This window comes from Myiozetetes cayanensis, unplaced genomic scaffold, assembly GCF_022539395.1.
Source record: "Myiozetetes cayanensis isolate MyiCay16 unplaced genomic scaffold, myiCay2020 scf7, whole genome shotgun sequence".
Classification (NCBI taxonomy): Eukaryota; Metazoa; Chordata; class Aves; order Passeriformes; family Tyrannidae; genus Myiozetetes; species Myiozetetes cayanensis.
Window position 1 is genome coordinate 46,564,672 of NW_026087964.1, and position 72,089 is coordinate 46,636,760.

At 37.3% G+C, this 72,089-nt stretch overlaps 1 protein-coding gene across 1 annotated transcript; it reads left to right on the forward strand.

The window, feature by feature from the left end:
- Nucleotides 1–11,615: 11,615 nt before the first annotated feature.
- Nucleotides 11,616–45,776, forward strand: TACR3 (tachykinin receptor 3). The gene is made up of 5 exons (XM_050338065.1): nt 11,616–12,424; nt 24,615–24,803; nt 26,208–26,358; nt 42,291–42,487; nt 45,461–45,776. Exons 1-5 carry the CDS (start codon nt 11,949–11,951, stop codon nt 45,774–45,776), a joined length of 1,329 nt encoding a protein of 442 aa, XP_050194022.1. The 5' UTR covers nt 11,616–11,948.
- The last annotated feature ends 26,313 nt before the right edge of the window (nt 45,777–72,089 follow it).

A 72,089-nucleotide genomic window follows, 5' to 3' on the forward strand; every position in this document is an offset into this window, starting at 1 on the left:
GTTTCAACTTTTTTTACAAAAACTCCTACAGAAATGCCTATATTTTCTCTTAATAATCCGGAAAAATACAAACAGGTAAAATCATATTACTACCTCAGATATGAATGACCAACTCCTTGTACAACAAAAACCTGCCCCTTCGTATCTAGCTGACACAAAGATAATTCTAAAAGAAATTAATTCACAGAAGCCCCAGATTTCTTCCACCAGAGCAATTTTTGTGCCTCATTTATCCTAATCTATGCCTTCTCCCAAAGGGAGGCTTCTTCAGAGATTTCTACAGCCAGACTCCTGTCTCTCTCTCTCTGGCCACCCATCCTTCCCAATTCCCTAACAAAAGAGCAATCATATCAAGGATCCAGAAGCTGTAATTCTGAGCTTGGAAAGCAAAAGTGAAAACTTCAGCTTGAGGGAGGAACGCTAAAAATTGCAGAGCCTTCTCATTTGCCTTCTGGTTCTCAGGGTATGTTTGCAATTTTTCAAATTGCCTTCTGCAAGATTTTTTTTAATATGTTTTTTTAAATGAAAGAACTTTAAAATCCTGTAATAACAAGACAACATGCATAGAAAGATCCTTTACTACCAAAAGAATCGGTAACAACTTCCATGGAATAAAGAGATTTTCCTACACATCCCTTTGACTATGCACCCTCCATGTTAGGCTGTAACTGGCTGTTTGACTCTTATAAAGCATTGGTTCATAGCAGCAAAAATTCACATGGGATGTTATTAACTATTAGAAAGAGTATAAAGAACAAAACACAGTCATACCACAGTATTAATATGTAATGCAACTACAACCATTCAGAAAAAAAAGACACAGGTAACTAGAAGATTTGGAGAGAAAGGTAGGTGACAATATTTAACAGAAATGGTGTAGTTTACACTTGGAAGGGTTTAGAAATCATCTGCTTGCAAGACAAACACATCTAATACATCTTAACAGATTTGGAGAAAATAAAGAATGGCTATTTCTTGAGCTTTACAAATAAAAATATTTGAGAGAGTCCAAAGAAATTATCAGAAATTTAAGAGACAACATGAAATACTTTTTTGGGACGGGATATTACTTGCTTTAGGATCTTGCAGTCATATGATGTGCATATCAAAAGTATAAATAAAACTACTTTTGCTAGGTCTCACCATGACTATTAAACACAGTTCTGTAAATCTGATCTCCTCAGTAAGTTCTCAGGACACCAAAGAACAAGAAGCTGAATGGTTCACTGGGGGAAAGACTGTATTACATTCTTCCTGTTCTCCCTGTCTCTGACATGGAAAGCTGCAGCTGATCATAGTCACAGAGAGGGTTCAGCTTTATCCATCTCTGTACTGGAAAAGACCTGGTGGGCAGGTCTTCACTCAGAAGCCCACCTTGACAGAGTCATCCTGTACTGACCTAGAACTACTGGGGCCTCTTTTATTGGACTAAAAAAAAAACAGCAGCAGCATCACTCTATTTGAAACTTTCAGTGGTTACATGTGCTTTTCAAGACTTAACATCATATGACTGAAGAAGAGATTTCCACCAAACCAACTCTTCAGTGAAGTCAATAGTGAAAGACAGAAAAGCTTTAAGGTGTGTGTGTATATATATATATACATATATATATATATATGTATTTAGTGGCACCTTTCCAATGGATTTGGAGCTAGTGCTGGTAAACCATTTAGGAAGATAAAATACATTCTAAATCTGAGAGTCTATGGTTCCACCGTAGACAAAAAATGCAGAGTATGTACAGCAGAAAAGGTGATGGCAGTTTTCTATGCTGGGAGATGATTCCTGGATTAGATGATTAATTGCATTAGCAAAGCAACTGGTGAAAAAACAAAGTCTGTGGGATGCAGAACGTTCTGCCAGCAAAGAGCTCAGCACGAAGGTGACAACATACATTGATTGGCATATCAATATGAATTTGTCAGTCATATAAACCTGGAATGCCAGGTTGCACTCTGCTTTACAAGAAGAACAGTTTGCTCCTCTGAAATAAGAAGTGACAGTAGTGAAAAACCCAGTTGATTGCTGCAGATTGATAGCAGTTGTGGTAATGGAGTTGCAACTGGATAAAGAAAATCCTTAAGTGAAACATACTATTTTCTGTCCATTGCAAAACACAATTTCCTGACATTAAGGCTGTCAAAAGATGGCAGGAGCTGGATAGTATACACAAAAAATTCAGCCTCTAGTGTACAACCATGCGAAATTTCAATATATACTTTGGTCCTAAATCAACACAAAATTATCAACATACAACTTGGAATTAACTTTTTTTTTTCCCCAAATGAAAATTCTCAAAAGGTTAGATTAAAAAAAAAAAGTCAACACAAAACATAAAAACGTACCCCTCTCCCCCCACACCGCCCCCCAAACACTTTGCTTTTCAAAAAGAAATTCTTTATTTCACAAAAGAAATAATTTCTGCAGTCTGCAAGTCAAATGCTTTCATTTGAGGTCTGAAGACATTAGAAGCATTTGGACTCTGTGGTAATGGAGGCTGAATAAAATCCTGCTGCTGAAAGATAGGGGTCTAAAGAAAGCCTCTCTGTGTTGACAGATAAAACTGCATCCATCACCAGGAATTCCTGTCAAAATGTATCATTATGCAAGCATTAATAAAACCACAGACAAAACCAGCGTGCTTTTCAGTCCTTCCTCCTTTTCCCCCACCATCCCCCCAAACAATTCTGTTCAGCTTCCAGTTTTCTTCAGTGCTCTCTTTCCAATCACACATTTCCCAGTTATTTAGTGATTTGCCTTTTACCCTTTTGTCCTTTCTTTGAATTCCTTCCCTCCAGTTTTCTCTCTTCTTGCGCTGGATGTAAACTGGTTTTAATAGCTGTCATTGTCTACTGCCCCAGCTCCAGACACCATTTACCCCTTGCTTTGCCTTCTTGGGCATCCCACACACTACCTCAGTAAGGAACTAAAGCACTGCTCAGCAGCAGGGAGCACTAGTTTATCTTTGTAAGATAGCAGCGCTTCTTTAGGGCAATGCTGGAATTTGTATGCCAGCCCAGGATTTCCCCATCTTTATCATCCATAAAGGAAAATGTGTGTTCCAGAGCAAGAGTGATGGAGGGCCCTTTATCCGACAGATAAATCTGGAAATATATCCATTAGATAACACTCTGAACACATAAAATCAGACACAAGAAATTAGTTTCTTCAGCCTACAACTGCTACATCTACACAGAATTCCTATCACTTCAAATTCTACTTGATAAAATTAAATTATCTCAACAATTTAGTGAGACAACAAACATTTTATCAACACCCACCATCTGTAGTGGTTTTAAAAGAGCAAAAGATTTATAAAACAGCTTCAATCACCAGTGCTTGCTACATGAGAACAAATTATTTTCAGACAATAGCATGAAGGGAATGCAAGAGATTGAATTTAAAGATTTTATTTTTTTTCTGCCTGCCTCAGGAAAGGTAAGGAAAACTCACATTTTAATTTTTACAATCCCAGATCTCTGAGCTCCCTTTATAGTCTTTTTAGCACACACTCTCTTACAAGAGTCATTGTATTTGGCAAGGGTAGTTGCATCTGGTTTTCTTTAGTAAGGTTAGTTTGTAAGTTCTTAATTCCATAGAACTCACTTTCATTTGTCACTTTTTGGAGTAATAAATCAACTCTGAGACACAAATATTGACATTAGAACATCCACTTCTGTATTTGTGTCTTTGAAAAGGGGCGTGCACCTGTGTGTAAAAAAAATCAGGCTGTGAGCCACTGTCTTTGTTGTTTACATAGACAGGAAAGGCCTTTCAGCTTTATTTTAAAAAAATGTCCAGTAAAGCTAGAAGGCATTTTTATCAAGATATTGCTACCTGGTACCAACCCTAAATGAATGGTATCCTTTTAAAGAGAACAATGTTGTTGGCAGATTAATATGGTTAGAGAAATTGAGGGGGGATCAACCACCGTCATTGTTGACACAATAACATGTTACAGGTGTAGACACAATGTCCATCCACCTACCCTGACTTTGTGATCAGGAAAGCAGCAGTAAGCCTATCTACTAACCTTTTTATCATTTCCACATAAAAGTTGTTTTCTTGTTCCAGATCCAGCAACATGGATAAGAAGTGCCCTGCTACTTCAGAATTAATAAAAATAGTAAATAAGGAACACGATGATCTAAGTATCTTCTACAACATTCAAAGATTATTAGTCATCAAACGTGAAGGCTAATCCTTGGAGCCAAATTTATACGATGCAAGATGCATTCTTTACAAATTATATTCAGTTACTACAATTGGCTTTCATGCCTCTTCCTCCCTCTTTGCTACTGATTGTTCAAAACTTATCCGGTGATATATGCCACATCCACAAAAAAATAAATTAGTCTAAATCATTACACCTCAGAAAATTAATTGCCTTCCTTTCTGTTGTCTTTACAATACCTCTGGAACTTGCTGAATAATAGAGAAAGGTCAGCTCATTTGAACTCCTGTTCTTACATAAATAATCTCTTTCATTATTAATATAGAAAACCAAATTAATAGGAACTTCTTTGTAAATTTTTGTCATAGGAGAAATAAGGTGTTCCAATGGTTTGCAGAAAACGTTCGAGAGATTGACTGACTTCTTGAAGCCACAGATTGAATTTCATTGATGTGGCAATAGTTGCTTTTGCTTTCATTCCAATTCCAGAGAAAGAAGAAAGATCACCCAACAGAGAAACAGAATCTGAAGATTAGGGAAAAGAGACAGGAAAAGAAAAAAAGAAAAAAAAACTGGCAACAGTGGTTAACTTTCAGTGAAAAATAACAGTCAAGACACGGTTATCTGAATAATGGGTTCCATAAAAGTCTATATAGGTGAATCACACATTATTTTGAACAAAGAAATTAATTATTTCTGCTGAAAATCATCTAAGTAGTAGAATTTTTGGCTTAAGAACTCTACAGTTTAGAAATCAAATATTTTGATAAAACATCATAAGAAAGCCATAATCTTTATGCATCAGTTCTGACAATTGTTTCTTTTCCACTGATAGTCACACAGGCAAATGCACAAACACATGCACAAAACATGAGGAGGTGTTAACAGCATTTTGGCCACAACAGTGCATCAGGATGCAGATCCAAGTTCAGATCCCCTCTCCATCTGTATCTTGGATGAAAAACTGGTTTCTGAAGAAGGCAGGATACAAATCTTGGATTCCAAAATGCAGAAAAGAACACAAATGCTTTTGCAACTTTGAGAGAGTAGCTGAGAAGATTTTCCTTTTATCCTGGTCTTCCCATGAAAAAAAGATATATTACAAGACACGTAATTTGCTATGTTGCCAAAACATTCCCTCCTATATTTACATTTGTAGATACAGCTTTTCTAAATTATTATATGCATTCCACGTAACAAATTACAAAATTCACTTGACTCTGATCCTGCTCTAGCACTTAGAATTTAAAATAATTTTTGGTCAAATATTATAGGAACATAGCAATATCATGTGTAAATTTTTAACTGTTTTTCTGGTTTTAACCTTTTTTTTGTTTTGTTTTTTTTTTTTTTTTGTACAAGAGCAACAAACGATTTCTATGCTGACAGAATACAGTCTCATATAATCATTCCAATTAGTCTTCTAAAATGGATGAGATTATATTCTTTTTTTAGAAATACTCTGTAGATAGTATTCTAAATCTCTGAATTGCCTGTAATGCTTTACATGAAAAGTAATTCATAAAATTTCTTTTTAATTAAGGAAGCAAACAATATGGAATATTTTCTTGTACCACAGTGATAGTAAGACAATATCTCCTGTTATTAAAAGAACAAGTCAACAAACCTACTTGTTTTACTTTTCAGGTAATGGTAAAACACAGATGTGTCACTGATGCTCTATAAATAACACAAGTAAAGATACCAGGAAATCTTATTTCCTGATTTTGTTCAGCACTGGGTTACTGTGAATTCATTCGTGCCTCTTCAACTTGCTCAATACCTTAAAATATGCATTTTATTATGCATGAATATGTATATACATTCTATTACATGTAATATATGTATGTAACTGAATAAGTAGCTCCAAAAGTCAGAAAAGTCACCGACAAAATCCCCCTTAATTTGGATCCTTGTGAGGAAACAAACTGCTGGAAAGAGCAGCAGGAGCAGCTGTAGGAGACAGAGGAAATATTTTTGCCAGTAAGTGTCTTTTCAATTGACTGTAGTGGACTTGCAAACAGGCCCACAGGAATTTCAGGTGGCAACAGCAGCTACCCATTCATTTCAAAACTGTAGGTTCAGAACCTGCAGGATCCAACAGAACACATTCTTCTCATCTCTGACTTATGCAACTTTATAATTCTCTTTTTAAATGTAACTCCTAAAAAAGATACTAAAGCAACTTAAAGGAACAGAAGAATATGGGGAAACACGTATGAGCGTACACATAGAAGTCAGTTGCTGGCTCATCTCACCTATGACATTAGGCAGGCATTTGAGCAGTTGCAGAAAGATGCAAAGACAGAGGTGCCTGGATTTATAGTTGCAAATAAATTGTCTCCCACTGGAGAAAATAAAGAATGTACAGCAGTTAGGGGGGAAAAAAAGAATCAGTGAAGGTTTCACACTAATTTGTGTCAAGGACCGCCACAAAGAATGTAAAAAGGAAAACAACAATAGAAGGAAAGAAGACTAATCACAATTGCCCAAGAGAATGTTTGTTATATCATGGCCCATTTCACTCTGCCTTTACCTCCTCTCCAGATATACTGCTGGCAGGTAGAAGAACCACCTGAATCAATCCACTTAATTTTTTCCAAAAAATTGCTAGTATTGCATTTGGTATAATGTATTTTCCTCTCAAAGCCCTATTTGACCAGGTAAATAAATTAATAAGAATTACATTTCACAGAACAACTGTGCCCTACAAATTATATTTTGGCACAGGCACCTCACTGTACCTGCTATTCAGCACCTTCAGTCATGCCCTACATGCAGCAGCTAAAAAATAGAGGGCTAAGCTCTGCTGATGACAAGGAAAACACATATTTAGCATTTTAGGAGTATCAGAAGATCAAACTCTCAATGGCTGAAGAAATCTTGCTGGTTCTTTCTTCAAAGAAGAATAAATATTTTCTCATACAAAGTAATTTGTGAATATTATCTATAATTCAGAATAGTCTTCATTTCTATTTAGTGTTAGTTAACTTCTCATCACTCATCTCTAGACATGTTGTGTTTTACTTTATTCTAAAAACAGTTTCAGTGAATTTTACATCTCAGCATCATATTCCAGAAGAAAACTTGTGTCTCCTCAGTTCTTTGGCTCTATTGCCCCCACACTTCTGGCTCCCCTCTAGCCATGATGAAGAGCAACATACAATATTTCTGGTTTTGGTCTAGTCCTTTGCTGCGACATTCTTATTCACGTGCTTGTGAAGTTGCTAAATATCCTACTGAGTCATTTTCCATTGGTGCCAGGAAGAAGACTTTCGCATTTATAAACAATAATCAGAAACCAAGTTCAAACTGAGTTTTCCAGCTGTGCTTTAAACTACACAAATAAAAGCAAACTGTCCCAAATCCAGGTAGGCTGACATGGTTATGACAGCAGCTCAACGTGAACACACAGCCATGATAAATAGGACAGTGTTGAGCATCCTTAAATTGCAAAAATTCTCCTGCCACAGCTAAACCTTTTCATGACTGACTGATGAAAGGGAGCTATCAAAGCTGAAGAATAAAAAAAAAGCTATTGCTGGAGGATCATTTCATCCAGCTGGGCACTGGAGGAAGGAGGCAGGGAATGAGGTTATTAGGCTAAGCCTAATCAAGCAAGGAAACCCAAAACCAAAAAGCAAACTTTGCAATGCCCTTACTGCTATATACAAAAGAAAGAGGACAGGTCTTGTGAAACATCTTAACGATGCAGTTAGTACTTATGCTAAATAGACATGCTGTGCAGGCTGCTATTTTACTACAAATCCCTACTTGTGCAATACTGCTGATTTTCTGTCTCTCCCACAGCACACAGAAAAATTTAGTAAAAGAGTGATTTCAGACAAAAACACCAGAAGACCTGCAGAAGATTAAATCATAATCTCATAAAGAGCAAAGAATAGAATAATTTCTAAATCTACCTTCTAGACAAGATGCTAAGTCAGGAGCTTAGCTTTCACTTCAGGCTCGGTAGGAGAAGTTTTGCTGGAACTGTGAAAAAATAGCTTCAAACTGAATAACACAAAGGAGGAAGTACAGACAATCACAGCTACTTTTCTGATAACACTTCAGATTATTTCTTTCACATTTCTAAGTGTTTCTGTGAAGCTGGGAATGGGGAGCTGGTAATAATGGCAAGTTTAACCACAGCTGACTACAAGCACAAAGTAGTGAGCAGTGGAAAAGCAAAACAGAACAGCAAATAGCAGATGGTCAGAAAGAAGTCACTCTAAAACTGAGTAGTCTTACAGAGAGGAAAATTAAGCATTTCCACTCTAGATATGCATAAGCTGGAATGGCCAAAAGTTAACATAGGAAATCATGTACGTGTAACAATTCTAGAAGAAAATGCCAGCATAGATACCCTCTACAGCTACCTTTTTTTCCTAAGAGAGACTGACAAAAAACACATACCCTTGTCTTTTGTACTGCTCTTTTGCGTAAGTTTCACCCCAGTTAGGCAGATTTTGCTACTCACAAGTTATTAATACAAATGTTTTCACCAAAGTTGCTGTGGAACTTATTTGAGAAATCGAATGCTGATGGCCATCAGCTGACCATACTTTAATCAGCACAGCTGTAACCATTACAAATTTTAATGAAGAAGCACAGCTGACTTCACTGTCCATTTGAGTTTCCCCTATAGACATGAGCCAATTACTGGCTGCCTAACCTCTTTCCTTATTTGGTTGAATAAAATGCTAGCAAGGTGCTACAGGACAGGTCAACCTTGCTGTAGCATTTTGGATGTAGGAGGATCTGATTTGGCACTAATTGATTGTACCAGACCATTTCTCTATGGTTTCAGTTAGAATGACAGCTAGAGTACAGAGAATTTATTCTAGCAAATTTCTACAGGCATTTCCAAAAGGAGTAATAAATGTTCCCCATGGGAGGCTGATCCAGCTACCCAACATTTGTCCTATGTTGTTCAGTGTTCCACTTCTCAAAACAAAACAACTCCAGATACTCAGCCACATCTTATGCCTCATTCGGATACCTGCTGCAACACAGCTGATGACATCCAGCTTACTGAGCAAGTGACTAATGAAAAATCTTGGTTTTCCTTTATGCTGATGGCACCCCACAGTTTTCCTTCTCATGTGTGGGGGAAAGGGGATGGAGAAGAGCACAGCACATAAAAATGTCCCTACAGGGGTGGGATATTTCCTCAGGGTACTCCTGAAGAAGAAGATGGAATCAAGGACACCTTGATTTCTACACTGCAAAGCTGACACTTTCATTAGCATACTGTGTTGGTGGTCTGGCTGACATTTTACAAACACAGACTACAAAAAGCTTCTTGATTTTTGTTTCAACTAAGTCTCAAGGACTCAGTTTACCTATAGGTCTGCTGATATGAGATGTTGCCTTGTATGGATTTCTCTCACCAGGAATGGATTGAGAACAAATTCCCTTGGGGGCACTGTAAAGGATTAGGGAAAGACAAATGGTAATGGTCTCTCCAGAACACCTGGTAGGCAATGGCAAGCAATTTTCCAAGACAGAGTTGACAAAGCTTCAGTCCTATGAGGAAAGCAGAACAAGGACTCCATGAACTATACAGGACAAGTAGTTCAAACAGAGATCCTTTATGTTCCTATACAGGGAAAGTTACTGCAGTGCTGTACAGTATACTGCTCCTATAAGTTTGCAGTCTGCTTCACCCTTGGCAGTACTGCATTTAAGAAACAGGGTCCCTGTGCCTGCTGAAATTGAGGAAAAGGAGTAATAGAGCTGAGGCTGGGAGAGCTGGATGGAAGCAACAGAAGCATGTGGGACACAAGGACTTGGGTAGCTGGTGTGGTAGTGTGAAAAATACATCAGTAAAAGGATACAGCCTGGAATTCCTAGTTTGAGCATAAAGGTGGAAAGGTATAGGGCACAGGGCTGGGTTTGTGCTTTCTGGCTTGCAGCCATATGAAAATCTTGAGTGAAGCTGCTAGAGATGAGAGTGAAGCTGCTAGAGTGTGCAAGCCTCTGCTATAACTAGTGGGTCTGGCGTTCCTCACTCACTGGAACCACCATTAGAATTTTTTCAACACTCAAACTCACAGAGATTTTCTACTGTTCCTTTCTTCAGGCTCACCTCCAGGGACAGGATGAAAGATGAGGCAGGTGGAAGATTTGGGACTCAAAATGGAACTGTGGGATAAAGTCCAGTGGCTTTTCCATGACAAAGACTTGCAGTGCATGGTGGGTTCTAGAGCCTGAGGTTGGCTGCTGCTTGGGATCAGGTCAGCTGGTAAGAGCTAAGAAGCACATAGGAACATCCACGATTACACTCATTCAAATTAAAACTGCAGTGAAGACCTGACAATATTTACCCAATTCTACTGGGTAAATACAGCACAGAGGAAACAGAACACAGGAGTATTTGATTTTTGTTTGAAGCCTTTGTTTTAAAAAAAAGTGTTGAATGTGTCATTGCTGATAGGGATATTAAATAGCTCCCACTGCTGTGATACAATTGAAATCTCTGCTGATGACAAGTAGTAGCTCTAAATTGTTGAAACCTGGAACAGATCGACACTAAAACACATTTTCTCCCTAAAGACTGAAGCCTATTGAATAACAAAGGTTTGTTAGCTGAAGTCCCTTGCAATCAACCCTTGCACAAAGCATGCATTCCCAATGCCAGCTGTTGTTAACATATTAACAAAAAACTGATTTCAGATGTGAAAACATCAGGTGTTAAATTTCCTCATTTACCCTTTTCTACCAATATAGAAATAAGTGGATGTAAAAATACTGTTTACTCAAAATAACTATAGTACTAAGTGTGGAATAAATGCATATCAGCAAAAAGAACTTTTTTTTTTTTTTCAAAGACACAAAGAAAACAAACCCATAATATTTTGTGCACAATTAAGGACATTATGTTTAGGGCTACATAGTGTTTCAGTAAAATCAGTGTCTGCTGAATATGAAAATGGTTTTATAAATGTTTCTTGATATCAATTACATATTATAAATTGAAAAGTAAAATTAGAGAGCAGCAGGATGTATTTCTTTATCTAAAAGAGGTCACTATTCCAAATCTGCAGGTACCAGAATGGTTTAAAGGAAAGCCTGTACTAAATGAAAAGACAGCAGCAAAAAAAGCAGATCTGAATTCATCTGGAATAAAATCATCTGGAAAGAGCTGTAATAAAAAAGCAGTTTCAGTCCTCGGATTTTTCAACTAAGCCAGCTGATTAGCTCTGCAAAGACAGGGCAAAAAAGACTATTTAAAAAAGGAAGCACAATAATGAAATTCAAAGAAAGGCAATATAAAATAAATCTCTCAGCATAAATGAGATGAGAATTCATTTTCCCCGTGATGCTCTCCGCAGCTCCTGAAAGTGCCTGCTGCTGGCAATGAATGAAATAAAAGGGGGAGGGAGAGCAGAGGGAAAGAGGTGTTAGCTTACCAGCCACTGGAGCTTATCACTCCGCTCCCTTCGTGACGCTGGAAACTCACAAGCCTATAAAATGTGCCTTGGCTCCTTCAGCAAAATCAAAAGCAAGAGGTGGCTATACACAGGAGAAGTAGGATGCTGTTCTATCCCGAGGTAGCTCTCCTGACTTAGCTGGTACAGCACTTCTTACAGTTTGAACAGCAGAGCCAAATCTTTATTCTGACAGATCTCCCCTGTAACTGCTGTGCTGCCTTACTTCCCTTTCTTCCTTCCTTCCCTCTTCTTATCTGTTGGTGGGGATTTTGAAGGGTTGGGAAAGGAAGGTAGAAGAGTGACATCATTCCTGGAAGAGAGGAGAGGAACATCCAAGATGACTTCTGTCCCCCCAGCCAACTGGAACATGAGCATGAGCAGCAAGTGGAACGTGAGCCTTGCTACAGCAAGTGATGCCTGGGGACGGGCACTGGGAGCGCCAGCTGGAAATGCTTCTCCCCCTGTAGCATCCTCAGCAAGCAACTTCTCCAATCAGTTTGTACAACCCTCTTGGCGCATTGCCCTGTGGTCTCTGGCTTATGGTGGCGTGGTGGCAGTGGCCGTTTTTGGAAATCTCATTGTCATCTGGATTATCCTGGCTCACAAGCGCATGAGGACAGTGACGAACTACTTCCTGGTGAATCTGGCCTTCTCTGATGCCTCCATGGCTGCTTTCAATACCCTCATCAACTTCATCTATGCACTGCACAGTGAGTGGTACTTTGGAGAGGCTTACTGCCGCTTCCACAACTTCTTCCCGATCACAGCTGTCTTCGCCAGCATCTACTCCATGACAGCAATAGCTGTGGACAGGTGAGAAAAGAGAAGAAAAGTTTAGGGGTTAGAGATTAAGATCAGATTCTCTGCTGAAATTAAAAAACACGGAGATAATAATCATTGTGATGAGAGGCAGAGACCTGAATAGTTCATCGATTGTTCTCCTCTGTACTTCTGTCCCTAAACATTGTTTTAATTCCTGTCTCTCTCCTTCAGCCTGTCATTGCTTTTACTCTCCTGCCTTCTTTTATAACAAACATTTCAGCTCTCTGTTTGACTTCAGCTGCTCTCTGTGCTCTGTCTTTCAATACTAATTCTGTATCAACACCCATTGCTCAGGGTTTTGCTTCCTCACCTGTGAAAACAGTATCTGTCCCTCAGTCAATGTCATCTAATTCATACTGGTTAGGAGTTGTAGAAATTGTGTGTAAAGGGAGAGGATTTCAAATTTCCCTCCTCTCTCTATTTCTGCAGCTGGCAGAGGCATTTGCCTCCTCTTCAGAAATCACTTCAGACTGTTTTTAATAGCTCTTCTCACAGACAGCTCTGAGCTGCTTTGTTTCTCCCAATTTTAACTAATGAGACTATTTACATTGCCATCTGTGCATATCCAGAGGACCGATAAGAACATGATTTCAAAGTGCTCAATTTTTTTCTGATTTCTTGGAGCTAAACAAGGCTTTGTGACTGTCAAAGAAAACAGGACAGGGAAAAACTTTATCTTTGTACTCTTGACAATAATGGAATAAGACAACTGTAGTGTCCATAGAGTAAAGGGGAAATGTAGTTGCCTGATTTTCAACACAGATACATGGATGGACTGTCTTTCACAGAAGGTGCTGTGAGTCTTCCCTGGGAAATGTTTCTATCTTTATTATTGTTTTCACATTTGCTGTGGTGGAGAGATAACTTACTGAATTTTCTTTTAGAAAACCAGATCAATTTGTACCTCAGATCTCTTATTCCTTTTAGCAATGCACTGAAATTACTTATAAAACTCATTTCTACATATTCAAATCACATTATACATCTTTTCTGAATTGACTTGTTGGAACTGCAGCACTTCCAAGTGATGGTAGTTAAGATTTCATAAGGGTCAATCCACCTTCTGAAATATTATTTCTCATTTCCAGATGCAAAGATTGGGAAACACGTTGTTGTACCTTTTGTCTGTGCTTGTGAACAAGTTCATAAATTATTAGGGCTTTTTCATTTACCCTAGTAATTGCAAATTTTTGGTGCCATTCTTAGGCAGATGCATTTCTGTTTCATAAGCTAGAAATGAATGGGAGAATGAGATTCTTGGCAACTCTTCTCCTCTTTGCTCTGAGGGTGGGTGAAGACACATGGAAATCACTACCCTTTCCTCCTGACGGTGGTGTATCTTCTTCCCAACTGTTAATTACTATTAATAATGGAGAAGGTAGTGTAATGCCAGTGATACTACCTTCAACCAGGCAAAGATTTCTTTCACTGTCTATTTGGGTTTAGCTTAAGATGCTTTTCTAGCTTGATGCTTTCAGAAAGATAAGAGGGCTTTAGTTGATGCTGGGTATTTAGCAGCTACTGTTGCAGCTGATCAAATCATTAGTCGAGCAGTTACTAGGATGCTCTGAGCAAGGTTTCTTTCATATTTTCTGACAAAATTATCCACAGACATATAGTACTCACTACTTTGAAAGTTCCTAAATTTATGCTAAGATCCAGGAAAAGAAGGTGAATACAGTTCCTTAGGAATCCAAACAGTGCATTTCTGGAGTGAGTGAAAATAGCTCTGCTACACGCTGACTGAAATGCAATGGTCAGATACAAACGTATTAGAAATGTTTTCCTTTGTTTAGCAGTGTGAGATGCTGGTAAGAGGTGTGTCAAGTGTGTCACAGAAAACAAACACAAGAGCAGCCTATCCTTCCTTCCCTATTCACACTGTTATTCCTTCTCCTTGTATACCAAATAACACCTGATGCATTCAGTACCTTTAATAATTTCCTGGCTACCTCTGCAGAGCAATTCTGCAGAGTCAAGAGGAAAACTAAGGGTCAAAGAGAATCCCAAGGGATAGCCTTGGATGTACCGACTGTAATATTCCAGGGCACAGATCTGCTGGATGGATATTTCTTATAACTGGTTCCCACTTGCGTTCTGTAATGTTCAGCCACTACCTCACTGGACACTCTGCATTAGTTTTAACCCAGTAAACTCATCTTTACACATTCTTTCAATTCAAAAATTTAAAGCAACAACAAGAAAGCTACAAATTAGGATAAAGCTCCAAGGGAACTGAACTGATGGGATCATATCAGATGATTTTCCATTAGAAATTGTAACCGTCCCAAAATACTGAAAGGTCATGGGTTGCAGCTCGCTAAAAAGTATGTTGTGGTGTGCTGCACTGATCATTTTCAAACATCTAAATGTTCACAGAGTATGAATGAGTTGCTGTGAATCTAGACACCACTGAGCAGAGGTCACAGGTAGTATGTGTTTCCTTTCACATCTGATTCTGTAGGCCATTCTAAGTTGTGTGCACCGTGAGATTATTGGACTGACAGGGAGTTCTGTGGAGCAGGCAGTTCCTGCAGTGGGGTGTGCTGCATCTGGAGCTGAGGATGAAAGTATACAAGACTGCTGTATGACCGCTCTGTCTGAACATAGTCTCAAATTTCTGTGGGTTTATTCACATCTCTGACCATTCTTTCCCAGTATTTTCCCCCTGCTTTCTGCTTCTTTTCCAAGAGGCTGTTTGCAGTCTACTGGAGAGATGCCACAGGTAGGTTTAACCGAGTCAGCCTAGGCATCAGAAGCTGCACAGGACTCCTTCACAGGCAGTCATGCTTTCATTCTTCTTTAGTTCGTGCTGCATAGTTCCACAGTTACATTGCTTCCAGTGCAGTGGTTCCTTTAGCTACCTTATGGGGATAAACTTCTAAATAGCCTAAGATAAACTGAATAGCGGGCAGTTCTGGAGCCAATACACCCTTGCCACTGATCAGTGCATGATTCTGAAGGGTCCATCCGTCATCCTAAACTCCACCTGTGATCACTGACTGCTGTAGAGTTCTTGGACATATTAAAGACAGTAACTTAGGCAGAATTTAAGCCGTCTGACCTTGGCCATTGAAGACCCACTGCCCCTTTCCACAAATTCTTAGCATGCAAAGGAGGTGGTTCAGGTATGCCAGCAATTAATTTTGAATCCCAAGATTGCTTCATTATACAACCAGTTCTGTGTATAGGCCTAAAAATTCTGCATTTTTTCCCAGCTTTAGTGCATCTACAGTATTACTTTCTCAGTTACTCTCTTTTCAGTAATTCCATAACGATATTCTCATTGAAATGAGTTTAACTCTTTATAAATAAGCAACTTCTCTGGAATTAGAGAAAGTATTCTAATAATGATGGTGAGTAATTGCTGATCCTATTCATATCCTACGATTCCTTTTCTTCCTAGTATGGAAGCAAGCTTTTGGCTTTTGAAGCCAAAAACCATTTATTTTACTTTACATGATTTTAAATTATATTTAATATTCAGTTTTATTTATCTTGCACAATGTTCTCTCTTATTCAAAACTTGTCATTCTAGTTTCCCACCTTATTTTCTAGATTTCTAATATATCTACAGAAGCACACATATACTGGGTCAGTTTTCTTTTTTTCTGTGGCATTGTTCAGTTACTGATGGCTGTTCATGACCTCTCTCTACACTCATTAGACTCCAGAATAAGTAACATGATACAAGCTTGTAACAGAAGACAGATACAAGGCATAAACACTTGATTCAACTTATCAAATAAAATCTACACTCATAATATGTACACACTCAGATCTTTGAAATATCATTTAGGCTCTTCAATCTCTTCAGGGGTATTCTGTAAGAGCAGTTATTATTGTCACAAAGCAGTACCACGAGCCCTATAAATTAATGCTACTGAAATTCTAAGTAGGCAGTTGGCACATTGAAAAATGTCTTATTTTTCCAGTAGATACATTTTAATATCAGTCTCTACCCAAGGCCTTCATGCGCCATAAACATTTTAAACAGATATTCCTGCCAAACTATCTAGTATCTGAATGTTAAATATCTGTTACCTCCCCTGTGTGCTCAGAAACACTGAAGTAAAGGGTGCAGTTTATATGTAAAAATGATCTCAAATATTTCTAACAAGTTAGGACATGGAGTGCACGGGGCACAACCCTGTATTGAGGTCACAGGGTAGTGGTGTGAGCAGAAGATGCAAAACAAGAAGGTGTATTCTGCTACTTGCATTCTTGTACACACGTGCTTGGCACCAAGTGGTTTGTGCTTGGCTCACCAATGAATAGAGGAGATTGAAGAAATGGGAGGCAGGAAACCTGCAACGCCCCGTCAGCTGCTATCCCCAGCATAGAGCTCAGCCCAAACAGAACTGCAGCCTTTGGCCCCTCTCTCCTTCCCTTTCCCTCAGATTTGGATGTCTCAAAGTAAATGGTTTCCACGTTTAAAAAATAAAAAGTGATAACTTGCACTGAGAACTGCGGAGAGAGAGATGAACTTTAGAAAAAGAAAAAAAAGGCAGATGGAGTTCTTTTCGTATTTTACGACGGCTGATTTGGAGAGGGGGCACCTTCAGGTCTTGGGGGTTAAACCGTTCTCTGGAGGTGTAATGCTCTCCCAACTGCCCCTCGAGCACATGGCTCTCTGATCCCTTATGAAGGACACACAGACCATGGCTGAGGGGCGGACAAAAGAGGAAGTTTATTTGGGGATGGGGGTTTATATGGGTTTCAGGGGGATTGGAAAGGGACCAATTACAAGGTCAAGGTACTCCAGAAAAACCCAATCAGGTAATGAGTTAACAGCCAATAGCAAAAGGTGAACAAAGGCCAATGGGAAGACCTCAGGGTATCTTCCCAGGACATTCCTGTATAAGGGTCCTTTGCAGGGGGGTGTCGGGAAGGAGACAGTGACTCGAAAAATACAGAAAAGCCATCTTAAGATCTGTTTAAACAACATTAAAAACTTCTGTTTCTATAACCCTTGAGCTGTTTTCTTCTTTTCCTTCACAAGTCCATCTCTGGCAGGATTTCTTCCACCCTATATAGGGCAAATCCATTCCTACAGTATTTCTCATGCTTCGCAGGCTATTTTCCCCATAGAGATCTTCTCCTCATATCTGAGAACATTTTCATCAGAAGAAATAGATGGACTTTCTGTAAACTCACTAGTCTAGTTTTCTATAGGATGCCATTTTATTGTTAGCTGTTGTTCCTGCTTCTGGTGCCACTTAACTACAGAAAACACTACCTGTCCTACTCCTACTACCAAACTAAAGTTCAATTCGACTTTTTAATGGATGACTTCATAATCATGACTTCAGGAATTAGCCTGTTTCACTGCACATCACAAAGGAAAAAATGCAAGATAGCTTTAGAAATTATCACTATTATTTATATTCTTACTTTGCTAGTCAAACTGCAGAATTCAAAGAGTAAATCCCTTCCCATTCCTCTTTCTTTCCCCAATAGTATTTAAAGATGAAGTACATCTTATTTCTAGATTCCAGTATCTGGGCTGCCCTCTGGAAATACTAGTCTTCAAAACTGGAAAGAAAAAGTTGAATAGGAGGGCATTAAGTGTTCAAATATCAAGAGCTGAAATACCAAGAGCTGAAATACAAAGGAGAGCTAAAATACAAATTTAGAGGCCTAAAATTATTTTTTGGATTTGACAAATCTCTTTCTTTCTTTCTTTCTTAGAAAAGGTGAAATAGTTTCCGCAGAACATTCTGATACAATGGCTACAGAATTCAGCCTCTCAGAGACCTAGGAAAAATAATCCTTTTCTTGCAATGGTACAATTTCATAATGATCAGGAGAAAATAAAGGATCTTTTTTGGGGTTTTGGTCCAAATTCATGTCAGAGTTACATTACTGATAACATACTGAGACAGCCTGGGAAAAAGCTGCTTTCGGATGGTGCTGTGAAAAAAATGAGGTTGATACACTAATATCTTGAGAAGTATAAACAACATTTACAACACTGCTTAGCCTCAGTCTTCTTGTTCCAGGCAGGAAACATCTGATCCTATGTTCCAATGAGAGGTTCATTTTAGACAGAATCTTAGCCATAAATATATTTTTTTGTGCTCTTATTTATCATTCAATGAAAACTACTAAAATATGTATCTGTGGTGTACTATGTAAAGTAGCCTGTGCTACTTTTAAAAGTTGGTGAAGGGTTGGGGTTTGGGGGTGGGAGGAAGGGGTTGTTTTGTTTGTTTGCCTGTCCATGTCTTTGCTTTTTTTGCTTATTATTGCCTAAATGTGTGTTTTTCTGACTGATTTACCAAGCAGGAGAAAAATTTGTATCATTCACACATTTTTGTTTACCTAAAATAAAGTGATTTCAAAATAACTGCAGAAACAAGAAGGAAACCATTCAGGTGACAATGGCAGAAATGTAGGTAGAAACAGAGTGGGTTGAAGTCTGTGCAGAGGGAGCTGTTTCTTCAGACTTTGCATTGCTATTGGTCCTTGACAGCCCAGGTAGATCATATTTAAAGAAAAGGAGAAATAGAAGCCCTTCTGCCAGGGAAAGTCAGTTAGTCCATCATTTTGTGAAACAGACCAAAGGAAATTCTTATGCCTTTTCTAGCAATATGCATAGGTATAGAATATAACATGTAAAATCAATTACATACTCATAAAAATCTACCCCATTGTCAGTTACCAGATGTTTCTCAAATATTTACTGAGAACTGTTTATGAGAACTCAGACTTCCTGAAGAATTTCAGTGTTCCTGTTTTAAGGTTTCTGTTAAGAGGTACCTGTAAGCAAGGCATTGGATGCTCGTCCCGATTTCAGAAAAACTGCAGCGTTACCCCATTCTCAAAGCAAAATAGCCATTCACCAAAAGCAGCACATGTTCCTCAGGATAAATTGAGGCCAAGTCAGTCATCTCCCTGGGATACTGCCCACTGATCTCTCAAATGTACCCTGTGTTTGTTTATCTGTCATGCTGTCATGCGCTCCTTTCTTTATGCTGTTAGCTTTAACGTGATCCCCGTGTGACACTAGAAGATAGCAGATAGAGATACAGGAATACAAAAGTTAGAGATTTGGTTTTCATTATACAAAAAAATGCCACTAAAATCTCACAGTTCATTCCATCGTTTTTCGACTATTGTATCTACCTTCCCAAGATCTTTCACAGGATTTTCCACAGCAATGTTTTAAATAAGGACATGAATCATAGCAATTTCCCTACCTAAGTTTCTTAATTACCAGTTGATTCTAAATATAAAGTCTCAAAATCAGCTTCTACCTGGAGGGAATAACAGCATCTGTGCATTCACAAAGGAAGTGTGCTCTGATGTCTGCTGTTGACGAGCCACTTACATGCAAACATTGTGATTTTTCTCTCAGTCTTTTCCTTTGTTAAGTCCCAATTTCCTGTTACAGTCTGGGACTGAATTGATTACATTTTCCCCCATTTGAGTTTATAAACACATTGTAAACAGGTGAAACAAATCACTTAGGATGATTAAAGGCTTCCAACTCTATCTCCAAATGGGCATTTGTAGGATCCAGTTATGAACATCATTTTGTTCTAATAACATCTTTTTTATTTTTGCCACAATTTTCTAAATTATGTGTTAAAGATGAAAGATTTTTCTGACTGTACTAGTCAGTGTCTACTGTTCTAGAGAAAGATAAATTAGTGGCAATTTTTATCTTTTCTACTGTTAGGACCATAACACACAAACTTCAGAAACTTTTATAGTATGTACCAGCTATTTGTCTCTTGTTACTTGCAAACTGTAACAGAGCTACACGATTATGCTGCCATTATAACCACTGGCTTAAAGAGTTTATAAATGTTATTCAAAAGTCTCTATTATCATTTCAGAGAAAACAGATTTTCTTGATTCGATGAACCCAAGAAACGAGTACCAAACAGTATATTGTAGACTCTAGACAAACAGAGCAGTTCAGAAGGGAATTAGATCTATTCTCACCCCAGCTGATGAGTGGTGCAGCAACCACACCATCATTCACCAGTCATTGTATCATGCAGCCTGACTAATTTCTCATTAGGTTCAGTGGAAAGACTCTTGCTGAATTCAGTAGTAATTAGTTAGGGACAAAGACTAGCACAAGCCAAAGCTGGAAGAAAAACAATGACAGTGGTATATTGCATGGTCACAACAAACAAAATCACATGCTAAAAATTCTAATGATGAAACTAAAGTGCTACCTAAAAATGTTTTAGACTCATACAAAGAAGAACATGGTATTGAACAACCCACATTCTTCAAAGTGTTGGCTTGAGTCTCTACCTGCACATATTCCCATCCCTACATTTCTAAATGTGCATATTCCATCTTATAATTATCTTCCAGGCATGAATGTTTATGTTGGGTAGAGTAATAATGATTTCCACTTATGATAAATTAGCATAATGAGTTAATTCCTTCCATAGTATGTATTTTATATTCAGCATTCCTGCTTTATGGTGTGGAACAAGCTATCTATGGCATTACTAGCATCTACCACTGGAGTGAGAAAGCATTAGAAGTCTGATCTTTAAATCAAACAGCCTCAGTGCAAGTTCAGAGCCCTTTATTCAACAGGGGGTCCCAATGCTCCAGCCTGGTGATGGGCTGAACAGTAGATATCCAAAGGCTGCAAAGCAAATTGGCACAACACCCCACTGAAAAAATGTCTGTGTGGCTACAGACCATTTTTCAGTGGTATAACAACCCTTCAGTTGCTTTTAGCCATTAGAAATCCTTCTTCAGCTCAAATGCCTACCATCTTTTCCTCTCCTTAGAGACAAGGTGTGGAGAGGTCCAAGGTGTGTGTATAAATATCGCAGAACATGGCAGACCTAGGTGGGCCTCTGCACTTGTCACTGTCTTCAGAAGGACTGCCTAATTTTGGGCACCACAATATAAAAAAGACATCAAGCTATTAGAGAGCATCCAAAGGATGGTCACAAGGATGATTAAGGGTCCGGAGGGAAAGACTTACGAGGAGCAGCTGAGGGGAGACCTCATGACAGTCTTCAACATCCTCTCAAGGGGAAGCAGAGGGGCAGGCACTTTGCTGTCTCACATCCAGTGACATGGCTCAAGGAAATGGCATGAAGCTGAGTCAGGGGAGGTTTAGTTTTGATATCAGGAAAAGATTTTTCTCCCAGAGGGCAGCTGGGCACTGAAACAGGCTCTCCAGGGAAGTGGTTACAGCACCAAGGCTGTCTGAGTTCAAGAAGTGTTTGGAGAATGCTCTGAGGTACATAGTGGGACTCTTGGGGATGTCCTGGACAGGGCAAAGAGTTGTACTCAATGATCCTGATGGGTCCCTTCCAACTTGGGATATTCTGTTATTCTATGATGAAGCTCAGATCATTTCAAAGAACAATGGAGAAGGAGAACAGTCATTAAGACAGATGACATCAGAGAATTGAGAAGTCTTGCTGTTCCCCCTGCATACAGTTTATGGTTGGTTGACCACAGAGAGAATAGCTCTTTGGGGGTTCTTTCCCATAAACCTGCAGAGGCAGAAGTGCTTGTTACCAGAGTCCCACTATCATAACATTTTATTTTTATACCAGTTCTACCTAGCTTGGAATCTCTGGTACACTAGGGTTGATTTTTGTCATAGGTCTTTTACCGTTTCATCACCCCAGTTTCCTTTCTTATTCTCTCTTCTCTCAACACAATTTCTATATGCTATTATTCTACAATTCTCCTTTCTCCTTTTTCTCATTTCACTTCTATTTTTGCTTCGTCAAACTGTTCCCCGGTGTCAGTTCTTTTGCTCTAGATCCCATATCTCGTTCTCCCTTTCATTCCTGGCCTACTCAGACACTCCTCTTTTTTCTACATCATGTTCAGCACCCTCCAGTGCACAGTGCAGACAGCATATCTGCTCTTTCTCCTTGTAACTGGCACTTTGCCATCCATAATATATGTAAGGATACCAAACAGAGTAAAAAAATGAGCCCTGATGGCAGAGCTACACCACAGGTAATTGTAATACATGAGGGCAATATACTGCATCATACATATACATTATCCTACATCTAGACTCCTCACCTCATTGATTTTTTGAGCAACACCTAGGCATGGAACCTCTAGCCTGTGTTAGCAGGAACTCTCACTGCTGATAGAAACACTCTAGCTGGCTGGACAGAGATCAAAGGCAAGAGTCAACTAAAAAATTAGCTACTGCTACTTCAGATTGAGGCTAAAGAGATACAAACAACTTACCACCTTTAGGTACCTGTAATGGCAAGATAATATTCCCAGCAAACAAAATTACAGGCAGAAGTAGCTGTATCTCCATTCAAATGACAGCTAACAATGCAGGAAGGACTTAGTTCTTTTGGGGGCTTCTCTTGGCTACAGAAATTAACATCCAGAGTCATTTCAAGTACAGAGGTGGTTTCTAACCTGCAACTGAGAGTCACTGCACATTTTGTACTACCCTTAGTTGTGGCAATGATGGTTTCTCTAAGAAAATGCTACCAAACTGATATGACAAATCTGAGTGAATGTAACAATTGCAGTTATAAAGCAATATCTCACTATGTTAATTAAGCAATTTTGCTTCTAAGAAAAGCCACTTAAAAACCAAGTAAGATACTTCATTGTAATTGCTAGTGTACAGGCAAGGTAGAATAACTTAGATCTGTTATCAATGGCTCTGTAATAGAGGGCTGTCAATATTCTGTTCAGCTAAACCTAGCCTGCACAAAGGTATTATTGAGGGAATGGTCAACGTTCCTCCACTTCCTTCCCATCTTGTTTGTTAGAATGACTATCTGCTGCATTTTGTAATCAATCTTGTGCAAAAGCTAGGCTGTTGGCTTATCACTCAAATTCATACTAGAAAGATGAATAGCCTCCTTTTCATCTGATCCTTGTCCTTTGACTTACCTTACTCAGTCAATTGTTAAAATTTCCATCACTACAGCTGTATGAGTCATTTCACACAAACAATCCATGTCTTTAAAGGGCAGACAGCAGACAAGGAGATAAAACAACTGAATTTTATCTTAGGCAACACAAATTACTGCTGGTATCTGTTGGGAGTAAGAATAATATACCTGGGAATAAGAATAATGTGAATGTAATAGAAATCTGAAAATAGCACATAAAATAATGGCAATGTACAAACTGAAGAAAACTAGTAATTTGAAGGAATAATTGCAGGCTAGAAGGAGATGCCTCAAGAGTCCCACAAGCATGTGAAAATGATGATTTTTTTATGTTTATCACCTGCTACAGGTAAAGATCATGGAGCACTTGTGCAATATCTGGCAGTCCACACAAAAGCCAGGGCAATTCGAAAGACAGGGCTCATGACTACAAACTTCAGTTCATTACAAGGTTGTACTTACTCTTTGGAGGGGAAGGGAGCTAGGTGGTAGAGGGCTACAATCCAACTGATGTATATTTTCATGAGAACTGCTGGTCTCTCAGGACAAGACACCCAGCACTCAAATAAAACTATTTAATAGCTAGTATGTAATACCAAAAGCACCAGTTTAGATTAAAAAAAAAAAAAAAGAAGTCATGTAAAGGAGAGGGTAACTAATTATCCTGTGGGGGAAAAACATCTAAGTGCAGTAAAAAACATGAAAAATATATAAACTTGAAATTCTAGGTATGGATGCTGAATTTATTGCACATTTTATTGTTAACTATAAACAGAGTTACCTTTGCTCAAAAAAAATCTGTTCCATAATTACCCATCTCTCAAGCATAATATTTCCAAAAAGTAGGAATATCTTGAATGAAATGTGTGTGCCATAGCAGGTAAGCATGGATGCAGAAGATTCTTGAACCAATTCTTATCAGGATCACTATCTTAAAAATATTATTATTATTGTCTTGTGGCTAATGTCTGTAGCTAAAAACCTTGGGCAAGTGTGCCCAGAACCTGTGTGTGTACTGTAACAATTAGGATGTATCTCTTTGCAAAATAATTGCTCTACTGATATACGTATGATTAACTGGGTGTCCCATGGCTGCAAAATAATATTCAATGAACCTTATTCTCCTTCCAGCACTGCCTTCATTGGAGCTGAACCACCCAAAGACCACAATGCAATCAGAACTCCAGGAAGACAAATATCTCTGCTTTTATCCTTCACTTTAATCCCAAGCTTTGGCTCATTCTATATACTTATGAATCTCTGAAGATTTCTTACACAGAGGTTTTTGGTTTTTTTTACAGATACATGGCCATTATTGATCCCTTGAAACCTAGGCTCTCTGCAACTGCTACCAAGGTGGTCATTGGGAGCATATGGATTTTGGCTTTCCTGCTGGCCTTTCCACAGTGCCTGTACTCCATAACCAAGGTGATGCCTGGGAGAACTCTTTGCTATGTAGCATGGCCAGGTGGTCCAAAACAGCATTTTACGTAAGCTTTTGTTCTTTTAAACTTGTGCACGGTGGTGTCTAGACTTGCAATTGGCTTGGCAAAACCTGTATAGTGTCATTCAGATACTCTACATGCAGACTAACTAGCAGTGTTGGTCGCTGGGAAGTGTAAAGCCAGTTTTCTAAGCAAGGAAAACAGAGCATTGTAAGTGATAAGTAGGATACATTTTTTCTCATCCACTTTTATGAGCGTGCTCCACCCCACGCTGCCTATCTAGCATCATTGTTCCACTTAAGATGGCACAACTTGAGGCCATTTCCTCTCTTGTTACCAGGGAGAAGAGACCAACACCCATCTCACTACAATCTCCTTTCAGGTAATAGTAGAGAATGAGAAGCCCCCAAACATGTTTTTTTTTTTCCAAGGTCTCTTCATGAGAGGTCTGGATTTTCCCACTTCCTTCTGTTCCACTATTACTTATGTCAGATATCAGTCCAAAAGAGAAAACTGGATAACTTATAATTGGTTCCAGCTTCTGAAAGGGAGAATACCAGTCAATTAAATTCAATATATCCTGTTTGTCCCTCTGGCAGAATTAGGAATAAGTGGCTACCTAGCCCTCTGTCCTTTAATGTCTTCATTGACATTTAAGATGAATATTGTGTTCAAGGTTGAAAGTAACTATCTAGAATCAAATTTGACCTTTTGCTCTCTTTGAGGCAGGTGAAAGAGGCCCTGGTCATATATAATTTTTATCACTTTAGGAGCCATACACAGACATTTCTCTTTAGGGCAGTAAGGTCACTCTCAGTGACAGCTGGGGATTCTTCACTGATCATTCACTGAGATTTTATCTGAAGTTGGCATTTAACCAGGAACTAACAGGAGGCAAAAGAAATTATGTTTGTTTTCCCAGTGCTTCCATTAGCAGTGATGACTATATTGCACATAGGCTACAGACCTGCATTGCCTATGTGCAACAGATGTGCCATATGAAGAATGGCAGATAACAGGGAACTTATCAGGGCCTTTGTATCAATATACCATTAAAATCCTAATTTTCCTCTTTCATTTATGGTCCAGACTAGAGCTCCAAATGCCTAGCTTGCCCTCATGACACGTGGCTGTGCAACAGTTAAATTAAATCAGCTAGTTATGGACAAACATACCTTACTCAGCAGTCACTAGTCATGATAACTATAGAGTCACTCTTAATATATGCTGGTGCAGGTTCAGCATCAGACACCCCATAACGCACTTGCATTAAAGTGTAAATAAATTTGCGGTGCAGTTCAAGACTTTCAAAATGACAGTGAAAAATACCAGCCAGTCAATATAAAACATGCTCTGTGCTAAATGTAGCACTCTTGACTTACTAGAAGCCCATTCCATTGGTATAGCTCCTTCAAAAGCACTTATCACCTTAATACTTTTTCATTGCAGGTATCATATCATTGTGATTGTGCTGGTCTACTGCTTTCCACTGCTTGTCATGGGCGTCACTTATTCCATGGTGGGAATTACCCTCTGGGGAGGAGAAATACCAGGTGACACATCCAACAAATATCACGAGCAGCTCAAAGCTAAGAGAAAGGTACTGTTCTGATAAATCCCACTAAGCGAATGCTGATAAAATCATCTGCAATTGTGTTGCTAAGTATCACAGTATATTCCTTCAGAAATACCAAATACTTGAAACAGCAGGAATGAGGGATCTGCTTCAACACAAAATCTGATTAAATTTGACAAGTTGTCTTCTATGTTCACTAGTTGCTCTTTTTGTAACTTTGCTCTTTGTCACTAAATAAAGGTAACATTTGGGTTTTAACTTCTTAATCTCCATGTAGTAGCATATACTGTGTCTGCTATGTGGAAACTAAGACAAAATGTTTTGCCTTTCACAGAGTTAAAATACTGAGTTTTGAACAATGGGCCGATAAACCATTAGCTCCTCTTAGGTCAGATTCTTATCCAACTGAAACAGAAGTGAATCTTGCTGTAATTCTCAATAGATAAGGCCCATGCATATTTGAGACAAGCACTGATCAGCCTGTTTATAATGAATAATTCAGATTTTTAATCAGTAACTTTTTGTGAGAAATACAAGCTAATTTTCCCAGTTATTTTCTTTAACCTCTTTCACTGTAAGTATTGCCTAATCTAACTAGACTGTGGATTGCTTATGATCTGAGTACTTGACTATCTCCACTTTTGATAGTGTTGCAGTGCCATTAAGGTTTCTTTCTTACAACATTCTTTTTCTTAACCTAGCTTTTCTTATTTAATAAGGCAGCCTTCTGCTTTTTATTTCTGACCTTTTTTTCTTTTTTTTAAATACTAAAACGTATTTAACCTTTTGGATTTGAAAAAGATACCCAAGGATGGGCTTCTAGCTCACAATGATGAGCACATTTTCAGTTGCTCAGTTGTTTCAGTTTGCTTCCTGATGCTTGAGTGTGTCTGAACTGTGGTATGTGCTACCATGCTGTAGCAATAGCAAATTCTGAAGGACACTGATGTTTCCATTTCTTTCAGGACACTGCCAGAAATACGGAGGTGGGTTTTTTTCCACACCATACTACACAGTAAAAGTTGTTATAGCAGACAATATAAGAAAAGAAAGGTTAGGATTGTACTCCATTGTACATCTTCAGACTCATGAAAGTGTTTGAAGTTGAAGAAGAAGTTTCAGTTGTCAGAATATTAGACATGTTTAGACAACTTTATGGCATACAATGTCTCCTGTGGAAGCAAAGGTCATTATTTATTTTTGTTTTAACATAGGCTTTTTTAAGAGGGAAAAATGCTAACCTCTCTTGAGGAACCAGAATGCAGTGTTATCACTACTATTGCCTTGTAACAGCTCAAGGATCATTTGCAATGCAAACAGAGAGAAAATCATGAAAAATAATCATGGAAAACTAAGCAAATGCTTTGCATATTTGGCCCAAGGCAAAATTATTGGACTAATTTCCACAAACGCTGAAAGAATTTCAAAATATCAGCATTTCACTCTTTGCACTCTTTGACATTACCCGAAAAGTTCAATATTATCATTACAGTCCTTGTCATGCATGTTGTCACTTACCCAAAAGTGCTTTTTCAAAGCTATGAAATCACCTTTCCTGCAGAACATTAGCAGAAAAATATTTCACTGGTCAATTAACTGTGCTATCACTGATGTTGCCCTTTCAGGCACTGAAAAAAAAGGTAAGCAAATACGCAGTGGATGGTGACCATGTTCCGATTGTAAAGAAAACCAAGGAATCACTTTCTGTAGTAAGACACAATTTGCAAAAGCAAGTGTGAAAAGAAAATTATTAAAAGCTAACTTGGAGAACCAGGACATCCCAGAATTCAGCATCTGTTATCATAATGACTAAGTAAAATAATCATGACATAAAAACTAGATGTCTCTGAAGGGAAATCTAGCTCTTACTATATGATATAAAGGGCCCAATTAAATCCCTGGAATACTTTAAAAACAGCACCTCTTTAGAATTCTAAATATATGCAAGAGGCAAGGTGTAGCATCCTTAATTAAAGGATTTTAAATGTGAGAGTACAGGGATGCATACCTTCCACATCTGCCACAAGAGAATTAAAATATGTGCAGGTATATTATAACTGCATCAGTGACTTTATTGGCAGAGCTCCATAATGGCACTTTAGCTACACTGCTGTGCTCTCCAGCAGGAAATATGAAATAACTGGTATTTGGAAAGATGGATCATAATTGGTTATTCATGGAGAGGAACTAACAGACTGGAATCCAAACAAAGACATAACTTACTCTTCCTCCGATAACAGAACTAGTGCTTTGCTTTTTTCAGAAATCATCTGTTTTTCCTGCTGTTTCTCTTTTTTAATTTTTTTACCACATATGAAACAATGACATGAAAACACATTAATATGTATTTTTATACTACATCGTACATCTAAGAAAAGCACTCATTAGAAATAATGATACTTTTGCTGGCACTAAAAGTTAGTCGACAAGATCAGAATGAAAAAAAATAAAAAGAAAATATAAAGAAAAAAAAGAAAATAATAAAATTTAAAAAGGGAAAAGAAAAAAAAAGGAAGAGAGACAAAGCCCAAAATATTACAGTGCAGCATCAAAACTCTTGGAATACTGAATTAATTATGGGCTGACACAGATTTGGTCAAAATATAAAGCTTACTCATCGTAAGTAGGTGATGAGAATATTACACTATGAACTCACGTCACATGATATGCAACAAGTACTTCTGAAATCAAAGATTCATATTCTTAACAATCAACCACTAAGCCTAGACAGACTGGCTACTTAGATATTGCCCCATTCATGAAACGTTATGTGAAAGTTTGCCTCCAGCCTTATGAAACAAAATGTTTTGATGCCCTGGGCCCAAGTGTTTGTCTTGCATGTGACTTCCCACACCCATTGAAACTGCAATTTTATCCTAGACAATTGTTCAGACTTCTTCAAGGCTGGAAAATAATTGCTACCTCAGGGGACTGCATAAAGACATGGAAAGTTTAATATCCTTCTAGTCATTTAAGCAATCCATCTTGTCCTAGCTTTTCCCAGCATGAGGACCACCATTCCAATCTCCCATAAGTGATATGTTACATTCCATTTTCAAAATGGCATAAGGGAGTCAAAGTTTAGTATAGCAGAAAGTCAATACAACTTGATTATCCTCAATTCCATTAAAAACACCAGCTGCAATCAACTCCTCTACATAGATTTCTACTACAGACTTAAAGGAATAGCAAAATCTTCATAGCTCATGTCCTCATCTATACTGAATCATCATCTGTGTATGGTTTTTAAAAGTCAGACAGTAACCAACACAGAAATTTGTTACCTTTCTTTAGGTAATGATCTACCAAGTCTGCCCATATGTCAAAATATTCACTTCTCCACGTTGAGTATGCAAAGAGGACCAAATCCTAGAACATGCTGTATGCAGGGGGAAGGCATCTGGATTACAGCTCATCCAAACTGGCCATGCAACAGGAGATTGTGGAAGAGACTTATACTGCCATTGTGCCTTTCCCACCATTTATTTAGTCATGGGCCATGAGTGATTCTACCTTGTAGATTTATTTGTGCTCTTGCATCATGGACAGAAATAGAAGCACTCTGCTTACCTACTGAGAAGGTGCCCACTCCAGAACAGTGCAAACATGCACAAAGGGGCACCTGCACTTCCCCTGAGAAGGCACCTCTTCCCTTTGGCTGATTTTACATTTCTGGGAGTGATAAGTGAAACAACCTACTCATTCTATCGTGGGGTAACGAGGGGAGGAAACTCAATTTGCTATGAATATTATAAACTCCTGCCAAAAATAGGTGCCATTATAATTTTTTGCTCCATCAGTAATCATCATCTGCAAATGGATCTGCTCTTTGGCTTTGTAGAGACTGACAATGAAAATAAAATGCAGAATAGAATAAAGAAATACTAGAAGAGAAACAACAGAGAAGATTAGGCTGGAGAATTAAACACTCTGTTAAGAACAGGTGGTGTCCTAACAGACATAGCCCTATGGCTTATATCGTATTGTGTGGGTGGCTATATTGCTTGACTATCTGAAATTTCACACAGATACGGTTTAATTATCATTTATCCAAAATGATGATGCATTGTAAACACCTTGTAGGCCAAAGCTTTATTGTGATTGAAAACCACAGGTACACTTCAGTGCAGCCACTCATAAATGTAGCAAGCATTGTTTAGCACATTCCAAAAGCAAAAAGACTAAGCAATATCAGATTTAAGGACAGTTTAACCCAGCTATCACCAGTTCTGTACACTCCACTGCTTTGTTGTCAATCAACAACCAAAAGAAACAGAGATGTTTTTTAAGAATTCCAGTCCTTACATGGAAATGTCCATTGATAATTCCTTAGGCAGCTGAAGGTGTGACAAAAATACCATGCAAAGTGGCAGCTTTTTATGCTCATACAGTGTCTTTTATCTACATGAAATACAAAGAATTGAGCTAAAAGTTTCTGAAGTGATTAGTCTGACTTTATACTTATTAGTCAGTCTCCTCTGAGGTTATACTTCCATAGTATCTTAGACTTCAGGAATTGAATTCTAGAAATGGAATCCTTTTGAAGACTTTCATATCAATGAGGCACAACAAGTTTTAAATATCAGTTTTGTCTGTGGTTGCATTTGACATTTGCCACATATCTTGCTTAAAGTAAATTTAAAAAGAACCCAGGAAGAAGGAATTCTCAGATGCTTTTAAAGGCTCTTATGAAAGCAAACTCATCCCTTGTTTGCCAGATGCTGTAAGTTGTTGAACTCTGTCCAGTACTTTCTCTGCTTATTCCTTGAGTGTCAGTTTATCTCTTTCAATATTAAAATGTTAAATGAAAACAGGACAGGAACCAGCCTCGGGTTCTGTCACTACAGACAGCCCTAACAGAATTCCTCTGATATCATCTTAAACCTCCATCTTTAAACCATTTTGCCTTCTGGTTCACTATATCTAATGGAAAGTGTTCTAAAAAATCTCACCAATCCTAGAGTTCCAGTTTCCAGGCTAAATTTCTTTACAGATAGCTCTATTTATGCCATTATTTTCAGTTAGCTTAATTCATTACTTAGTATCCCTCAAAGGTGCCACCTCTACAGATGTTCTTATATCTATTTCCTCTCTCAGCCTTTATTTACATTCGGTACATAAATGAAACAAGTGTCTGTGGCCTTCTTTTGTATACCAACATCTATATTCAACAAATGACCAAAACCAGACAAGGAATGCCAGCAATGTAGTGCCACTATTGTCCTGGACAGGGGTAATAACACTTCCCTGTTCTCTGCTGAGAATGCCTCATCTGGAACATCCTAACATCTCGTTTTTCGTTTCATTAAACTGATAACCTGGTTGTGCTGTAATGAATCAATAGCGTATGTCTCCCCCTCATTTGTTCACAACAGTTCATTCCACAACTCTCAGCAGAAAATATTCATCCTTAATTCAGCAACTCTCAGAAATTTTCCAAGTATGATCCTACCTGTGGAAAAACAGTGTAAAATGATCCTCAGAACTAGCACGGTACCAATCCAGCAGTTTCTATCTGCTCTGTGATATCTGCCACTGCCACGACCCCACTTGGAGACACAATCACTTCTGGTACCATATGAAGTATATGACCAGCACTGTGGAGTTGCATTTCTGCTTCTGCAGTTCTTCAACATCCAAGTTCTTCCTCTGCCTCACTTCAGAAGCAGCAAAGCTGCTCAGAAGTGTCTCTTCACCAAACTTATTTGGCATGCTCTTATTTTGCTGTACTCAACTCCTTGGTACATTAATTGAGGCTGATCTCAAGACTGACATTTAAAGAATATATCCTGGTTTGGAGGGATTTAATATTTATATTATTAGTATAGTAATAATATAATAATATAATAATTAAATACTAATATTATTAGTATTTAATAGTTTCTAACAAAAAAAAAATTTCTCTGCACTACCTTTCCAGTACAAAGCATTTCCCAAATTGTGCTCAACAGTGAAATGCAACAGGTAAAATTACTTACAAAAATTAATAACTAAAGACAGGTGTCCTCTGATTCTGCTTCAGGGCACATTTCACTGTGATATCCTTAAGTCTCACAATTTATTGGAACATGAAATAGCTTTGCTAATACAGCAAATGCAAACCCTAGGAAAGCTAGAGCCTGACTTCACAAACTGTTACCCGAGCCTAAAGCTGGTTTTGTAACACTGTAGATGCAGTTACACAAGGGGACGTGGCATGGTTTTTAGCCTGCTTTCTACGAGGCACTGATGGGTATCCTGCCTGCTGGTCTTCTCTGTGGCTCCACGTGTGTGAGTCAGCACTGGTGATGAAGTAGGTTATTGCACCAGACTGCGAATGTTAGTGTTCCACTGACATTTTGAGCAGTTGTCCCACACCCTGCCAGACTCACCAGATTGGTACTAACTCAACAGTCAAGTACTTGCAAGTAATTGCCATTACAGCTAAAAGTTTGCAGAATAGGTTGGGGGTTTTTAACCTTATTTTCCCATAAGCTTAACTAAAGCTTCAAAATAATGAGGGTCAGAACATCATATGAATATCTGCCTGCTGAAAATAGTAGCAGAAGAAGATATCTTTTCCAATTTTGATCAGTAATACATTCCCACAGTTACTAAAAACCTCATCAAGAATATGAAGTATTGACAGGAAAGTCTTATTTGGACATTTGTATTTACCAATAATTAAATTCTTGCACAAACAGCACATTCATTACAATGTATGACCCCCTTCCTAAGCACATACACACAGAAAGGTTTTTTTCCAGATGGACAAGGAAATGTAACAAATAAACTGAGAAAAGTTTTAAGTTTTAGAAAGTTCTGATAACCCTTTCCATTACCAAGTTTATTGACCGGAAACCTACTGAAAAAATAGAGAATAAGCAAAGTAATTTTTAATGTTGTGTATCATAATTTCAATTTCACAGTCTTATTTTTCCCGTGCATAGAAGTTGCCTCAGAAAAGACTGGGACATGAGATACTGGGGGATTATTATCATTGCATGTTAAATCCAAAATATTTTTTAAAGATCTGTTTTATTGGCTTAGAATTTTAGGGGGAAAAAAACCCACAAAAACCAGGGTTCATCTGTTCTCCTCTTTAGGATTTTTCCCCCATGAATTTGTACTCTTTATAATAATTTTCCCACATTTCGAACAAGTTTTCCTATTGAAGTAAAAGTAAAGTCAGACCTCCTGATCATTTCCTGAACAGGATTAACACAGTGAAATCTAACAAAATTACTGGAAGCTGCCCTGCTCTGTCTCTATCTACCAAATAGCCACAGCATACTCAACAACAGTGGAATCTTCCATTCACTGTCCCAAGTTTTCCTAAAACTCAGCTACGAACTGTGAACACATCACTCCACATTTATTGTCCGTGCTTCAAGCAGCAACCACAGGGGAGTAAAAATACAGTAAATTCTAAAAATGGCTTTATACTGTGCATAAACCTTGACAGTGTAAGTATTTACTGACAGACTGATGAAAGTTTTCCGATAAAAACTTTTTTATAGAACAGCTGGCAGAAACACCAAGTCAGGGGCAGATTTAAGAAATTGGTTCTGCATGGTCAGTGATGAGGCTCAGAACTGGGCACTTAGAATTTCTGTGATGTTTCTCCTTGGTATTTCTATATTTCTGACCACTTATGGCATAAAATTTACATCAAATATTAAGTCTAGGCACAGTCGTAGGACAAAAATTTCTGCTTAGTAATGCTTCATATTTTTAAGAATGGAAGTAACGCTGGATTAACAGACCAAAAATTTCAACAATGTTTCATTCCAATATTAGAGAACTCAGTGTGTTTTCAAATGCATTGCTGAATTGAACTATACATGTTCAAATAATAAAACCAAGATACCTACCAGAAAGACAAATGAAAACCAAATGTCTCTTTTTCAAAATTTACATGTTCAGCATGGAGATTATGATCTCCACGTTCAAAACTATGGAGTTTTGGGTTTTTTTAAGACAAACTTCACTTTCTCTGTGTAGAACAAGTTTGGCACCTGATCCTCCATACAAATAACCTCAAAATCCCACATTCTGGACAAAGTATGTTTTTTAAGCTGTATGCAAATTTTTTCTCCAGCATACAAATAAACTTTGTAAACTTCAAAAGTTCTTTTGTTGTCTCACCTATCTGCAAAGTTATCCCATTACATATCCTAAATTATGACCAAATGAATAGTCCTGTGTGTCTATGGGTGCACAAATAAATAAATATACACACATACACAGATAAGAGAGAGCACATAAGAAGTCCCTTCCTCATTGAGTCCCTGTAGGGAAGTCATGAACAAATTAATTTTAACATGAGTTTTGAGTCTGTTGAGCTTTCTGGAATAGTGCCCAGCACCTGTGTGGTGAAAACCCCAGGAAAGCTGATGCAGATCAGTCACTGTGGAGCACTGCAGAGCCAAGACCTACATATTGAGCAGAACAGAACTGCAGTTCCAGTATTGGACTTACAGATTTTTACATTCATTACAGGTAAAAACAAAACATAACTTCAGCACAGGTTTTTTTTTTTCCTGAGTTATAGAAGAAGTCTATGTGACTACTGCCTTAAGACTTAGTGTGAGAGATCTCATTAAACATCTGCTACCACATAAACTTACAAAGAGGAAACCCAGTGAAACAACCCAGAGACACCACAAATGGTGACTGGAGCTGAACTACAGAGAACCTACAATATTCCAAATGTACTTTTCTCAGAAGCAGATGAAAATTATCACTGACACACAGAGGATTGTCTGTATTATGTCTATTGATACCTTCACCTAACAAATTTATTCCTTTAACTCAAGTGCTTAATACTCTAGAAGTTTCTGTACTGCAACATTGTAAATAACCTATTCAAAGCACCTTTATTTCATTACTCATTTTCTGGGGTGAGTAGAAATAGTTTCTGATTTCCCCAAGGTTTAGAGCAGGTTTCCTAGGAAACAGTTTCACCCACCCTGGCATGGGGCAGATTCTACCCTATTCCACAGGAGTATCAAACCACTGCAGTAATAACCAGTGTGTTGACCATTATGGTCAAGTCGTGTGGATACTTTAATACTAGAAGCAATGCTAAAGTGTCTGCAAAAAAGCAGAAATAGCAGATGCTGCCAGGACAATGACACTCCTGATACTTTTTAGGCTACAACTGACCAGATCATATACCTTTTATTGACCAAATATTTCCAAAATGTTCTGTATGTGAATTACCAGTCTACTTCTCCTAATAAATTCATAACCTTTTACAGTCATTTGTGGAATAACAAAAATAAACTAGGCACATTAAATGCAAAATATAAACCTCAACACCACTGACATTAACAGTTTCCTTTGAACTCAATTCAAATGAAAATAGACTGGGGGAAAATACTTTTTTTTTTTTTTTTTTTTTGCTTTTCTTATTTCCTTAGGTGGTAAAAAATACTTCTTCTTCAACCTTTGAAAAAGAAGATGCTACTACTATCGCAAATGCATAATTACAATGGCAGTAAAAAATTGCTTAACTGTGCTTTTTTCAGCACAATTTTGACATGCATTTTAAACAAGTACATTCTAGGAATAATTTATAGTTTTATTCCTATCAACAGAAAAAAGAAGAAAGAGGTTTTCCAAACTATGTATTAAATAATCTTCATTCCTTCCCATGATGTTCTTGTGCCAAAATTATAGAGAGATATAGTAAACATTCAAATGGTTTCTAATTGTATAAATCATTTAATTCCCCTAGGTGAATAAGCTGGAAATGAAACAATCCAAAAATACTGTAGTCTTTCTGTATGAAATAAGAGCCTGTGATCCTATTTGAAAGATAACCAAAGGTACCCATCTCATTTTAGGTTCAGGAAAACAGATCCCATTATTAGGAGCCCACTTTTTTTTTCAGACCTAGATCTCAGGTGGAAAACCATGTCCAGTAATGCCAATCCCACAACAGCCACTCAGAGTCACTTTCTAAAGAACATCAGAAGTTTATGATACTTAATTCTGAAGACCAAGCCAATGATACAAAACCACCTTCCTTTACTTGTTGTCTGACTTCCAGAAAAAAGCTCTTAGTCTGAGCAGCAGACATCAGCATATTGCCTAATATCCAACAGTCTCTTGTGAGGAACTGAGACACTTCTTTTTAGATAAAGTAGCATAAGACTTGTTGAAATTTTTCCTCCTCACTCCCTATCAGATGCTTGTAAAAATCATGTATTCTCAAGGAAAATAAAACTCTGAGAAAAAAATTACCCATCTTCTGCAACAGAACAGATATTTCTTGACATGTTGAGAGAATCTCAGTCACTGCCAAACCTGTGTTCTATGCAACTTTGGGAAAACATAATTTAAAAACTGTAGTGGCTCAGGTCATTCATAAAAAATGTCAGAATTGCTTTGATTTGGGGGGAACCCCACATTTTAGCATTTGTAAGACAGCAATCTGATTCAAAGCTACTTCATACTAGAACATAGTATCTTTTTTTAACTTTCCAGTTTAAATAACAAGTGATTGTGAATTCTGTCTGCAATGAGGGATTATGTAAACCGGTATGAAAAGCAGTTTCTTTATTTCAGCAACTGAGAAAAACAGATGGAAAGCATAAGTCAGAAGAATAAAATTATTTGGAGAATTGGAATTGACAAGTAACTTACCTGGTTGAAAGACTTCCAAGTTCTCCCATTCTTTCTCCTCCCTGACGTGTATCTTCTTCAGCTATTAAGAATACATCCTTTCTATGGGCTAAAAGAGAACAGAAAATCCCTGAGTAACTCAAAGCTTGTCAAAGGGTAAAGGGATAATGTATTGCTACTTCTAAAATCTACATATACTATATAACTACTTCTAAGATCTACAAAATTTAAAAAATCAGAACTCCAAGGTATCAGTACTAATGCCAGTAGAGTCATATTAGCATCCCAATCTTCTTGCAAAAGATAGATAGTTTACTCCAAACAAGCACTGTGGAGAAGCAAAGACATATTGGTGTTCGCTTCTCTCTGGTGCTTAGTGCACAAGTGCCACGTATGTGCCCAGGGCTGGGAAGTGGATTTACTGATTGCATTCTAACATGTCAGGAGAAACACCTTCTGTAATTTTCGCTTGGTATTTTACTTCTCCCAGAAGTGCACAGAGCAGAAAGAGGAACATGTTATGACTTCCAGACATAATCTGTGAACTGTGTTTAAGTTGTATTCATGAACAAATAGTATCCATGAGTGGGTTAATGAAGACATTATTACACTGCCGAGTTCTTAAATTATTTAGTTCTTGTTTACATATGCATAACACCTAGGAGTAAAAGTTTTGAAACTAATGAAGTTGTACTGTGTGATATCAGTGCAAATGAAATCAGAAGATAAATTACTGACCTTGTAGAAGCAACACTACCAAAGATGACTCAGAAAGGCAATAAGGAGCTGGAGAAAAGACTGAAAAGGAAACAACAGAGTAGGCCAAGTATTAGCTATTGATGACAAATCAGTGCCTTGGAATGTGAATTGCTATGTTCCTCAAGCAGCAACTGAGTCTCTCAGAAAAGTTTATTTTATTCCTGATCTTTCAAGAGCTGCTCTCAATGCCTCATCTAAATCAGACTCTTTTCCGAGCTATTCTTCATTCAAAATAAAAATGGGAACAGAAAAAAAATGTATTTTCTGCTTTTTCGGAATGTAGCAGAATCTGTTAGTTCCTTTTCACTTTCACTGCTTCTAATGTTTCACTGCAAAGGCAAACCTGCAAACTCTAATTCCAATACACTTACATCTGTTTTGCTCTTTTAAATATGTTTTTATTCATTACATACCAATCATTAATGAAAGAATGCTTCTGTACTTGGACAGGAAAGATTTAAAGGAATGGACAAGACTATAAAGCAAATAAATTAATGCTTTTTTTCTAGACATAGTTTTTCTTAAACATAGGCAGGAGAAGGTGTTGATAAAAAGCAATATATAAAATAAATACTCCGATTTTCTATCATATTACAAATCTAGCCTCAAGACTTGCTTAAAGGTTGCACAACTGAGAGACTCAGTACAATTTATTTTAACAAAAGTACTGCCTGGAACAGAAAAAAAACCTCTTTCCTCCAGCTATGCTGCCCACAAAGGGAGACTGAACAGAACACCAGGAGAAAATGGTGCCACTGGGACACAAGTTGATGATTTTCACTGCAATTCACATTTTGGAAAGCTGCGTAGTGAAATGGTGGCAGGAACAGCTACACTTGAAGCCAGTCAAGTGAATTCAGTAATTTTCTTCTTTGCTTGCTTTACAAATGTTTCCTAATGCACAAGAAGCAAACCCTTATTAATGAATTCTATGCGACACAGAAGAGAGGGGAAGGTAATTGATAAATGGTAATATCTCAAAAAAGTAAACCATAATAGGCTTATTAAAAAGGAATTTTTTTTTTTAAGAGTCAAAGTTTAAGCAGCCAAAAAGCAACCCCAACACTGAAGCTCTCTTTTATACTCTGCAGTCAAAACTGAAAAGTGTCACTGGAGGCTTTTTAGTGAAATATCACAATGCACTGGGAAAAGACAATCGGGTTTTTGTGGCAAATTCCTACTTAGCCTGTTTCACTTATTTTCCCTATGCCCTGAGTTTAATGGTTTACTGGCGCTTGTTGTTCAGGATTTATACCAAATAAATTCAAGGTGCCCTGGGTTTATAGACCTTGACGTCACTTTCTGTTCATAGTTATTGATATAATCAAGAAATGAAACAATACTGGAAAGATCAGTGTTACAGACAAGAACTGCAGCCATAAACTGCAAGGTATGGCCTTGAACAGTGTGTATGCCAGTCTCTGAAAGAGAAAAGGAAATTGGGAATAATCTCCCTCCTTTTCAGCTTCCTCTTACTATTTTTTTCCTCCATTTCTGCCATTCTTAGATGATGAACTGAGAACAGACTGGGGATTTATGATTTCTCTCATAACTTGTTCATTTAACATCAAATTTAACTCTAATTGCCACGTGTTTCAAACAATTTTAAGCTACACAGACTTGCAACATCTCACTTAACTTCTCCTTAGGAAATATGTCGATGAGTGCATTTTACTACATCAATATTCAAAAGAATGACAACTTAACTTTGACTTTTTTTAAATGTCCCTTTTTACTGGAAAAATTCACACTTTTTTTTCCAGGAAAAAGCATTTTACACATTAAAACCCATCTTATGTCTCCCCTTAAACATAAATTTATCAGTATATTACCATTCACAACAGCGGAATGCAGACTAATACACCCTTACCTAAGAGAAAAATGATACAGTAAATTTTAGATAGTTTTTGTTATTTATGAAAAACAGCTGCAAATCTGAATGATTAAGAAGTAATGTGCTTCACCATCTGTCATTCAAGTGACTTGTTACTTCATAAATTAAATCAAACACTAATGGTCATCCAAAATCATCTTTTGCTTGTTGTCTAGTGTAACTATTCACTTCAGAAATTTCTGCTTTCAGAATGATGATTACTTAATATTTAATCATGGATTTCCAGACAGAAATAGCAACAAGAAAATCTTACACTAATCTCACTGTTTTTAAAGATGAGTGTTTTGTTTTAAACAAAACAGTAATCTTGCAGGAAAGGAGGTAATCTTCTGGGGGTGATTTGATATTTTTCATTTCAAAACTTTAAAAAAGTTAAAATATTTAAAATTAAAACCAAATTACCTGAAATTGTCATCAAAAAAAAATATGGATTTCCCTTGTAGTGTAAAAAGTTATTTTGGGACTTCTGGTTCCTGAAATACTACATTTAGTAGTAATTCAACCCAAAACTTCATTCATTTGGGGTTAATTTTTGCAGCAGTTGAAATCAAAATGCAATTTTTTGTGCAGGTTGTGAAGGTTATTAGCTTTAGGAGACCTTTAAGTTACTCTTGAAGTACTGCTTGCCTTGCCCTTCAACATAACATGGAAAACTAGCCAATAAGAATTTGGATGTTAGAAAAAAGACAAACAACCCTCTTTTGGAAAACATTGTTAACACAGTTGAGTATGCCAAACTGGCAACCTGCATGCTTACTGTGATTTCTAGCAGCTCTGGGGCATGAGTGACACAGTGTTCAACCAGATTAAGCTACATTATTTGCTGGGAAGCTCTACTCTTCTGGTTCTCAAGCACTGCACAGACAAAATGTTCAGTGTAAATACAGATTTCCATGTCTACACTTTGAAAACTTGGAGACAAAAATCCTTTCATTTAGTACCTATGATATTCCAGTTACGAATAATTCTAGGAATAACTTCACATGCACAGCTGGTACTGCAAGCTTTGCTAATTAAATATCAAGGTAAGTCATTAGGCTCTCAAGTGTTCTGGAATTACAGAACTTAAGTATTGTAGCAAAACTATGGAGTTAAGTCTTCTGCCTGTAAAATGTGTGCAAGGCACAAGTGTACATCTGCAGCAGAAGAATAGTGGAAGTTACGTCTAAACCAATGAAAAAGAGATGTCATTTAATGATAGACTGTGATTTGACAACATATTTTTATGGTTTCATATTAATACATGGTTTAGTCCAGAAATGTCTGTTCACATACAGTCACAATCTCTTCCCCTCACCCCAAAAAACTGCATATACAGTCCCATAAACTTCTATTTATGCCTAGATATAGACACACAGATGTACACTTACAAAGATGAAAGTGATACTAAGTTTTAGCGTGTTGCCTTCTTTTATAATAATACCAATCTTCCTTCTGCAATGATTTGCAGTTAATGGATGAAAAGTGCTTTAGAAGCACCAAATATTAATAATGTTTATGTGGGGCCAGATGCCCCTTTGGTATATGGCAGTGATGATCAATAGATATATCAGCAATAATGAGTATTCCTATAAGCAAAATCTTGTATAGTACAGTCCCAGCCAGCAGGAAAGATGTTAACTGGGGCCAGATATTAAATGAGAAATTGCTTTATGTTTCCCACTGGAAGGTGTAATATGAGTTAAGGAGGGCACAATAACATTTATATGTAAAATTATGTAATTATGTCAATTGAAATGTTATAAAAAGATTAACCAAAGACATGTAAGTATGGGAAATTTTAGCTCTTTGGTTTTTTTCCCTCTGGTTAAACTAGAAACAGTAGGAAATGATGTTTTGTACAGAGAAAATAAAAGAACTGTTCATAGTGATCCCTGTTATTCCTCAGAATTCACACTAAAAATGAGTAAGAGACCTCCCAGCAGAGATCCAGCATGTCTGGTTTCATTTTAGCCACAAAAAGAAAACCTGTGGTGTAAATGTGTGACATACTGTGCTGAAAATGGTAGCTGGGCTAGTACTTGACACAGCTGAAGAGGGAAAGACAGGAGTGAAAATTTTACATGACTTGAAAGTTTTCTTTATATGTTTTCTGCACAAAGCAGAGCTTCTCTTCATTTGTGTTTAATGGAAACTATGGTAGCTAACAGATGTTATGATGACTGCAGAAAACAACAAATTAGGATCACCAGACAAGGGAATTGTTAGCCTCTGAAATTAGACAGGATACTGCAGTTGCTCATTTCCTACAACCTAGTGTTACTCAAATCACATCTAATAATTAGGGACAAGAAATATACTTGCAGACCACAAAAGCAAAAGACATCAGGGTCAATAAGGCCAAAAACAAGGTGTCCAAATTAAACACCCTGTAAACTTATTCCATGATTAAACATAGTGAAAGAAAGTGATATTTTAGATAGCCAAATATAGGTAAGCAAATATATTACTTATAAGAATCAATACAAACAAAGTTAGGGAAGATGTTTACATTATTTTTCTTAGGAAAAAGAGGATCTCCAGCTAAGAAAAAAAACAATTAAGAGAGTCAGATTAAAAGGGAAATCTTATAGAAATATATTCATCTTTTCTGTGATTAATAATCAATTGCAAGAAAATTATTAGTGGGCGTTGAAATGTTAGTCCAAATAAAAAAAAAAAGCTAAATATCATTATTACTTCTTTCTTTCAGGTGGTAAAAATGATGATTGTGGTTGTGCTGACATTTGCCATCTGCTGGCTGCCCTACCACATTTACTTCATAGTTACTGGGATCTATCAACAATTAAATCGGTGGAAATACATTCAACAAATCTATTTAGCCAGCTTTTGGCTTGCCATGAGCTCTACAATGTACAATCCCATTATCTACTGCTGTCTTAATAAGAGGTAAGAGCTAATTATGAAATGACGTGTATAACTTCAATAAGAATAGAAATGGTTTAAATGGGATAAAAGACAAAGGATTTTCACTTAAATAGTTTTCAGTTAGTGGGAAAGAAAACAAAATGCAAAAAAACTTCCTTTAGGTTTCTACTTGAAATGAATACCAAAAAACCCAAAGGTGAGCTTCCAGTAAATACTTTGGCGTACTTAAAATTTCAGAGCAAAATTCAGTTTTCTGGACCCACTCCTTCCTATTTCCATGTGCAAAATTTAAAAATCTATAGCATTTTAACATATTTTGGCTTGCAAAACACTAAAATAATGAAGTAAAGAGAGTCAGTAGTCATATAAAGTCCAATCTGTATGTTCACTAACTAATTGTAGCCCCAATTTTGTTTTGCAATGCTGGAAGGATATAATACAGAATGTGATTTACTGTGTTTTGTATACCTCACCATTAGATTCCTACCACGCTCTGAGATCTGCAACAGGCTAATAAAACAAATATTTATATTCTCATTACTCAGTACCTAAATTTGTTACTGTTTGACAGCAACACATTATGCTCTGAATTCAAAGGCACTGCACATGTTGAGTTTGATTTCACAGATATTTGCTAGTCTGAAACTACTGCATTGCAGAATGAACTCATGTTTTTAATTTCAGCTTGTTGGACCAGGATCTAAACTATCATCATCCTGGCTGCCCTGTTCTTCAGTATTTCTTCTAGTATTGTTTGACAAAGATCACCAAGAACAACAAATCATTTTACAAATTCAGTCAACGTGAATCACTACTGAATAAGTTAATCTTAAATATTATTTTAAATCTCTTTTGAATTAGCAGCCAGTGTCAAGTTTAATTACTGAAAAGCTTCATACCAATTTTGCAAAATATTTCTAAAACCCCCTAAAGATCGTGCAATGCTTGACAAAAGGAGTGTAATTTAAAATGAAGTGAACAAATCCTGACAAGATGTTATTGGTGTAAAAACACTGGAGTCTTCCTCCCTGATGAGGATAACTCATGATAATTAACCTTCATGATCTTTCATAAAAAGGCAAGGTAATGCCTGATTTCATACAGCCTTCTACCCCTTCTGATAATTTACAACTGTTTAAAGAAGAGGTAAAGTTTTAGCATGCCAGAAAAAACTCTTACTCAAATGGCAAATTTCCCAGTCATTTCAACAGAAAGCAAATTTCAGTGAGTCCAGAGCAAAAGGAGATTCACAAAGTCTCACGGCAAAAGTAGGATGAGAAAGGCAAAATCAAAGGCAAAGTAGGATGAGAACTCATATTTTCCAAATTACTACCACAAAACTTCTAAAACAATTATATTTTCTTCAAAAACTTTTTATGACATTGTTACAAAATAAATTATTATTAAAAAAGTAAATATCTCTCATGCGGCTTACGTTGACAGTCATACACTGCAAAATTAAATGTTTGGATTAAAGAATACAACCAAAGAAAAATTAATAATATTGAGATACACTAAAGGTCACCCTGTTCAGAATTTAATGCAAGAATGAAATACTGTTGACAGTTTTCTTATAATTAAGTTCCATATTGAAATCAAGAAGTCAGAACATCTGTTTCCTTTTCATTTAGTAGGAAAATAGAGCTTGTTGCTGGGAGTCAGATCAATTCATGCAGTATTGTTACCTCTGCTGGATCTAGTATCAGGCAGAGCTGTAACACCTATCACCAGCCTCATCTTCTGGGTTAATTAGGATATTATTTCCATATCTAGATAAAGAGACATCTTTTCAAGAAGAAGAAAAACATGCCCTGAATTAGAAAGAGGATGGAAGGTGCCAAGAAAAGTAATACAGTTTAAACATGTTTAGGTTTTACAGTTCTCTTCACTAAATCTATTGCCATCAGAGGTTCTTTCAGTATCTTTCCACAATGTGGACCACATGTAAACAGAGCAATACTGAATAATAAGCTACATGCTTGCCTGTCATTATGCAAGAACTCCATGGACAAACTTAAAAAATCGAGGAGGAAAGAAAGTTACTCCTGATAGATCAGTCAATTTTCACTGAAAACTTAATCTGAATTTTTATCTGCAATCATCACTGCGGTAGTTGAACCATTGCTCCAAAAAGCTTACAGACAGGATAAACAACACAGCTGATTGTTGAAACAAAACAAGAGAAGCAAGACAAGGGAGAAAGTCTGATAAGCTTCAGATCTAGGTGAAAAGGTGTTCTTTTTCCACTTGCATATAAATATACAGGGAATTCGTTTTCTAATATATTAAACTTCTACACACAAAAAGTAACAGTATTCTATATAGTAAACCTCTGCATCTGAATCGAAATAAAATACCACTGTACGAATATTGCAAGCATTGATGCACTAAAGCCTCAAAATTCTCATTTGTACATTGTTCATAGTCAGATTTCAACTTTCTAGAATCCTCTTTAATTATTAAAAATTATTTTTAAAATATTTTAAATGAACAATTATTAGTCATTACATCACTCCCATATAAGTATCTCTGCTAGAGAGGGAAACACAGAAGGGATAGTAGAATCTGGAAACTAGGATGGTATTTTAGAGAAAAGAATACTATGAAGTTTCTTGCTGAAAGAAGATGAAAATGTAGGTGCAGATTTTATCAGAGGTCAAACCAAAACAGTTTCTATGAAGACAGTTCTATGAAAGCTGGTGTTGTTTATTTAGGCATGGGCAAAGGACAGGAACTGTATTATCAAGGAAATACCAATGCTAAAAAGCAGGGAAAGTACATAGAAAATCAGAAACTGAAACAAGTTGTTACCAGTATCTTTTTTTACCCTACTGAGACTTTAGCCTAGGAAACTCCCACTGACTTCACCACATTCAAGACTAGGAGAGGGTAATTAGCCGAGTCAGTGTCCTGCCAACACAGTTACATTTTCAGACGAAAGCCTGTGGCTGGGTCTCACAAGCACAGGCTTTCACCAAGCATCTTTCCTCCTAGGTTCCGAGCTGGCTTCAAGCGAGCTTTCCGCTGGTGCCCCTTCATTGAAGTGTCCAGCTATGACGAGCTAGAGCTCAAGGCAGCCCGGTTTCATCCCACCCGGCAAAGCAGCCTGTATGCTGTGTCCAGAATGGAGTCCAGCACGACAGTGGTGTTCGACACTAACGATGGAGACAGCACGCACACCAGCCATAAGAGAAGAGCAGCTCCAAAGGACTTGAATTTTAATGGTTGTTCACAGAGGAATTCCAAGACCGTCTCCACGGCCTCAAGTCTCATCAGCTCACTGCACACTTCAGCAGATGTTTACTCCTAAATGTTTTGTGGTGAGAGCTGCTAGAAGGGCAGCACCGGACAATCATCTTGACTTTGGGACTAGATATTCGTACCACAGGAAAGCAAACCAGATTCCACTGACAAGCCCCAGCTATAAATGTTGCGAGACTTTTACGTATCACTTACTTTTTTTGCTTTGGAGAGAAAGAGGAATTCAAAGACATGTGTATGCCTCAGTCCAAAAGCATAGTTGCACCTTATACACAAGGTTTGTAGGGCTTACCCAAAATAAGGCAACAGCATAAAAAACATTGTTTCAGTTGCATCTGTCCTGTGGCATTTATGTCTCACTTACTGAAATATAACTGGCCACTTGTTAAAGTTGAAATGTACGATGTTTTCTATTATGAGTGTATTAATTTTACAGTAACAAAATTACATGAGATTTGACAAAAAATGTCTTTATAATGAAGATCTAATGAGCCCTAAGTCTATTAAATTTACAGTTTAGCCCCATTCCCAGGAAAATAGACAAAATGCATATGAATGAAGTTCAGCTCTGCCTGCAACCGTACAATTTTTCAAATATAAAAGAAAAATATTTTTATTAACATGAGAGCATGACTAAGAGACTAAGTTAAATTCTACCAAAGTTTCCATATTTTTGAACAATATACTCCAATGGAATGTGTACTTCCAGGAGGTTGTATTGCTTTGATGAATGTCCTATAGCTTTGTATCTTAGTGATAAGTGTAAGGTCTGCCTCCAGCCATCTTAACAGAACCTTCCTGATTGACTTGAGAAAGGTCAAAAGGTTTTAAACTGGAGATTCATATATAAGAAAAATAGCAATGTGGCAGTGGACTCTTCTCTGCAGCAGATAAAATAACATGATTCAGTATGAGAAACCTTAACCAGGAAAAAAAAATATTTAGGCTATTTTCACAAATTTTCCATAGGTTGATGTATGTTAAAATACTCCTCTGCCTGCATCTGAAAACATGCTAGGCATTACTACACAGACACTTTCCCACCAAATTCAGTCAAAATCCACTGACCATCACTGTTGCAAAGAAAGCTGAATGTAATAAAAAAGGACCAGAGAGCAGATTTGTTTTAGTTAAATGACTGTGTCAGTTGCCTGGATCAGCTGGTTGTGTGATTGTTTGTTCTCAAACAGTTAATCAAAACATAAGCAGATGAGTGTGAATGTCTTCCTGCATTAGCCAAACCAGCACAGGGCAGTAAGATCTGGCTGAACCCAACACAGTACCAAAGCTGAGCAACTAACAGAGAAGTCAGAAGAGAGAAATGCTGGAGCTGGCTTGAGTCCACATTCCTTCTCAGTGACTGGGGATGATCAGCGTTGTGACAGTGAGCACATCATAAGAGACCAGTAACAAGAATCGTGTTTGTATTGTGATCCATCTGTATAGTCAATTGCTGTACTCTGATAAGTGTAATTTGGATTTGTATTGTGATTTCAGTGCACTATGGTATCACTTACTAAATCAAAATCCTGCCTAAAGTAAAATATCCTCAAATATGGTACATTAAGCCCTCCCTGCATGGAATAACTGAAGAGCCTGGTCACAGAGTATTGAACTCTGATAAAAATGTATCACAACTCCAGATTCACACTTTTCCTATCCAAGGCCTGATCTTAAATCCACTGAAGCAACGAGCTTTGCTCATTAATAACTTTCCTTTTAAATGTCAGTTCATGTTTTTCAAAAGTCTGTGTTCCCAAAAAACAGCTGTTTTTCATCATGCCATTGTTGTACTCTCACTTTTCCTTCCTTTTTTTTTTAAAAAAAAAGTGTGTAGTAATCCAGTGAGTGTCATGCAATGCCTATAAAATATTTTTTAATTTGATTTCCCCTGAAATAATCTGGTTTAAGTACTTAAAAATCTTCACAAGGTGTTTAACAACTTAGTTGAGAAGATCCAGCCACACAGAGAAAAAAATGACCATAAGCATATTAACCTGGTGGCAATGTATTTACAAATGCATGCTGTGAAATCCTCTGTCAGCTCATGTACAACTTCTGAGGAACATGCATAGAGAAAATGTATACTTGTTAAATAAGTTGTCTTTTCTAACTATGGCTATTACAAAATCAGTGTTGATAAACAAAATATAAGTTTGAACAATATGGTTGTAGTGAGATGAATTTATTGGTTTTATATGTAAACTTATATTTAAGTTAGAAAAAGCTGTATATAACAATACAGCATCATAAATGTACAAAACATCATCTTCATATGACTTTTGTGATCCTTGGCTGACAAATGTCAAGAAAGCAATGGTGACTTCCTCACACTTATATCTTCAGTGACACAATTTCGCTTCCCTTAGTGTTTTATGATATGACCTCTTGGACAACTAATCCACTTATAATCATCTCGCTATATTTTGGTGGGTTAGGGGTGTCAAAAACACCCTCATCATTCCTGTAATTCTACTCTGAAGTTACAGGATATTCAGGATATATAACAAATGAAGAAATCTGTGCTTGCAATCACAGCATTACTTTAACAGAACATTACAGTGATACATGGTGCAAATCCCTCTCTCTTTCTCAGCCCAGAAAAACATGCAAGGTTACACAAGTAGCACAACAAAAGCTGTGACTGACAGCAAATTCCATTTGAATTACTATTTCTGAACAAAACATTTTCAGCAAGAGTCCTGGTAACTATAAAATTCCTTATAGGCCTTCTGACACCCCTCACTCAGTGTAGAGGACATCAGGCTATCCTCATTTTGTGCCAGTAACACTGCTCAAAGTAGTAGCCTGCAGGCTGAGTACATGCTCCTGGGGGATTGCTGGTGCAGTACAGTAACAGTCCCACATCTGTACTGCAACCTTCCTTCCACATTCTTAACTTTTGCTAAGAGGTGAGTACAGACACAGAGCTAGCTTCCTACTGGGGGGGCATAATAATACTCCAAAACAGCTACAGTTCAACAGCATCAGGAAAGGTCTTCTGAAACATTAGTCCTTCTCAGGTATAAGAGTTTCTAATACTTCAGCCCAGGCTCCAGTTGGCATCTGTCTTCAAAATGTTTATATGATGAAAAGATTTCATGTCTCGTTAAACTGCCACTTTGCAGGGAGGTTCCCTAGAGGACAGTAAAGAACAGTAGAGGACAGATTTAACTTTCACGTCACCAGAGACAGAATGTTCAGCATCATTCCCTTGACATTGACTAAACTTGTAAAAAAACAAAACAAAACAACGACAACAAAAACAAAAAGGGAAAACCCACAAACAAACCAATGAACCAAATCTAAAAATACCAAACCCAAAACAAAACACAACACACACACCCCCAAACAAAAAAAGAACCAAAAGACCTAAACATGTCTATATTTAAACACAGACCTACAAAACTAATTTCTTGAAGTTTTACAATATCTTGTCTCAAGTCCTTGTGGTGGTACATTCTCCTCCCCACCCCCTCCCCAGGACACTCTACAACGTCAGGAATCCCTGCTGGTCATTGCCCTTTGTGTGACAAGTGGGGTGGCCAATTGTCCCTTGAAACACTGGGAACATTTGCATGGTTAAGCTGGGAACATCACTGAGATGAAAGAAAAGCATCACCTCCTAACAACCTTGGGACTTTCCCTCCCTGAACCATATCCCCAGGGCAACCATAGAATCACAGAATCAACCAGGTTGGAAAAGGCCTCCAAGATCATCAAGTCCAACCCTTGATCCAGCCCTGCCATGTTTACTAGACCATGGCACTCAGTGCCACATCCAGTCTCATCTTAAAAACCTCCAAGGATGGAGAATCCACCACTTCCCTTGGGCAGCCCATTCCAATGTCTGATAACTCTCTCAGTAAAAAATTTCTTCCTAATATCCAACCTAAACCTCCCCTGGCACAATTTCAAGATCATGCCTTCTTGTCCTACTGTTTGTTGCCTGGGAGAAGAGACTGACCCCCATGTGGCTACAACCTCCTTTTAGGTAGTTGTGGAGAGTGATGAGGTGACCCCTGAGCCTCCTCTTCTCCAGGTTAAACTACCTCAGCTCCCTCAGCCTCTCCTCATAGGACTTGTGTTCCAGTCCCTTCACCAGCCTGGTTGCTCTTCTCTGGACCTGCTCCAGCACCTCAATATCCTTCCTGAACTGAGGGGCCCAGAACTGGACACAGCACTCCAGGTGTGGCCTCACCAGCACTGAGTACAGGGGGAGATCACTTCCCTGGTCCTGCTGACCACCTGGGCACACTGCTGGCTCATGTTCATCTTCCTGTCAATCCAAACTCTCAGGTCCCTTTCTGCCCCGCTGTTCTCCAGCCGCTCTGTCCCCAGCCTTTTTGGTTGGAGTTTCGAAAACAATTTGAAATTGTATTGGAAACAACTTGTAATTGTTTTGGAAATTTGAGTAATTACTGACCTGAGGATGGAAATTTTACATATGACTAAGGTAAACAATCTTGCAATCCTATAAATAGGCATCCCAAGTGAGGTCCTGTGAGCTGGACTGCAGTGGGATGTGTCAGCATCTTCCTCTGAGTGGGACACCTCTTGGAGCTTGCAAACTTTCACATTTGTGATAGTCAGAGGATTGTTGCCTAAAGCTGATGACAGGGCCTGGGCTGATAAAGTCCTCCCACTCCTTTGGGGCTCAACCCTCATCCACTGAGAAAAGCCAAAGCACTCAACATGGGTATTTCACTGAACTCAAAGGGAATTTTTCACAGGTATCTTTGTACATACTTCTTTGTCTGTCTGTCTGTGTGTGTGAATTGATTTAAATACTCTATAGCAAGTATACCATAAATACTGCAGTCTTGGAGCTATAATTAAGATACTAATGCAGCTGTAGTCAATTCTATTGAAACACTTTCTAAATGTTGAATTAGTCAATTGAAGTGCTGCTTAAACCCTTTAAATATAGACGTTGATCGGGTCTGAGGATAAATTTGGCAAGGGGGTCCTTTCTGAACCTTGTGACTCAACAGGAGAGTCTTCCTTACCCTTCTGCACCCTTATCACTTGCATCCTTGGTCTCCATGCAAATAATTTTAAAGAGATTTTAAGTCAATTTTCCTTTTTATGTTTCATCCACATAGTAAGTATTAGAGGGAACCTTGCCATTGAATTTTGCCGCACTTTCACAAATTTATATTAAAACTTGCTTTTGTCAGTATCTTTGACAGTGATTCTTTAAGATGCCCAAACCACTCATTCATGACAAACTGGTGTAGTCGGCAGAATACCAAATCAGGATTCGCAACAGTCTTCCATATAAAAGCATGATCTTAAGAGGAAAAATTAACTCTGAGTAAGCTCAAGGTACTCAGAAAAGATGCACTCAGTAGATTGCAGCCTGTATCTCTTCAACAGAAATCCTTTGACAGCCTTCCCTCCAGTCCACTTAAGGCTTATTGTCAAGATGGGGAGGCACTTGCAGACCTGCACAGCATGAGCTATTTGCTGCATGTTTACATCTGGTAAATAAATGTGCTCATTGAGAAATGTCAGCAATCAATACTAAATATGTTTTCAAAAATAACTTACTAATGGAACTAATATAGAAAAGGAGAGCAAAATGGTTTTTAGAAGGCGGACTTTTTTTAACTAAACAAAAAAATTCAGGTGTTATGGATGTGGATGTTTCTTCTTTAATGCAGTGGAATTTCTTTTGCAGCAGTGAAGAAGAATCTATTTCACTGATACAAATTTCAAAACCTTTCAGGCTGTCCTCTCCAGGAACTACAAAGCTTAGAGAAACACTTGTTCTTGTTGCATTTATTTCAAAGCTTTTGAAGTGTCACATTTCAGGAAGAAATCTAAATCTGCTGCACTGCTTCCTCTAATTCAAGAAGAGTTTAAATTTAGAGTCCCAGTTACTATGGGCTGTTTGTTAATGAATACCTCCACATATTGCTACAACAGATGCAGGAGATACTGCTTGGCATACACCACTGTTTACAAATGTCGTGCAAGTTCCTTGTAGCAAATAATGCATTCAGTTCAATTTGTGTCTTCCTGTTCATGAGAAAATTCAAGTGGTTCTATGTTCATAATTCAAAATGATCTGTTGGGAGCAGTCAAAGATAATTCTTTATCAGTCCATGAGCAGTTGCTGTGGGTATTTAAATACAAATTGTTTTAGCTGGGTTCACATATCACATGGAATACTGTTACTGGTTAATTGAATTGCCTCTCTCCTATCTATTAAAACTGAAAGACGCAATACTGGATTGCGGGAATCAGATTTCCCAAAACAAAGATTTGCACTTACAAATATCAACTTTGCCTGTTATGAGTATTCTGTAACATATTCTCTGGAATCACTATTCCCAAGTTTCATAGCAGTGAATTTATCACTGCAATATTTGTGACGCAAACAGAAAAAGGGACACCAAGAATTGTATTCCTGGAGCACGCTTACTTTGAAAATTACTGTTGCCCAGCTTGCTTGGATTTACTTGCTTTAGATTTAACAAACAAATAAACAAACAAACAAAAAACCTAACCATTTAATAAGTAGGGATTCACCAACTGAATCCTACAAACCTGTTGACACTTGAAATGCTCATCAGCTCTTCTACAACATTGTCCACAAATTCATACACAAATGAGAGTAACAATAAATCAAGTCTGTAGATACTATACACACCCCAACTTCAGGCAAACTCCTTCCTGAATGCAAGGGAGAACTTCCTGGAGAGCATCTCCAGATTGCCAGAGGTTCTACCAGATGAGGTCTGACCAAGGACAGGGAAAGCCTCCAGCATCAAAGGACTTTACAGAGCAGTCCAGCCAGCAGGTCCTTCCTGTCAGCAATACTGATACCTACCTCTTGTACACAAACTGAAAAACTTAAGGCAGCCAGCAACACCTCCAAGATCAAAGGTACAGCTTTGCCTTGGCCTGAAGCTCTGCTCAGTAAGGCCTTACACTAGACAAAGGGAGCTTTTTATTCTGAAGTGTGTTCAGAATATTCACAGCCTTCATTTGTTTTGTTTGAGTTTGCAACCTTAGAAACATTTAGACAAGTGTATTGCCAAGAAGCGATAAGCCAGGTGAGGTGACCCACCTGGAGTAACTCTCCTGGAGATTGGCAGCTTCAACAGCACAGAAAGGAAGTGATGACAGAATCACAGAACCATTATTATGGTCTCCACTTCTCACCCTGAGCCCTGAATCCCAGCACCCTCAAGGCTACGAAGTATGATTGCTGTCACCTAACCAGGCCAATATGTAGGGGGTAGCAGAACCAGTACTAACAAAGAAAAGTGAGGACAAGCCAAACAGCTTTGTCCCTGGGCCAAGACTACTTTTCATAGCTTGTTAGGCACGTAATCACCCTAAACTAATAGGATGTATAGACACTTCAGAGCTAGCAGCAGATGAGCTTAGGTGCAAAAAATAGCACAGACACGTCAACATAGAGCTCTGTGAAGGCTAAAATTTACCTTGAAATTACCAAACTACCAAATTACCACACTGCCAAGGCCGGACCACTTCTAGTATCCCTAATCACATGCACTCCACTCATAGTGTAGTTACTTCCACATTACAAAGCAATTATCTTCCTAGTGTATACAAAGGAAAAAACAGTCTAATCATTTGCCAAACTCTCAAAAAAGGAAATGGTAAAACTCTTCACACACCTTACCCACCTCCCATCTTGCTCCCATCTTCCAAGTGTGGCTGTGCCTCTGCAAGCTCTGACACAGAGAGTTCCACAATTCTTCTCAGTGTAGACCTAAAGACCTGAAAGAGGTAGGAGTAACATGTCCTAATTCAAATTGTTTTTTACCAAGCAATTCCACTGTGTCTGCCACAGTGACATACCAGGGTGGGTGTTACACAGAAATTCTTTGAACTAGAAAACATAATGCATACACACAGAAATTACAGGGAAGGAAAAAGACCCTTAATGAAATCTGAGTTTCATCCACAGAAATTTCCCAGGGCTTCCTGGACTCTCAGCAGTCATTCTGGCCCCATTCACAGAGTTCAGATGCTTGTAAGAATTTTCAGGTGATATAACAAACACCCAACAGGAGTTCAGAAATGAGACACTGGGACAACCAAACAGTTAGATGCTAATAATCTCCTCACCTTCTTCTACCGGCAGGTGAGTATTTCCACAGAAACTCATGGGGATGTGTCAGAGGTTGATATGATGGAGGACAGTGTGCTAATCATATAGTTATGATATAGAGCTTTGAAGGGATCTGAGTCAGTATTTGCCTAATCAACGTAATATGACCTTCAGCCCAAAATGCATGTTCCTGTTCTACTCAATAAATTTGTCTTGGGGACTAATAATTGCAGAAGGGCCTTAATTCTGTTGAGGCCTCTGACCAGGAGCCCTTGGCTTTAGGGGTAATTGAAAATAGAAAAAAAAATTAAATTTTTCTTACACAGGGCACTACAATGTTTCTGGATATATTAGAACAGGTCTCCATGTTTTAATTGACAAAGCACTGTTAATATGACTCTATCTTTCTAATCATTGCAAGAGCTATTAGTAATTAGGGTCAAACACTAAATTAACTTTTCTAAGGAGGAAAAGTACATATCAGGGCTGTTAGCTCTGCAAGACCCACAGCTTCTGCCTGAAGCTAAGCATAGAGAAAAGCAGAGCAAATAGATTGGAATAAGAAGCTATCTTTTGCATACCAGATGTGAATTTGAAACTTTGAAAAGCGTTGCCTCTCTACAGTTGTTCACTGGTGTTGGGGAACAACAGAGGCACTAATTCTAACATACAGCTCAGGCCACAGAACAAGGAACCTGCACACACTGAAGAGGAAGGCACAGGATTCTGTTTTCTATGCAGGGATAAGCTTTTACATGCCAGTCAATCCCCAAACAAGCAGCAGAACTGTCCTGAGAGCAGCTGACACTTGTAACAGCTGAGCATCAGCTGGATGCTTTTAAAAACTCAGGACTGTGAACACAAATTAGATTAGCATATGTAATTAACTTGTTATCACAAGTTACTGATGCACAGGGTCAGACTTTACCATGATATGATTAATTGAAACTGTATTTTGCTCTCTTCTTCCACAGCTTGGCTGAGTGCTTTACAAAATCCCACAAATGCAGCATAAGAAACCGGTGAAATTCAATCTCTTGAAACACCTGGAGCTTCCTGTCTTTCTCCAGTAGGTTAAATAATGTTAGAATCATCATCATCAGTTTCTGCCCGTATATGTAAATTCTTCTTCTTTTCTCCTGCTCCTCTAGCTGACTATTATGTGTACTACTGTGCTTTTAAGGAAGCCTGAAAATGGTCCTACCAAGTTATTCTGACCTCCATAAGAAGAGTGTGGTACAGTTAGGCCATTACAGCTAAAAAACATTAGTCCCCAGCTCTTCCTTCTCTTTTGTTAGAAGAGTTGTCTCAAATTCTGTAGATTAAAAGAGGATAATTTGGTTTGTTCATAATCTTAAGGATGAGAATTGCAGAATATTTGGTACTCAACAAGAAAAAAAAAAACAGATTCAAAAGCTGCAAACAGTAGCTAATTATTATAGTTATGTATCTGTATTATGTTTCTCCCAAAGTGCATTGTGCCCCTCAATGATTAATATAAATGCTTTTAAATAACAGCCATACAAACAGCTGATTATTCATTTTATTTCAAATACCTTAGGGGAAAAGAAAGGAAGAAATAGTGGGAAACTGGATAGAAAAGAATAGAAAAAAACCCTGCACTAATCTAATCTTGCCTACTCTGAGGAAAGAAGTCAGTCTCTAAGCTACAGAAATCATTAAGTGTACATTCTTAAAGCTCATCATTTTCCTCAATGAACACACCAGAAAAGCTTTTACTGGAAATAGATGGGCATGGGGGAGAAATGGGCATATATCAGGACCAAAGATAATTCCTTTCAACTTGCTTTCCCACAAATGTTAAGAAAGCTTCCCTGCCCACCCCCTAAGTGATCTGTGGCCTTTTACTATCAAAGTACAAACATGTCTGTGCCATTCTAATATGAAAAACAATAGTTCTTTAAAAACAATAGTTCTTTTTATATAACAAACTGTGTACCTGCAGCAGGTAGGTAAACGTGGCACTGAAAACTGTGATAGGGCATTGATATGTCTCATCTCACAGATATTAATATGATAAAATAATTATTATTTCATAATCTTTAATAGATAAGCACTGTACTTATTTTTCTTACATTAGTAACATAATATTGAAAAAGTTTCCACTGTAGGGCAAGACCCACTGTGCTGTGTATCTCACAGAACAAAAAAAACCTGCTGCTTCAATGAGCTTAGATTTTAAATCTAAGGAATGACTGGCAGATGAAAATAGTTTTTCTAATAATATTAGTCAACTTAATTAGAAAAGGTTTTCAAAATGTCTCCTGATTCTCCCAGTAGTAAAGTACAATGCTTCTCTTCCCTTGCAAGGTTAACATTGAATTCACAAGATCATCTGTAAGAGAGCATTTGGGACCAAATACGTATTCAATTCTATGCAACAAAGTTAATTAAACCACACAGGGTTCACTCTAAAATAACTGAAAAAATCCACTTAGATATTTTCATTTTAAGGCTTCATTTGTATTCATTGAGGGAGAAAGAAGAAAACATAAATGATTACTTTTCTTAGATTTGTAAAAACTATAGAGCTATAAATACCAGATTTTTTGAAATCATAGAATCATAGAATATCTTGAGTTGGAAGGGATCTACTAGAATTATCAAAATCCAGCTCCCAGCCCTGTACAGAACAGCCCCAAGAATCACACCATGTGCCTGAGAGCACTGTCCAAATGCTTCTTGAACTGTGTCAGGCTTGGCGTTGTGACCACTTCCCTGTTCCAGTGTTTAATCACACTCTGTATGATAAACCTTTTCCTGATATCCAACCTAAACCTTCCCTGGCACAACTTCAATCATGCCTGGAAATCTTGATTCTGTGGCAACACAGCCACAGTCCTATTATTTCAAAAACACAAATCCTGCTTCCCAGCCACATAAAAGCAAGAACTTGTAGTAGGCAAAATCACTTAAAAAGACAAAATAATTCAAAAAGTTGAACGTATTTACAAGTAAGTGTTGCTTTTCTACATACTGTAAAAGCTATTAATATGGATTATTCTGCAACTGGTCTAGAGTATTGTGAGTTCAGGAAGTCATTGATATTATCAAGAAAATGCAGAGTTTCTCAAAGTACCCCTGGTACCACAGCTGTGGGAGGACACAGGAGGACACTTTAGTGAGTTGAGTGATGTGGACTTACTACAGCTGAACTTAACCAAAATTTCTTAGCATTATTACAGTCCTAGCCCCTCCTCAACTCAGAAGCCAAGGGCTGAAACAAAGGGTCTAAACCATCAGACACTGCTTCTTTTCTGCATTTGAGTCATTTAGTTCATACCAAGGAGGGTCTTTTCACACAGTACGGAAGAGCCTTTTCCTCTGAAGTACTGAGGAGTTCTGATTTCTGGCAGAGTCAAGGGAGATGCTTTTATAGTAGTTCATCATCTTAACAAAGATGCTTGACACCACACATCCTAGATCTTAAAGTAGTATAAGTTGTGACACTATGAAATAGAGATGAAAAAGAACATATTTCAGATCAATCTCTTTCTTGCAAATATGAGGCAAATGCACAGAAAGCAAGCTATTACCTCAGTGACTTATCTAGAGACCGAAAAAACATAACTTAGTTGCTTTAACCTCGGTGAAACAGTTTTCAGATGCATGTGTCAGAAAATGGATTCAAGGAACTGGTTGTTCTTTATTCTCATCCACACAATGGTTCCTCTGCAAAAATATCTAAATAGAAATGAGGCTGAGTGAGTTCTTTAAATATGTATTAAAGTTTACAAAATGGCTTGCCTGAATAACTGTCATATAACTGGAACATTCAGTTCCAGGGGAATAAAAAAAAAACAACTACATGTGACAAAAGCCACAACACTACAGTAAGAAGCAAAGAGAAACAACTAATCTAATGCCACAAATGATTATACATATATATGTGTGTATGTATTAAATTATGTGGGACTTTAACATAATGCAAACAGTATGGAATAAAGGGTTGAGATTTCATTGGGCCTGACTGAAATGGAGTTAATTTTCCCCACAGCTTTGAATTTGTGGCTAGGAAGGTGTTGATAACTTACCAGTGTATAAGCACATGTAATGGAAAGCATTATCACACAAGACAAGGCAGAAAGCTATCTTAACATAAATGTGAAACCTGTAAGCTGAACAGCTCAGAGAATGCACATTCTCTGAGCAACTCAACTGAAATGGATGAATCACTGGCACAAAGCAAAAAAGCTAACAAAAGTATCACTGAAGATTATTCTCGGTATCTGACAAAATGCACACACATCATCATTACAAGAACAAGGAATAAAGCAAGCACTCACTTCCCTTGTGTACCAAGAGTTATTAGTTGACACCTACATGTCTGGCACATACTTCTCTTTCTAATGAACATCCCCAAAAGTACATATCCAGCCTCAGCTATTCCCTTGCTATTGCTAGTAGTTCACCATTCAGGTTAGGGCATCATTTCACAATGAATCAAAAGCCAAAGAAGTCATCATCAGAGAATATTATGTAGTAGAACACCTTAAAGTTACAATGCAACTAAAAGGACATGAAAAAACATAAGCATCAAACAAGAAACCACTTTAGAGAAGAAGAAAATATCCCTGAGGAATCAGAGGCTTAGATTTTTCCATGTTTTTAAGAGAGCTTCAACCCATCTACTGTCTAAATGATGTGTCTATGGAGCTATTTAGCATGTAGCTAGGTGCTCTGAGACACAACCAGTAGCTGGATACCTAACTACAGCATCATCATCCTTCTTCCAATTGCAACCAAAATTTTTTAGCCTTGGTAAATTGGGAACAAAAGTTAAGAACAATTGATAAAAGTTGATCCCTTTCCCCTTATGAACTGGTTCAAGTCACTGAATCTTTAATTAAAATTACTCACTTCAGGCAAATGCAAAAGTTGCATAGGCCTTGAGCCAGAAACTTCAGTGGCACCCATTTAAAGTTTTGTTAGAAGTTTTGTTTTAGTAAGTAACGTACTTTCTCATAACATTTCATTAAAGTAGTACAGGGAACATCAGGATTCAGAATTCTTCTCAAGTGTACATTACTGTCACAGACAGCTGTAAGTTCAAGTATGCAAGATGAAAGACCAAAAAATCCAACACTGATTCACAGAGCAAAGGGAAACACAAAGTGTGTAGGTGGAGTGCCAAAAACCACTCTTCTCAGCAACTTGTTTACCCTCTGCTCTTCATCAGTCCCCCTGCTAAATTTGTACTCTACAGGAAAGAATACATTGTCAGATCCCCTAAGAACAACAAGTACTCTAGTTTCATCTGCAATGCATTAAAGATGACCACTGCTTTTTTTTTTACCCTAGAAATGTGTCTGAATCAGGTAATAAATAGTCATAAAAAGTAAGTAAAACCTTAATAATCTCTTTTTACATCCAGTTCTATCCAACCTGGTTGGATTAGTTCACTTTTTTTTTTCTTTTCTATGTATAAGCTACAAAAAGAGATCAAAAGCTAGTAAGAACAGTTCATACACATTATATCAAAGAGAAGAAAAAGATGCAGCATTAATATTATTATGAAGATTCAGTTGCAGAGCCACTAAATCTCCCATCTGATAGCTTTTCTAGAAAAAAAAAATACTTCTTACAACTTGTTCTACAATATTTTGTATACCATCATTTAAAGAATTAGAATCAAGGAAATGAAACAGAAAAGACAGAAAAATATTTGCTACAGAAATTATGTATTTGTTCTGTCATATGATACTTCTGAGGAAAGCGTAGACCTTCCTTGGGTTTTGCAATTGGTCTGTTTTATTATACCTCATGTTTATATAGACATTCACAGTTTTACAACAATAGCCCTTCCTTAAAAAAATTAAATTCTTCTTTTAAAGGATGCATTATTTTTTCCTTCATTAATGAATAACTTTTCATTTTCTTCTTCTTCTTTTTAATTCCACTTTTTTCCTCATATATGTGTAAAGATTCTTACTCTCTCTAGTTTCTTTGTCCAAGAGTAAATTATGTGTTTATGTTTGCTTGTCTCTACCAAGTAAAAGAAAGCAAAAGAATAACAGAGGAAGAAGTATTCTGTGCATTGATCTTCTGGGGCATGACCTTCAGTGAGAGCACTACTCATAGCACAGTCTCTAAAAATACACAGGATTTGGTGACATAACCACTGCAATAACATAGAGCAGTGTTCCTAAGACAGTGACCCAAACACAGATGTCCTCCTCATCCTTAACCCTCCCTGTTTGTGGTGAGTTCAGTTTTGCAGCGTTGTCAGTGCAAAATCTCATTATTGAGAAGTCTGTTGGTCTACAGATTCTTCGGGGGGAAATTAAGCTAACTGTTGTCCTCAAATGTATAAGAACTTCTGTGGAACATAATGTAAATCAGACTGTCTTGCAGACTTATTATACCAATTATTTAATTTTGTTTCTAAGAAATCTCTAGGTTTAATTTTAATTCCTGCAAAAAACCTCATACATATTTATACCAAAAAACCATAATTGGTTCTTCTCTAAAAGTAAAGAGTCATGCCTCTGCAAATTAAGAAATAAACTATGTCCACAGTGACAAGGGTTTTTCATAATCAAACATGTCACAGATTATTAGATTTGTCATCAAACTGTTCCTATTATTTTGCGACAGGTGAAACAAATAGCAGATTTGACAGCAATGTATTTGACAGTAGTAGATTTGTCTCACTGAGATGCCTTTAATTGTTAATGTGATAGATTTCAAGCTGTCGCTGATGGTTGCTAAAATATCATTCAGAAATCAGCATCAGGCACTGAACTTGAAAGTCAGTCCTGCTGTTCAATTACCACCTCTGGAAAACTGTCTATTTTTAGATATTTAACTTAGCATCAGTTCAACATAACTTGTAGCGACTGAAAGCTCTGCTTGAATCCCTAATCTCATTAATTCATAGACAAAGGCTGCAGCAAACACATATTAGTGTGAAAAGTAACTAAAATATCAGTGTTCAGGACTATCATTCAGTTGTGCTAAAGAAACTCTAAATAAATACTGTTGGACTGCACTGAGCAATGCAGAGGCACTGCTGTATCAAGCAGAGTGTGAAGCAAAAGAGTGCACCATAAAGATTCTAAAAGAAAATGGGAAAACCCCTGAGAGTCAGAACTCTAGCTGAACCATACTTTCCCATCAGTACGCATTCACATTTTTGCTAGAAGCATTTGCTTTTCACCTAGTCAGTAGAGTGCCTCTTTTCAGAGACTTGATAGATAAAAAGAGGTTGAACTTCATTATAAGCTAGACAGTGAAATAAGCCATTTAGTGCCTAAAGGCTTACTCAGAAGATCCCAGAAGTTCTCATATGGTTCTCACCAATGGTGTGCACTGGCTACTTCTCTAAAGAATGTTCCACAATCTGCATTACTGAAATCTACCACACACTCACACCTGAATATCATGAAAAGACATAGCTGGAAAGCTTACACAGTACCTGAGCTACATATAAAGTGGCATATGTCCAGCAACTTCCATTAAATACACAGAGGAAGAATGTTACTTGTTTCTGGGAACTGAAATATTTCATGTGTGGAAAACAAAGCAAAGATTTGCTGCCTATTTTTCAACCTAAGAGAGAAAGAGCAGTACACACTTCAAGTTTGCTAATCTTTCAATTTTTTGAGAGGGTTTGTGTGTCACAAATCTAGCTAGACATGTGAGAAGGAAAGATGGTCAGAACACGGAAGAGTAATGGAACACATTCAAGCAAACAGCCTATGGGAGAGAGGCAGGATTGGGGTGTACAGAAGGCAACTGTTTTCTCAGGAAGATTTCTAAGGGCCATCAGTCTGATGTTTTCCATTAGTGCTATAAGCTGTAACTATTTTAACCTATTCACGTAATTATGCTAAGATTGTCAAAGAATGAAACTAATACAATATGTTGTTTCTTTAATGTTTTTGTCATACATTTTTGTTTTATGTGAACCAAAACACACGAGAAAAGTGATTTGAGAGTAATAAGAAAATGCATCCTTTCAAGCAAATTCAAGGTGTGTATATGTGATGAAGAGAAGAAACTGAGTCTGAATAGGAGGACCAATTAATTTAAAGACACAATAACATTGTAAGAAGACAGGAGGACAGGTCTCCAGTAGATACAGGAGCCAGTTCTAGGTACTATTCCACTATTAAGCCAATTCACTGTTGCAAAAGAACTAGATCACTTCATAGGCAATAGTAAAGATTTCAAGGCAGCTTTGGTCAGGCATGCTATAAACAGAAAGAAATTGTACAGGTAAGGAATCTTATCCTTACAAAGATCTACCTGTATTTGCTCCTGGTAGTGAAGCTAGGAAAACTACTCTTGCTGAAGCAGACACTTCTGCCGAGCCAGGTGTTAATGCGTACCTGAATGTTACTCAGTAAGGACACTAAAAATGAAGTGCTATGTATCACAGACTGAAACTGTCCATTAGACCCAGCCTTCAAGCCTTCCCATGCCAATGTAGAGCTTTAGGCTTTGTTATATATGCAACAAATGCACTTGGGATATCTTTCCATATGAAAATCATTGAACAACTGCATTGGAAAATCGGCAAGTATACATGACCATAAGAATCACCAGAGAGGTCTTAGAAAAATCAGTACCCTCTGGTTGCCAGACTATATTCCAATACTGAGAAGATACCAGAAGCAGTTTTGGAGCAGAAATGAAAGAAGAAAGTCAAAATTTCTGATGTGGTGTCAATGTTTTCTACTTGTATAAACTGGCTGCCTTTCTGTGGTAGAAATTCAATTGTTTATAACAAAAAGGAAAAAAAAGCCATTCATGTCTCAAAGTTATGGGGGGGAGGTAGGGAAATTAATGATCTTTCTAGCTATAGCAACAAATTCAACGTAGTTTATACAGGATTTGGTTTTATTTTATTCTTATGAAGATTCACATGAAGAGTTTTTGACCTTCTCCTTGCCTGGATGAATATGTAGTCCACTTTGCAAAAGATTATTTTTTTCCAGACAGGTTGCTAACAAGAATCTATTTACTCTTCCAAGAATCTATTTACTCTTCCATAGGCTTTGCTTATCTAGTTTTCAGCTATTAGAACAAACAAAGACTATTTGTTTAAATCATTAATTTAAACATTAATTTAAAAATGGCAACATATTATACTACAAAAATGTTCCATCATAGAAAAACAAGCATTAGATAGTCCACAAAAATATGAACACCAAAAGATCCTAAACTGTATTGCTGTTTTTTATTCCCCCTGCATTCACTGAAGATTTTTTTCTGCTTAAAACTAAAGTGTATCTTGAACCAGCAAAAATTAAGATGATTCTTTCTCCACTGACTTTCTGTCAAAGCCACTAACCAACCAAAACATAACTTAAAAGTTTAATTTTTTTAAGTTTCTTTTGCTATTCCAATCATATTGAGAAGACCTATATGGCATTGCGTAAAAAATACAAACAAAGCAGCTGACTAGCATAATTTATATGACACATATTCAATAGCAATAATGATTCTTTTACAAAACAAATCTATTGGATTTCATTTCTCTCATGCTGTTGGAATTTTACTCCAACTTTTTCCCCATATGTCAGACTCTGTATCACTGTTCCAAAAGATGAACATTTCTAACAGTTTCAGCTTCTTATTGATTCAAATGAATTGAAAGAAAAGTATCCAAATACTGCCGCACAAGTGCCTGACAAACCTCTGTGGAAAGTAATTTTATTACTGAAAAAGAACCACTTAAGAATAGTTACAAGAAAAAAAGAAATTCTTTTCCACCTCACCACCTTATTGTAGTGCACTCTCCTCAAGTATGAACCCACATTCTGCCAACTCCCTTACTACTCCTCCTTATCTTCTGTATCAGGGATCTGTTCTGTACCATCTACTGTACCCTGGCTTATGAAGTGACATAACAATGAGGTGTGCAAGATGAGACATCCCAGATAATTTGCATCCAAGAAGCATGAAGCAAAAGACGATGCTACTGATGATGGAGTAGAAATCACTTTTAATAGGACAAGCCCTTTTCTCTTACACAGCAATAGTAGTTACAGGGTGGGAAATACAACTGGTAACTGCCAACCAAGAAATAACTTGTGTCATTCACACTGTATGCTTGACTTGCATTTGAGCTACCATATTGCCAAAAAAAAAAAAAAGGGGAAGGGGGTTCTACCTCCAGATACCCTTTCTGCTGGCAGGAATATTTCTGAAGGCAGTTTCTAAAACAGCAGTACTAGAGAACTGATTGGAATGAAAACAAGGGAAAAAAAAATGCAAAAAACATTTGAGTGGGATTTATTTCCCAAAGAGAAGATTGAATCACTGTGGAAACTTTAGTTCCATTAATGAGCAGGTGATGGAAAAGAGAAAAGAACAAAAGCCATGGAGCAGCAGACACAGAGTTAAGATGGTTTAAGTAGCCCTGTTATCCAAGTTCAAATTACAGTCCCTAAGTCAGTGTTCCTAGCAGTCAACCTGGGATAGCTGTTGTCAGAATCTTCTCATAGCTATGTACTATGCTTCCACTAAAAAAAAAAAAAAAAAAAAAAAAAATCACATAGATTTCCTTTTTCCAGATTTTTCTCCAATTAAAAAACACGTCTTTCAGATATGAGGGACAGAAAAAGTAACCTTTGAAACCGAAATATGGTATTTGCTGTAGTCAGTCAGTTGAGTGCACATTTCTTTCTTGCATAAGTAAATTATCAAAAATGTCTGAGTATTTTTTCTATCTTCTTTAAATATAGCTTCATGCTTCAGAGATTACTTTCCTCATGTTCAGTTTGGCAGGCTTTTCACACTAATCAGTGAAAAAGATTACAAAGTAGAAAAGAATTCCAGGAAGTCACAGTAGCAACCAGGGCTGTGTCATTCTCTGACTCACTGGCTACATGTTTATTCTTGATAGCCTGCTTGCTTTTGAAAACCAAAAGCTGGACTATTTTTAAAAGCCAATTGATCGTCTGCTAGAAAGCCCTGTTGATTTGCCAGCCCTGTAGGTAACCCTGTGTATGTAAAGCCCTGCCTGGTTTGTAACCAGCAAGGAGCCTCCATAGGATTTATACAAGTAGAGAACAAAGAAGAGATACCAGGTTTAGAGCACAAGTAGGACTACACTGATCAACAGCTACAGACCAGGAGTTGGAAGTGCGGAAATGAGTAAAACAGATGGGGAAATGGGACTGGAGTGGAGAACTCCAGTGAACAGTACCACATGAGCGCAGTGATATATCAGAAAAAACGCATCCTTAAAACTGCAAGAGAAGTGAGCAGGGACAGCTGGAGTAGTTGAGCACTGTTAAGACACATCGGGCAAAAGTTCTTGGAGCTCTTGCTCACCAGTGCAAGACAAAATTCATGTTGACAAGCACTGAGGCTTTGCACTGCCTTGAGTTAATGTGCTAATCCATTTTTGTCACCACGAACCACACACAAAACACACGTACGGTTGCTCCCTCCTGGCAATAAACGAGGCTGGCATCGCAGCCCCTTATCAACACTGCACTAATACTGTAGTGGTGGACAAATTAAAAACTGCAGTATCACTTTAAAACACAAAGAGCATCTTCACATGCCACTTGGCTCCTCAAATTCTACCCTATTTACATTTCCTTGAAAAACAATTTGTAAGCTGGTGACACTCTTGATTTCCTTTGAACAAGCATATTTTAGTACATCTGACCACTGAACTGGGCCTGTGCCCTTGCCTCAGGCTTTTTTTTTTTTTCCTTACAAAATTTCAGTAACTACTTTACTTGGCCTGCTCCATGTCATAACACCTTCTGCCTGTATTTTTCTTCTCTGCTTCACAGCTTAGTTTCTAGATTAGAGTCCCTAGAGAACTGCAAAGTTCTTTTACCTCCTATAACCTGATAAAAGTAATTACACTGCACACTAATGCATGCTCAAGGAGTTGATATTGGTATATTACCATTCTGAATGAATACAGATACTTATAGCAAAGACAGATGCTCAGCAAATTGTCTGGAGAAATACTCGCAGAAAGGAAAACAAGCAATTCCTTTAGATGTCTCCTGCATAATGCAGGAGAAAAAAATGTTATAAAGCATCTCCATGAGAATAAATCATTTCCATAACTTTAAAGCCACTTTTTGAGGAAAATACATTTTCATTGACAAAAGAGTATCAAGTTCTGTCTTGCTCTTGTTCTATAATCCCCAGGCACTAAAAAATGGAATAAATACATTAACTTGACAACAATTTCTCCAGGATATGCTGTCTTCCTACTACAGCAGTAAAAAGGCAGAATTTAGTTCCAATGCTTTATCATTTAAATTATGAAGAAATCTGAACCTCCACCAGATTTTTAAAAGAGGTAGAGCTTGAAATATTTAAGTCAATGTGAAGCCAAAAATTAAGACTGCCTTTCAGTTCATCATAGCACAGTACAAGGGCTGGAGGATTGTCAAAAAATCTGCTTACACAGAAACTTTGGTAACAAAATTATTTTGTGCTTTCACCAGTTGCTGTATCTCGTGTTTCAGACATGGAAGCAAAGGGTAATTACAAAAATAAAAAAGCAGAAACCTCTTCCTCTCCATGGACTACAGAAAAGATCCTGACAGTGAATATGACAGCATTTCACATGGAATAATTGAACACAGTAAAAATAATTAGTTGAAAATAAAGGTGCACATTTAAGTGAGATACCCCATATGCACGATGATTGAGATTAGTTTCTATCTGCATGCCGCAACATTAAAAAGTCCTCTGGTGAGCTGTGCTCATTAAAATAGAGGTCATCTTCAATTAACAAAGACATCTTGTTACCATAAAAATGTTGTTTCATCACCCTCAGAAATAACAAAGTACCTCTGCAAACACACCTGTTTCCGGATTCTGTGAGTGCGTAATCTGGCCACAAAGATAACACGTCTGAATAATATGTCTGAAGTTTGCAAGATGTTTGGTACAATGACATAAACATAATACAACCTCTTATTCATAGTGCACTATTCTTTAGCAACTTTCCACTTACATATAACCAAACCAATAGAATGAAAATCCTCTTCCACACACAACAATGGTAGGACTACATGATTTCAGAGAACTTTCCAACCTAAATTATTCTATGATTCTATATCGATTTTCAATCAAAAAAACCCTGTTATTTCTATTCCATTGATTCTAACTAAAGAGATTAAAAGGATTTTATTTTACTATTCCCTACAAAATTATGTAATACAGTCTAAAATCAATAGATGCTTTTAAAAGAAACACTCTCATCTCACTTTGTTCTCCCTGGAAGCAGTTCTGTGTAGACACAATTTTATGTTATCATTTAAAAGGGCAAGGAAAACTTGACTTAAATATGTCATTGCTAAATAAAGAAGAGAAATACTGTCTTTTGGAATATGAGCTCCTGTCCTTCTCAGGGGAGTTTTTAAGATTCACACTAAATTAGATCAGTTTGTAACTGAGATACTTTAAACAAGATATTATCATTCTGCCTTCTTTCTGATTAATTCTGGTAAGATTTGAATTACTTTGTTTTAATAGGCATAATTTTTTCTGTGCAAATAGCCTTTGAAAATCATTCAGCCCAGTTGCCTTTGAACAAATTAATTCTAACCTCCCATCTGTCATTTTAAATTTTACCATTTAAAAAAATCTTAGCTTTAATCTTTATGATTCATTTACTGTCAAGTTGAGTTTCCCTATTCAAAAGTATAATTTTTAGCTTTGGTGATTTAGTGTGTAAAGGCTAAATTGATACATTTATGTTCTAAAGCAGTTCAGAAAAAATTCCTTATCCAACAACAGTAAAACTGTTGCTATTACACGATCCAAAATCTGTAGCCTGCCTCTTTGCTTTATGAAGTTCTTCTGTATTCCCACTTTCCTACTTGCTCAATCTTTCTTACTATTTATAGATGCAAAACTAATAAGAAAAAAAAAGCTGAAAATAAAAAGTGAACTCACAACAATTTCTTATGAAGAACTCCTTGCTGATGTTCATAAGAGTCTGCTGAGAGTTAATGTGTTACCAGTGTAGATTTCAACCACTGAATGTTCTCTTCTATGCTGGTGAAGTAACCTGAAAACAAAAATTAAAAAGGGAGGTGGGAATTAAAGCCAGTACCACATATATACTAGTGCAAGAAAAAAGAAAGAAAGAAGGAGAAAAAAAGAAAAAGGACTCAGTAAAAGACAAATAACTGCCTAAATAGTGGCTTTCTAGAATCCATTCAAAGTCCTATTAATGGCAACAGGATCACAGTTAGATTAATGTGCTACTTTGCAGTGCTGCAGTTTGGGTTTTTTCCCTCCCTCTATTTGCCAGGCATCTGAGACTGCAGAGTGAACTACTCTACATTTAGCTTGGTGTTACTGTCAGAGGTCATCCAGGACTCTGGATAACAGTCTTGTGTTCCACTTCACCACCCCTGTTCTCTTACCCATGTATACATCTGAAAAGGGACCTAATTCCAGAGTCCCTGTAGAAGCAGCAAGAAACAGCTCAAAAGCACCTCTGGTAGGTGTGGAAACCATGGTTAATAGAATGGTTTTCTTGATGATTGTAAGACTGATGTAGAGGCATGGATTTGGTTTAAGCATGAAAGGTTTTATTTGGAAGGAATTGAGATGAGTCACTTTGAAGCTATCTGTTTTCCTCTCTGCCTTCTCTTTGTAAAGATGATTTTCCTCCAGTCATAACTATAACCTTTAAAAAATCAATATACTTTTTTTTTAAAATTTAACGATTTTAGACATCTTCTTAGATTAACAACTCTTTCAGGAGCTTTTAGGTTTTGTGTTGCCTTTTACCATAGGGGGTGAACTTGAATTTTTAAGGAGTTTTTCCATTAAGCTATTTATTAATGTAATCCCACTCAACGCATTTGAGATGTGAGCAGGCTCTGTATTCATTTAAAAAGTATGTAGACCACATGCCTTCTGTTTGGGTCCACATATAGGCACTCATTCAAACCTCTAATTGTAAAGACAGTTTATGTTCAAACCCTTCCTTATATTTACAGAGTCAGTTAAATGAATTAGTTTCACAGATTCAATTTATTATCAGTGGGAAGCATTCCTGCCTGTACTACTAGTAACAATTCTGTTGCTCACATAGGCAGCAACAATTAAATCACATAACTCCATTCATAACTACTAAACTTTATCAGGGAAAGCTAATAGACAAGGCAAAAATTGGTGCTGCTGTGGATTTCATCTAAGCTGCTGTAGTTTCCATTAGCCCAAGATCTGTCCTTACTTGATGAAAAAGCCAGAAGAACAAACAGTAGTTTAGAGTGAATTCTGGGGGATGAAATTTGACATAAACCAGGTAATCCTAAAACACAAAGATTTAAGCAGGCATTCAAATTTCAGTACTAATGACCAGACTCTTGGTTTCTAAGGATTTGACTAACAGGGCTGCAAACAGTGGAAGAATCACCAGCTTTTGTGTTCCAGCACCTGCTCCTTCTAGACCAGGTAATAAACAAAAGGTCTATTCCTTCACAAGCATGTCGGACAAGGGTCAATGAGAACAAGATCACCATGGATATCATCACCTGAGCTGACAAACTGAGAACTATTTACAACTGCACACCTGTTATGAGATCCCAAGAATAGTGGAGTGTTCACAAGTGTCTCGCTTAAAAACTTTAGCTTGAGCTCTTTTTTCACCATGAAAGGTGTAAATAAGAAATAGGATTACACTTGGTTCCATCTGGAGTGCTGCAAGAAAATGCTCCTGGGGTATTTTGTAAATCTGCAATATGATCAGTCCTGTACTTTCCTATAAGTAATTAAACAGTCATACTGATACTAAAGGCTGGCATGTCATTGAGGCTGCAACTCAGCATCTGCTATCATGTAGGAATTATTCAATAGTTTACAGATTCAGGCAGAGCATGTTACCTCAGTGACTTGCATCTTGAAGATTTATGCTTAATCGCAAGGATCATACAGTTGTTTAAATAAAGACTATACTCATCACAAAATATCCACTTATGTGCCAGAAGATGCAATACTTCACTCAGCAATAATGCTTTTGTCCTCCTCTCCAGAAAAATCTGTATTCAAGCATTCCATCACATCTTGAGTCGGGATATACAGGTGTTCTTAATGCACAATATAACTATGCTATTTTAAATGTATAGCCAAGTTTTCAACCCTCTCTTCAGCCTTTGAGGAAGAAAAGCACCTTGATAGACATGGGTGAAATTTCTGCTGGACACAATGTCACTCAAGTTACCTCAAAGGAAAAAAATTATGTGCACAGTATCAGTAAACATGAGAAGGAAATGAAATTTAACCTTTCTTGAGAGAGTAGAAAGAAAGCATCATCCCCCACTCTCATTCTCCCCAGTCCCAGATCAGGGTCTTCTGACCCCAATGACAAAAAATGCACATTTCCCTTGCTTTCTTCAATATAGTTCAAGTGCATTCTTTCAAGTTTCAATGCTGGGAGAATATATGTGCTAAAGCTTTTTTCAGAAAGACAGACCAGCACACAGAAGTAGCTTGTTAAAATCAATGGACTTGCACTTAGTTCCATGCTGGTACATTGATTTAAGGATTTAGATGAAGGCTGTCATCATCCAGAACTAAGGCAAAATTCCTACCCGAGAATGCTCGGCTGTGAGGAATTGTAGCATTTCCTTCATTTAAATTTTATTCTTCTAAATCACCTTTTATAAATGTCCTGCCTCAAACTGTCAGCATTACATTATGGCAATAATAAAGTGACTTATTGCTGACCTGTTATCTTTGAAATTCCAGAATGACAAGAAGGGCTGAAAAAATGGATTTTATTACATCCACTTCTCATCTGTGAGAACAGATCTGTGAATTATCAGTTCTTTTTTCCAACAAACCAATCATCATCTAACTTATCTGTTCATAAATCAGTTCATGACTATTTCACATTACTATGCACATATGAGGAAAAAGTTTATTAAGGAATAATAAGAAAAATCATTTAAAATGTGTATCACACAAGCCACAAAACTGTTTAGTTGAAGAAGATAAACAGAAACTGGGTAAGAATAGAATAAATTTTTTAAAACAAACAAAACAAAACAAAAACCCAAACAAATAAGTAGGAACTAATTTCCATATGCAAAAGTCAGAAAACCAGATTTCAACTCCAAATCAAAATGACAAATCTGTGTTATTTCTATGTTGATATAAAGTAATTACTGAATCGTGGGTATTTAAATGGCAGCTCAATACAACATAACTTCAACCATTCCTTATTGTTGTTAACATTGGCAGTTCCTTCTACTCAGCAGCAAAAGGTACACGACATAACTTCAGTTTACATGAGTTTCTTTAGGTGGCTAGTAACAATCTGTCTATCTTTATGATATGCAATTCTTTATAGGTTACATGTAGTGCATTTGAGAAAAAGTCAGATGACACAGGTCACACGGTTTAAAAACCTGAAGTTACAGGAGGAATAGGTATAGACTAAAATAATATTTTTTGCTTTGGTTTTCATACATACAGTCATCTGATAGTTCTTCCAAATGCTTATTACATAGCTCAAAGAAATTCCTCCTGTGCTCACTCTCATAAAGTGTTTCAGGGCTTCACTTGTTGACAACCATTACTTTGTCAACTTTGCATATAACAGCAAGGTTCCCTGTATGATCATATTTTCCAGGATTTTAGTTGCTTCATTACCCAAATGGAGTTTTTAGATGGTAGAATTTCACAGTTTGCCTGAAGTTTTAATTAATGTGGTACTGTTATTTGAATTACTGAATCCCCAGGCATTCCACAAAACCAGGTTCCGTTTTCACCACCATATTCCATCAATCTCTTTAATAATCTCTACAATCTGGATTACTATTTCCGTTTCCCATTCCCTTTGTTGTCTTACGTTACCCTCCCATTCCTGTAATTTTTCACCCTATGATCAGTACTGCTACTACTACTGTCATTTATAAATGCTACAGAAACAAAAATTACTCCTCAATCTCCCACTGAGACTGCTGCCTGCTTATTTCCCAGTGTTAATTACCATATTGTATTTCAAAATCATCTTCTGAGGATGACAATCATGATTAGGTCTTACCATATAAACAAATTGTCTAGAAATTTATCACAACTTAATTTTACACTTTATAACCAGCTGAAATGGATAATTAGCTCATCATGCACAGAAACATGGTCAGTAGAGGTCAAGAGAAGGAAACACCAAGTTAACCTCAGCTGTCATCACAAACTATGAAACCTAACATTATCCATTATGCTTTTGACTTTTCTAGGGAGATAAGTAAAGATTCTTTCTGTATATATGTTCTTAACTTAATTCAGACAACATTT

Coding starts and splice junctions, on each gene's coding strand:
- TACR3 (XM_050338065.1), top strand. CDS start 11,949: ATGACTTCTGTCCCCCCAGCCAACTGGAACATGAGCATGAGCAGCAAG. Junction 12,425..24,614: donor ACAGCAATAGCTGTGGACAG/GTGAGAAAAGAG, acceptor TTTTTTTTACAG/ATACATGGCCATTATTGATC. Junction 24,804..26,207: donor GGTCCAAAACAGCATTTTAC/GTAAGCTTTTGT, acceptor TTTTCATTGCAG/GTATCATATCATTGTGATTG.